This window comes from Vulpes vulpes, chromosome 8, assembly GCF_048418805.1.
Source record: "Vulpes vulpes isolate BD-2025 chromosome 8, VulVul3, whole genome shotgun sequence".
NCBI lineage: Eukaryota > Metazoa > Chordata > Mammalia > Carnivora > Canidae > Vulpes > Vulpes vulpes.
In genome coordinates this window covers 107,047,940-107,120,028 of record NC_132787.1, presented here as the reverse complement: position 1 = coordinate 107,120,028, position 72,089 = coordinate 107,047,940, and the positions used below count along the sequence as shown (strand labels likewise).

The 72,089-nt window shown below is 43.5% G+C and overlaps 1 long non-coding RNA gene across 1 annotated transcript; it reads left to right on the top strand.

Moving 5' to 3' along the window:
* The first annotated feature begins 19,924 nt into the window (after nt 1-19,924).
* Nucleotides 19,925-58,860, top strand: LOC140599851 (uncharacterized). The gene is made up of 3 exons (XR_012002832.1): nt 19,925-20,054; nt 48,450-48,552; nt 58,613-58,860. It is a non-coding gene; the product is annotated as an uncharacterized lncRNA (long non-coding RNA).
* The last annotated feature ends 13,229 nt before the right edge of the window (nt 58,861-72,089 follow it).

The window sequence follows — 72,089 nt, the reverse complement described above, 5'->3', positions numbered from 1 at the left end:
CTGTTGGGGCATGGAGCAATGCTCCACGGGAGGCCAGGCACAGAGGTACCTTGAAAAACATGTGAGGAGTCACAGACAGAACACTTCTGTCCCCTGTTGCAATCTCCCGAGCCAGGAGCGGGGCTCAGGGTACTGCTTTTCTGGGATCTCAGGCAGGAAGTGCTTGCTTTCATCCCTGTGGACCACACATGTACTTGACTCTCAATGGTCCACAAACAGAAATCAGGGCTTTGGAAATACTTCCTGTGCATAAGTACTAGTCACACAGCCACACTGTGACACTGGCCTTGACATGGGGCCTTGTGGCCATGACATACAGCAAGGAGGCAAATGTCCCGGCCATCCCCTTACACAATGGGGCTTCTTGGAGGAGTGTCCCCCATGCTCCTCTGTGTCTGCACGCACACTTCTTCCTGCCCCAGACAAAGGTAGACTCGACTCCCACGTCTCAGTTGATGCTCGGCACAGTTCATTTGCCAAAGGCTCACTGTAAAATTTATATTTTTGACATTCGTACCTTGATAATGTTACTGTTATTTCAAAAATTTTTAAATTTCTAGATGTCACTGAGATAGAACAGCTGTTTTTTTTTCTTTCTCTCTCCCCAGTCACCTTTCAAAACCTAGATGACCTTAGACCCATACACTTAAATGATGTTTATATATGAGCTTTCTTGAATAAGGTTGACTTTTTGGGAGAACCTGCTTTTAATTGCACTGATGCATGTGATCCAGAGGTATGCTTCACTTTATCTGCAGAAAGTGATCCACTCGGATCGAAAGTACAGGTCGCCTGCCAGAAATGTTATGCTTTGCGGGGAGTTGGGTGTATGTTGGATTAAGGGGTTGTCAATTGTACTTTTGTGATGTTTTGAGGGGCCAAAATTAGGAGAAGGTACTTCATTCAAGTCATTCCAGGGTAGAACTAATAGCTACTACCTATTCCAAATCTTTCTGGATGCATACTTCGCATGAGTTATCTCCTGGGACATGCTCTACTTTGATCCCAAGCTATGATCACAGTCATCATACCCTTGCACAGACAAGAAAATGGAGTTTTGTAGAAGCTCCAGCACCCTCCCAGGGTCCCCTGAGCTGGGATGGTGTGACCAACCTTGGACATGCTATCATCACTGGTTCCTGAGACACACTTGGGCAACTTTGAGATGAAATGTTTCTAAATTCCCCTATGGTCAGAACTACCCCATGGAATTCAGTATGCCAACTTGAAATTGTGTGTTTTTTTTTTTTTAATTACAGACTTTAAAAAGATTAAGCTACTGTTGAATGAAAACAAGATATTTCTGATAGACTATGGTAGACTATATTCATCTTTCCTTATACTGGTGTCTGATGCCCTTTCTCTGAATGGTAGTCATAATGTGAGAAGAGGAAGTGCTAGTGTATAGACACCAGGAAAAGTTCCCCTTGTTGGGGAGCTAAGACGTGAAGGTCAAGGTCAGAAGACTTATTTTCCATGTCCTTGTATCTTTGGAATTTTTACAGAAAAAGTGGGGTGCACCTGCATTTTCCTCCTATATCAAAGGCAACTGGGAGTCCCATACCCTCTCTTTAGCCCTCCATGAAGAAGCACGACATTCTTTCATCTTACTGGTTCCTGTGGTTCATTCAGAGCCTGCAGGGTGGCAATCACGGAGAGGGTTCTTCCCTGCATAATTAGAGACTGCTTGTTTCAGGGTAGGACTGGGTGCACTAGAACTTAGACCAGATTGTGCTTTACATAATCACCCAGCTAGTTTGCCGAGGTAAGTTTTGCAGTGGGTTTCCTTAAAAAAAAAAAAAAAGAGGGCGGCCCTATAAAGCATCCCTGATGTGGTCTAATAAAACAGCACAGTTTTTGAATTTCACAGTGGGACATGAATATCATGCAATATTTGCAATTCTTAGCTCTTAAACCCCCTCAGCACCTAAAATCATTACTACAATGGTCTGTGGGATACTTTATAGGCTTCAAATGTTGCCTGTCCCCCCCCTTGATGCATTTCCTCAGAAACATCCCCTCCAGGTGTTCCCATTTTCTTCTTGGCTCTCCTTAGGAAGGCTAAGCATGGCAGAGACCAGAAGGCTTGGGGTTGGGTGTGGGATCTCCTTAAGAGGGTGGCTTGTGGTTTCTCTCTGGATTTCAGATTTTCTCCTCTGCAGTGTGAGGGACTTGGACAAGGTGTCCTCTGAAACACCCCCTCGAACTCTGGCTTGCAGGGTTGACCTCTATGTTCTAGTTCAGAGGGGATGTGTGGGGCCGGTCCCCCACTGTGCTTTCTCTCAGCTCAAGGGAAGTTTTACACGTGCCTCCCGGCCTCAAGTTTGGCATTTAGGATAAACTCAAATGCGTATGTGAATCCGTGATTAGTAAGGCATCTCATTATTGTTGTTGTTATTGATTTTTTAAGTGTGTTCATTACTCAGCTTCTAAATCCATTACAAAGAACAAATACATATTTAAATATTTATTATTATCCGAGATTGTGGTCATACACTTCCTTAAGCTCCCACTTCCATCTGCTGCATGATTGACTGAACAGATGGGTGTTGCACCCAGTTCTAAAAGCCAGACTACAAAGGCTCTGCGTTTTATACTAAAAGAAAGTATGTAGTGAAAGCAGAGGAAGCCCACAGTTCTACCATTTCTTGTCTTAGGTCTTTCCTTTTTATTTGAACAGGAATTCTCTATACAGCTTATATATGACTATAGCATATTGAAGAAGCAGGGTGACTATTAAATTATCTAGGTCTTTTCCTGGGTTTCTTTGCTCCCTTTGGCAACAGTGTTCACCCAGTCTTCCCAGCTAAAAATCGTGCTGCGATTAAACTCCTATACCTCTTGTTATTTACCTGGGTCCCTTAGTTATCACATCCTAAGCACTTTTACAACTTCAGTATAGCTTGAATCTATTGCCCTCTCACCAACCTCACTGTTTTTTGTCATAGAGTCCAGGGCTTCAGCTCTTCAGTCTATTTTCCATATCTCTAGGCTTCTGTAAAACAAATGGAGGTACACAGGAATGTTCTAGGAGCAAAGACGGAGAAAGTGGAAATACATGGACAAAGCATAGTCTTGGGGTGCAGGCTGGGTACATGGGTAGGTGCAAAGTGTGGCCAACTTCTCATACCCTGCGAGGTGATGGGATCTATAAGCAATGGGCTAATGGAGGCCATTGGAAGCTTACGGGGATGACAGGAATCCCATGATTGCTTCTCAGCTGGAGAAAGATATTTCTGTTGAAGATGCAGACAAAGGACTGGAGGGCATAAATTAACTACCACCTGGGGCCAGGGGAGCCTTCCTCAGAGGCTGAACCATGTGAGTGCTGACCGCATACAGAGAGAAGGGGGGACGTGGAGGAGAGGGTCATCCTTATCATAGAATCACCAGGAAGGAGTTATCAGGGTGGAATGAAAGCAAGAGAGCAGAGTCAGGCTGATGTCCAGGTTTCTCATATAGATGATGGGGTCCATACTGGGGCCTGAACAGAGCCACGGAAGACACGGGTGCAGGAAGAGGAGAGGGAAAACAGAAAGAGGATGATCAATCACTTAAGACTGTTGGGATTACCCATGGGATTATCTGAACAGTGGTGTTTAGTAAACAATAGGAAGCAATAGATAATTAATAAAATGTCATTAAAGTAGTGGTCTTATCTGGGGTGCCTGGGTGGCTCAGTTGGTTGAGTCTGACTCTTGATTTTGGCTCAGCTCATGATCTTGGGGTGATGAAATTTAGCCCCATGTCAGGCTCTGCTCAGCAGGGAATCTGCTTGGGATCCTCTCTCTCTCCTTCTCCCTCTGCCCCTCTCCTCACTTGTATCTTTTCTCTAAAATAATATAAACAAAATCTTCTTTAACATGTGGTGGTCTTATCTATTCAAGTTAAAAATATGCATAGCCATTACCCAGAAAATCTACCTCTAGATGTCCAACCCTTGAGAACTCCCATGTGTGCAGAAGAAATGTAAGATGTTTTACTGAGGCATTTTTATAGCATAGAAAATTGGAAATAGCCTCACTGTTTGTGAATCAAGGAACAATAAAATAGAATGTCATCCATTAATATGACAAAGTGTTATATTACAATGAAAAGGAATGTAGTGATTTGCTGATAAATGTTTTATAATCAGATCCCTGATTTCAGGGGTGCAAATATTCCCATCCTGACCAGTGTCAACCTACCAAGGTGACACCACTACATATGGAGCTAGGAGAAGGTGCTGGGGCCAGCCAGGGCAAGCCAGCTCCAGCAGACCACCAGGAACAGAATATGTCCTCCCACGTCAACATTAATAATCCTCAAAGTATCAATGGGAAGTGAATAATGCAGGTTATAGTATGATATTAGGATAGGTTGACATTTCAGTTCATAAAAAGAGGAGAAGTCAAAATTATGTGTTTTCAAATGACATTGCAATAGAAGTATTCCTAATTAAAATGAAACCAGACAATAAGCAAAACATCCCTGGAAAGAGAAAACTAGATTTCAATATGAATTTCTTCTGAGGTGAGGTTGGGAGGGAGAAGTAAAGAGTAGAAGTAGAATTGGGAAGTGTATTGTGTGAGATGGAAAGCTTCATCTGGAATATTATAATATTTTTGAGAAGATAAACTGATGAATTATATTATAAGTCATTTTTAAAGCAAAACAAGTACATACTTAACACCAGACCAAAAATATAGGGGGTATTTATTGCTTTGGCTTTCCGACTTCTGAGGAGCAGGGCACCTTTCTGACCTCCAGGACTGGAAAGCAGTGATGAGTGGATGGGGTCGTGGATGAAGGCTCAAGATTAAATGCTGGGACCCATTTTCAGTTGCTCACATTTAATCCTTTCAGTACTGAAATGCTGTCATCTAAACTTCAAGTTCTGGCTATACAGTGTACTCCAATGTTTTGGGGCTTTTTTTTTGTCTGCTGTCCAGGCCACAGAGTCTCTTATTTGCCAAAGAGAAATAAAATGAGGGACAGGTGCTTTCAAAATTGAAATGTCCTTTCAATGCAGTGGAATTATGCCTGAATGATTATGCCCCTCCTCCAATTCACATTTTGGAACCCTACCCTGGAGTGTGGTGGCATTTGGAGGTGGGGCTTTCAGGAGGTAATGAAGGTTGATGATATCATGAAGGTGGAGACCCCATGATGGGATTCTTACATGAAAAGACTGGAGAGTTTTCTTGCTCTCCCTCTTTCTCTCCTCCATGTGAAGACACAGCAAGAAGGTGGCCAACTGCAAGATGGAGAAGGACTCTTGCCAGAAACTAACCCTGCCAACACCTTGATTTTGGATGTCCAGCCTCTAGAACTGTGAGAAATAAATGTCTCTTGTTTAAGCCTTCCAATCTAGGGCATTTTGTTATAGCATCCTGAGCTGACGAAAACAAATGGCAAACATTAAAGAAAGAGGATCGAGAAATGTCAAAACCAGCCTCTGAAGACCTGAACACAGGTGCCATCTAATTTAAGACCTTGGAGATATCTTCACAAAGGCCAGCCACCTGGAGCAAGAAATGCTATATTTTATTTTATTCCAGGGGGTACAATGGATTGTCTCTGAGATATCAATGAAAGTAATTCAGTTCCTCTTGTCTCACAAAGGGAAGAAAGAAAGAGATTATAAAGAAATAATATTGACATCTAGGATGTTGGATCACACCAGTTAGAGAAAGTTACTCTGAAGGTAGCCAGATCTGAATATTTCCTTAGAAGACAGCTGGGCTCTAGCCTTGGTGGGGAGTATGAGGCATCAAAACGGGAGAGTGAATTACTTAGGTAACGCAGCTGTGTGGTGGCAGGAATGGGGCTAGACTTCCTATTACCAAGGCCAATCATGCTAGAAGGGCTGGAAAGAAGGAGATTGGACCTAAAGAGGGGAAATGCTTAAGGAGACATTCCAAAGTAGATCCTCATCACCTATATACTTTAGCTGGAAGGTATTTATTGTCAACTGCCCGTGCCCCTGTTACTCAGCTATCCTTTACACTTCTTCCTTTTCTGCTGCACAATCACCAAAGCAGTAGGTGATCCTTGTCTTGCAATACTGCATCTGTCTCCATATTGCCTTCAACAGCTTGCTCCAAAGTAGGAATTCCGGATCTCTCAGTTCTCAGGTAGTCATACATCACAGCTGGGGAAAATCAATGCTGATGGACTCCCCACCCGTTCGTGTCCTGCGATAGACAGATGGAGGCCTGGCACCTGAGTTGTGCTGACCATGATGCATGAGCCAAACAAAGGAAGGGGCTCCAAACATTAGGACAGAGCTAAGGGCAACATCCTTTTCACAGACAAGCCAAATAATTGTTTTGACTCATTATTATTCCTTAGTATTACAGCATTCTATGGAATCAATAGTTACTTGGCACCTATTAAATAATAAATAAGACACGGTCTCTACTACTGAGGAGAGATCTATGCAATCGTTATCAGTAATCTTGTAGCAAGAATGGAATAAAGGCTATGCCAGAGGTATCATAAATGGACTTTAGAATTAAATCATTGTAACTGGGGGGTTGGAAAGAAGCTGCTATTGGGCAAACTCAACAAGATATGTAGGATTTCATCAGCTGGAATGGAGGGGAAAAGCATCCCAGGGATTTAGATGTTGGCCACATGGCTTGGAGATGAAGCATTCTTCTTGAACTTAAACCTGTACACGGAAATGACACTAAGAAAAACATCACTCAATCCTGTCAATTCAGTGGAGGGACAAAAAAACAACCCAGTTGAACCAATAGTTTGGCAAGAGGAAGAGAAAATAACCAGCTGACTCACCAAATTGTGTTCTCTTTTTCAAGTTATTGCATTGATATTATGCACATTCAGGTGTAATTTATCCCAAAGGAGCTATTGTTTTGAGGAGCAGGAGATTTTCCTTTGCAGAAATAGTACAAATAGGTTTCTGTTTGTTTGTGTGGGCAGCGTGGGATATTATAAAGAAGCAATATGATGTAGAGAAATTGCCATTCAGAGATGTGATATGGCTCGTTTTTAACTGTTTTCAGCAAGGTGGATGGAAAAGTGTTGGATTGTCTTTGCTAGCAGGGCGCAAATCGGAGGGTCAGTTATACCACTGTGTACCTGAACAGATGCTGAAAGCACCACATCGTTCAGAGCTCTTAATCTTTTCCAACTGAGCAAAATGTTCAGCATGAACTTTTAAATATAGTGACACCTCATGTGTCCAATCTGCTGAAATTTGCGGCAGGAAACCAGTAATGGGGAAAGCTGTGAAGGTTTGCAGTGATTAAATGCTGCCAAGAGTCCGCATTTTCTTCGGAAACGTAAAGATTGTTGACTTGGCAATTGACGATCAGATAGGATGGGGTACTTTTTGTAATACATAATTATATCTGCATTATTTGATGGAGAAATCAAAGTTAGGGCTTGGACCTATGATGTTTCCAGTGTCAAACCGGAATAAAATACTTTTTTTTTTTCAAACTACTGATTCAAGTCAATATAGTTATAAACATTACCTCACAATATATGCCCTATTTTAGAATTCTTGATGAACGGTATGATAAAGTCCAATATAATTTGCTTACGTGATGGATAAGGACTTTCCATTTCTACCATGCCCATGACTGTTAAGAACCCTAACATGTGAGGCACCCGGGTAGTTCAGTCAGTTAACCATCTACTTTTGGCTTAGGTCATGATCTCAGGGTCCTGGGGTCGAGCCCCATGTTGGGTCCCCTGTTCAGTGAGCAGCCTGCTTCTCTCTCTTCCTCTGCCCCTCCCTCTGCTCATGCTTTCTTTCTCTCTCTCAAATAAATACTTTTTTTTTTAAAGAACCCTAACATACATTATTCCTCTCTCTCTCTCTCTCTCTCTCTCTCTCTCTTTCTCTCTGTCTTTCTGTCTGTCTCTCTATCTCTCACTGTGATATTTTCCTTGCTCTGGATGGGTATCGAAGTAAATGAGTGATCATAGTGTTTGCTCACTGGTAATATTTCTAGAAGGGAAAGCTAGTTCCTGCAACCAACATTTATTAAGCCTCTATTCTGAGAACGTGGATGCAGAAAAGAGTAAAGCCCCTTCCTTCATTACTGGCACAGGGTGGAGGAGAAAGAGACATGGTCCGACCTGGTAAAGGAAGTTGGTAGGTAAAGTCATCGAGTTATATATAGAACCCTGAGGACATGCAGCAGGGGTGATGAGGTTTGGGGTGGAGGGGAGTCAGAAAAGGATTTGTAAGACTGATGTCCCTGCTGAGCACCGGGCTCCTGGTTCTAAACTGTTGGATCCCGAGGGCCTGGAAAGTTTTAAATTAATAAAAAGTTGTTAAATGAATACATACATGAAACTGTGACCATACTGCCCTGTGGCGATGTGGAAATAATGAGTAGGAGTGCATCTTTAGCCACAGACTGGCATCTCCATCTACCCTCCCTGACTTTCATCCTCAACGTGATGTGGTCCTCGCCTCTCTTGCCTCCACCTTGCATGTTCATTTTTCCATTGTGCTTCGGCAGATTCACCAAGCTCCATGTCACTTGTTCCTGGCTTGGCCCAGCCTTCACCCCAACCACACCTGTGGGTCATCCCCACTGACCTACCTCTTGGGAGGTCACGGAAAAAGGTGATATGATCCAGCCACAGTCAGCAGTGTCGTTTTATTTATTAGTAGTTTAGTCCATTTATCATGGATTGTTTCAAGTTTTTCACAATGCTTTTGATCCCCCTTGTACGTCTGAAAGATAGGCCTAAATGCACCTGTTATTTCCATTTTTAAGCTCAAAGCCCAAGTCGTTAAAGCAAGAAGAACCACAACAAAGGCCAGGGGAATAGCAACAAATACAATGTGGTTTTTCTAATTCCTAGTCCAGAGTTCGCTTTTTCTTCTTTCTTTCTTTCTTCTTTCTTTCTTTCTTTCTTTCTTTCTTTCTTTCTTTCTTTCTTTCTTCTTTCTTTCTTTCTTTCTTTCTTTCTTTCTTTCTTTCTTTCTTTCTTTCTTCCTTCCTTCCTTTCTTTCTTCTTTCTTTCTCTCTCTAAATTCATTTTTTTTGTATCAGGAGTTTATTCACCAGAGCAAAGCCAGGAAAAGGACCTGGTGTGTTGCAGCGGGAAGCCACCCGAAATCCGACTGAATACCACCCATTTTCCCAAAGAAGATCCAATCTCCAACCTGTACCCTTGGACATGTGATGAGATTAAGGTTTGATTTCAGAGAACCAAATAAAGAGAGGCAGAGGGTGATTCTGACATTTTCGAATATGTGCTGGAAGGCTTTGACATCTGTGACCTCAATAATTGGAAGGTTTCGCCATGCTGTGAGGGGGGTGGGGGGCCAGCAGGCAGCCCCTGTCAGATACCATGTCAGATTGATAAATGCGTTATTTGGTGCTCTGTCAAAATGCTCATGCTAGCTGGGCGTGATCTCTCGCGCATGGAACCCGGGCTGCGCCATCTGCTCGCTCTGGAAGTGCAATCGCAGCCCGCACCCCGCGCCCCAGCCGGGCCTGCGACTTGCCCCAGTGCAGGGAGGACTCGAGCGCCTGGAGACACGCCAGGCTCCCATCTCCTGAGCACCGGCCTCGGCCTCGTGGGGACTTGGGAGAGTTGCTCTCAGGCGGCGTGGCCCGGGCTCTGATAAATCACCGTCGGCGTCCCTGCCACACTCAGGGACTGCTCAAGCCGTGGCTGAGCGCTAATGTTTTTATAATGTGCCGTCTTGGCGACAGATTGCAATGGGAAAGCAGGCTGTTCGATGCCCTTTGTTTCTCTTCAAACAAGGTTCTTTCAGAAATCATCACTGTCATCAAAGCAGGGTGGCGTCTGTGCAGCGGAGCCAACTGTGACCCGGGCCGCGCGGCGCTCCATCCCTTTGGATGGCTTTGCTGGCTGTTAGCTGCGGGGGTCCCGGCCAGTGGCAGGACAAGGGTGGGACCCGGTGCCTGGTTAATGCTCAGGCTCTGCGAGGACTCTGTCTTTGTGTCTAAGAGGCAGTAGGGCATCTTGGGGACACTGGGCTGGGACCCTTGACTGGGATTCCTTGAGCAATGTGGTGGCACCAGGGCTGAGGGCCCCAGAGCCCCCGGCCTGCTCCCTGCCATTTACTCCCCTGGCTCTGGGACTGTCACCAAAGCTCTGGGCCTTGATTAGTCCTTCCATGAAAAGGGTATATATATATATATATATATTGATTTGTGTCATAATGAACACATTATGATTTTTTTGATTTGTGTAATAAGGAGCATAGTATGATTTTGCCCTTCCTGCCACTTGGCTCCTTACTTGATAATGCTGCTTTTCTTAAGTTCAGGTGCCTTAAAGGCAGAGGGATTCTAGTAGAATAGCCATTGCAAGCCAGATTTGGAGGATAAAGCATCCCGCTATGTCACACAGATGTGTCACACAGATGTATCACCGTGTATGGATGATGCAGTGACCTTTTTTTTTCTGACCTTCCAATCTGAACTTAGACAATTATTTTTATTACTATTACTATTATTATTATTATTATTATTATTATTATTAGGACAACAGAATATGATGATACCTGTGGGGACAATTGCATGGCTGGAATGATCAAGGACCTGAAAGTCTCTTCTCAGGGGCCATCTGTCCACCTTCTGGGCTGATGCAGGTGTCCTGGTTTTAGTATTCTTGGCTGACGGGCATCTGGACTTAACACTTCCAATGCCAGGCAACTTACTATCTTGTCACGTAGCTGAAAGTGTCTGTGAAAGACTCGGAACACTTTGAAGGCTTATTGCAGGTGTGGGCGCCCGTCTTCTGTGAGGGTCCAGAGAGTGACATGTTGGGCTTCATGGGCCATCTGGTTTCCGTCACAACCGCTCAGTTCCACGGGGGTGGCTTGATAGCCGCCACAGACAATCCATAAGCCAATGGGCATCGCGGCATTCCAATAAAACTCCGTTTGCCAAGTTGGATGGCAGGCTGGATTTGGCCCCCTGACCACCGTAGCTGACCTCCAGCTAAAACTGTGTCAAATATATTAGGCAGGTGCAGTTGCAGTTTCTATTTGTCCCACCTGCAGCCTTGAGTATCTGAGAAGCAGAAGCAATCGTTGTTTCCTCCAGCTCCTTGGCGCTTTTGCTTTTCCCCTCAAATTGAAGGGGCACATCTTTCAAATCCAAGATACGCTGTGTGCACATGTTTTTCAGGTGATTTGTTTTTTAAACCAAGAGTTATTCATATGGTTCATTTTATTTTATTTTAAAGATTTTATTTATGAGAGAGAGAGAGAGAAAACGAATGAACGGCGGGGAGAGGCAGACTCTGATGAGCAGGGAGCCCGACGTGGGGCTCAGTCCCAGGACCCCGAGGTCATGACCTGAGCCAAACGCAGACACGTAACTGGCTGAGCCACCCAGGCGCCCCTATTGTGGTTCATTTTAAACACCAAACAGACATTAATTCAAAATATTGTAAAAGACAAGCTGCCCATGGCTTGGGGATGAGAAGTACTGTGTTCTTGCAGTAGAGAGAGAGGAGCATATGGAGTGGGATATAACTTTTTTTGTCTTTTCCAGACTAAGGAATGGTATTTATGTTTGTTTTAATGGCATCTGAAGAGATTTTGTGAAACCCAATTAAGGTGAGTGTCCCTCAGAGCCTTTCCTTCTGAGTGAAATGCTCTCGACCACTGTCTGCTGCAGGCTGAGCGGATACCAGACGGGATCTCTGACTACGTGGTCTCTCCTGTAAGGGGACAGCGGTGGCCAGGCTGAGCTCGGGGCACATGGGCCCAGGGCCAGGTGGGTCTGATTTTGATCCTGGGTCTGCACACAGCACTTCTTTCCCCTCTTGCAATCCCCCTGCATGTTCAGCAGCTCCTCGGGGAGAGGGGATTGATGCCACAAAGGGGAAAGGAAGGTACCTTCCTGCAATCATCAACCAGGCTGGTCCACAGCCGGCTGGCTTCTGTGACTGGGCCTCTCTTATGCTTCGCAGGCTCCTGCGGCCAGGCCATGGGCCGGGGATCTGCCAGCTGCAGCGTCCTCAGCTCCCCCTTGCCTCTGCCGTCCTGTACCCAAGAGTCTGTTTTTGCCAGGGCACCACTCTAAGCGATACCCCGTGCTCCATTTGGGCCACTGTCCACTTGGGTGGGGGGACTGCTGCCACCTTATTAGGATGGGTGCTCTCTGCAGAAGCGGCCTCCTGAAGGGTGCTCCCTTTCCAGTGGTCGCCCCTTCAATGGGGCCCAGGGAATAATGGTCTGGCCTGCTTTTGCTGCACACAACACACGCTCTCTCTCCTCACGGTGCACACGATTTGGGGCTGAGCCTGGTCTGTGGGTCTTTGTTCGGGAGAGAGTCTTTCTCTGCAGTAGTCCCAGCCCTCTTTGCAACTTTTATGTTCAGACTCTTCCCTCCTCTCCACTATTCAGAGCACCCAGTGGCTGTCTGACCCCACTCACACAATCTGTCCCTCCCAGGGGGGTTGTCGTCACGACATACCCCGCGACGGAAGCATACCGACACAAACAGAAGTGGGCCAGGGGTGGCGGCCACCTCCCAGGCCCCGCCAGAGAGAAGCAGACCTGCAAGCGCCCTGAGCATGATTCCAGCATGTAGTAAAGAAGTTTCTAGAAACAGTCACCAACAGGCTTGCGTCTAGCCAAGGACATCTCAGAGGCTGGAATTCCTCCCGTGTGCTCCCTGGCCTGTCTTGTTGTCTGTCTTATGTCCCTGCTAGCAGTCTTTGGAAACAGGAAACTGAAAGGATGTGAGTGTGTGTCAGGGAAGTCACAAGGGACACGCTTTACTATGTTGGCCTCGCTGTCGCTTATGTGGAGCCGGGGAAGGAAGTGCCCGTCCTCCCGGGTAGGCCGGTGCGGCTTGCACACCACCTGCCACAGGAAATGCACACGTCAGCCCTAAGGCTGTTGGTAGGTGATGTCAGAGCGTGACGTTGACGGGGGCTCTGGAACACTCTGGGCCATGCAAGGAGGTGGCTTCGGTGGCAGCAGGGCCCCACTCTGCCAGTCCCTCGGGTGGCATGCCCTGGCCTCAGGAGCTTGGGCGAGCCGACGACCTTGACCCTCAGTTTCCTTGCCAGCACCATACAAATGCTACTTCTATAAATACTATTTTCTCTAACTACCTCCCAGCACCACTTTTAGGATTAACTACAAAAGCACTTCATAATCTGTAAAGTGCTTTCCGAGTGCAAGGCTGTCTTATAACTGGTGACAGAGGGGTGGGTCTCAGGGCTATAGGCATTTCTCACAGATCATGCAGACACAGAACAGGATAGTGATGAAAAAGCATATGTTCTGTTCCCGAGAAGCCCAAGGTCTCGCATCAGCACGGGGTCCCGGACCGAATGCATGAATGGCCAACCTCAGTCGCTGCAATAAGTTCTGGAACCGCTTCTGCCTGAATTACACCATGGGAGGAAAGAAAGGCAAAAAGAGCACTGGGGACAGGAACTGGGTTTTGAAGTCAGACGTGTTTAAGTTCAAAAGCAGGATTTTCCATGTAGAAGCCAAGTGGCTTTGGAAATCCAACCCACCCCTGGGAACCCCAGTTTGCCCAAAGGTAAGAGAAGAGTAGCAATTCAAATATCAGTCCGGCAGCACTCTCGTTATGCAGAAGACGACAGCTCGAGAGCCCAAGAACTTCCTAGAACACAAGGGGCATGATCACTCCCCTCCACCATGCGGCAGGGGCGGGTAAGAATAAAAACCCCACACGGAGGTTGGGTACATCCAAGCTGTGCTTTGAAATAAGCGTATAAGTTCTCCAAGTGCAAGAGTGAGGGTGAGCCCTTCTCGGTAGAACATCAGGCTGCATGGCAGGAGTAGGACCCCTGGGGAGTGGTGCGTGGGGAAGGGGGAGGCATAGAGGACTCCCTGAGGCCAGTCATGGGTCCTTCATCCCTTTGACTTGACTCTCCTGGCATTTTTGCCGAAAGAGATCTGACCGTTTGGGATGTTTTAATAACAGTTTTATAGTAAGTGTGTATTTAGCTCCTCTTTTCCTTTCTCTGAGATTCCTACCCAGAGGGATTTTTTTCAAGGGGACAGAAAATGACCAGTGTTTATTTTCTGACTTTGACAGGTCCTTGTATTTCCAGAGGAAATGTGGTTTGTGTGAGAAATAGCAACTGAAGATGATCCAGTCCTGGTCTGCGAAGAGGAGTTCAGCCCAGGTGCAGTGCTTGAGTGTGAGGGGTTTGAAGAGGGAGAAAGAGTAGTGGTGTGTGAGCACAAGTGCACATGTGTATGCTCTGTGAGTGCTGGTGAGAATGTACACATGTGGGATGTGTATGCGAGTGTGTGTGCATGTGTGTGTGCATGCATGTGTGCATGTAGCATGTGCTATGAGCATGAGTATGTGCATGCATGTGCTGTGTGCATGGATGTGTGTGCTGTGTGCATGTTTGCATGTGTTTAGGTGCATGCATGTGTGTGTGCTTATGCGCATGTGCGTGGCTATGTGCTCTCTGTGTATACAAGCATGTGCATGTGAGTGCCTGTGCATATATATGTGTGCTATGGATATGTATGCTGTGTGTGTGTGCATGCATGTGCACCCGTCTGCATGTGTATGTGTGCTACGGGTGTGTATGCTGTGTGTATGTGCATGCATATGTGCCTGTGCGTGTGTATGGTGCTACAGGTGTGCATGCTGTGTGGTGTGCATGCATGTGTACTCGTGTGCATGTGTATGTGTGCTATGCGTGTGTATGCTGTGTGTGTGCATGCATGTGCACTCATGTGCATGTCTTTGTGTGCTACAGGTGTGTATGGTGTGTGTGTGTGCATGCATATGTGCCTGTGTGTGTGTATGGTGCTATAGGTGTGTATGCTGTGTGTGTGCATGCATGTGCGCTCGTGTGCATGTGTATGGTGCTATAGGTGTGTATGCTGTGTGTGTATGCATATGTGCCTATGGGTGTGTGTGTGTGCTACAGGTGTGTATGCTGCATGTGTGTGCATGCACGTGTGCCCGTGTGCATGTGCGCTGTGGGCATGTGTGAGTGTTGAAGGCAGGAGGATCCCCAGGCAGTGAGGCAGGCCCCAGCCCCTGGAGTCTGGTGGCCGAGGCTCCCAGCACAGAGGCCACGAGGGAGCAGCTGTCGGCACCACTCCCTGGGTGTGTGTGTTGCACGGCCGTGCACAGAGCTGGCGCAGCCGCCAGCCTGCAGGGGATCTTGGCTGGTCTCCTCTGCTCGAGGCTCGCACGGGCGCTCCTGCTGTCCTTGGGGGCCAGATCCCATTCGCTCCGATGAACTCTCCAAGCCAGTGCTGGAAAAATGCCGCCATCCGTGTTTGGACTGGGGTTAGACACACGTGCACTCCTCTCCTCCCATCAAGCCAGGGGGAAGCAGTGTCGAGAGGGCAGCACGGGAGGTGCAGGTGTGCTCTTGGGGAGGTGCCAGGCCTGATGGGCACCAGAGGCTTCGCATGAACATTTGTTAGGCTGGAGAAAGTTCCTCACAGAAGCAGCCAAACGGAGACTTGAATGTTTGTCATTTCATAATAAAATCCAAAGAGATGAGTAGAAACCACCAAGTTTTCGTCTTCACCTGGGAAGAAGTTAATATTATTTAGGTGAAATGTGAGATAGCCTCCATTGGGCTCTTTTGTCAGAGGTCAGTGACACGGTGGGCCAGTACGTACTCCCAGGAGATTTACTCTGGGAATAGAGTCACGTTGACCTGATTCGATGGCTGTTTGTTGACCGAGAAATATACTATTGTGCGGTGTAGACAACAGCCAGGGAAGCAATGGGGACCCAGTGAGAAGGGATGTTGGGCACACGTGTGCCGAGCACCTTCCCTGTGCCAGCGCCGACCTGCGTCCCGACTCCGCGTCGGTGCTGACCAGGCCCAACCCTGCAGAGTAGGCATTACTTCCATATGACAGATGAGGAAACAAAGGCGCAGAGAGGTGAGGGAATTTGCCTGAGGTCACAACTGGTGGAAGACTCAGCGTTGGAACGGACGTCTAGCTAGTGCCAAGTCTTATACTTTCCCCAGTGCATGACGCCATCTCACCGAAAAATAGTCTTTAGGGAGGCATGTGGGTGCAATTACCAGTGTTTCTGCCACACTCTCCCATGAATGCCTCCGTCCTTTGGGAAAATGGAAGAGCAAGATCTCACTCATTCTTTGCAATGATGCACTCCCTACTGGTAGCTGAAGATTTTCCTTTATAAAATCCAATCATCAAAAAAGAAGATGACCCTAATATCACTGTTTTGCGAGTAGTTTCCATCCATCCATCCACTCATTCATTCATTCATTCATTCATTCTGTATTCCTTTACAGACATGCGACTTACGTACAGGGAATGCAAACAATGAAGGAAGAAATGAGGAAGCAAAACCATAAAGCAGAGGGATTAGTGCTATGGTGCTAAAATGTAATATAGAGTTTTCTTGATAAAAAATATATATATATATATATTTTGTTGGACTCCGATGTCTACCAGCACATAATTGTGCTTGCTTTCTTCTTGGGTTTTAGATAATTGGTGGTCAAGCCTCTTATTTTCTTTCTTTTTTTTAAAGATTTTATTTATTTATTCATGAGAGACACACAGAAAGAGGGAGGGACACAGGAAGAGGGAGAAGCAGACCGCTTGTGGAGAACCTGATGTGGGACTCGATCCCAGGACCCCAGGATCACGACCTGGACTGAAGGCGGAGCTAAACCACTGAGCCACCCAGGCTGCCCATGTTATTTTCATAACACCCCTACTTTTTCTTTCCCAGTTCATTTCTTTCCCTTCTTTAGGTCTTCACTTTGCCCATCTATAAAATGGGGTGGTGGTTGAATTGACCCTGACCTGAGCAGCAAACTCTCAAGACTTTTCAGTTTTACCACTCTTCAGCAGTGCCCTACATTAGGATGATGCTGAGGGCAGACAACGAGTATTAAAACACACACACACACACACACACACACACACGTACTAGGAATTACACAAATATTTCTTTTTTTTTCACAAATATTTCTTATACAGATTGATAAACTGCTCCAAGCTGACCCATACCAAAGTCAAACTGCAGATACTCAGCTACCATCTTTCTTCTCGATACCATATAGTTTGGCCTAGAATCATTTCAAACCAGAAAGTGAGCCATACAGGGGACCAGTTTTCCCTGTACTTTCATAGACACATTCTATGGTAGAGTTCTGCTCTAGCAATCAAGTAAAATGGCATGAGTACGCTATTTTTAGCTGGCATGGATTGTGAGAAGATCATCCCCAAAGGAGCACAAAGTCCTTAAACTTTCAGGATACAATCATTCACTTCCTAGAAGTTTTGGGTCAAATGTAAGTTGGGCCAGAATCCATTTTATTTCTTCTGTATTTTCCTGTCCGTCACACAAGTTTAAATCATAGAAGCCACATAAAGATAAGATTTTTTAACATTCTGGCAAGGAGAATTGCTATTCTAGATGGAGTTGTGGAGAGGCTGCATTTTCTTCTAATATAGAATATTTATAATTTAATTTGAATTATAGAGTGAGAAAAGCCAGAATCGCACAATAGAAGGGAATCCTTATTAAACAGAAAACCTCACTTCAAGCCAAAGTACTATATTCTTAAAAGAGAAGAAACACCTAATAACCTATATCATCAGCCAATGCCATGAGCTGCCTTTTTTTTTCAACAAAGAGAAAAAAACTAACAAACCCTGGTTTCCAAGAAAAGTAACACCCATAAAACAAAGCATTCATAACTTATGAAATCAGATCTAAAGTCCCCACTTTACTAATTACCTAAAGTCAGAGATTCCAGATGAATTTATTAAAGCTTTTACATTTTAATTGTGCATAAAGATTAAGAGAAAAACACACATTATAAAGGAAGTTACTGGAGCATCTTTGCTTAACTTGGAAAGGCAATAGGCCGACAATGCTTCTGTGACTCTCAGCCCCTCACCCAACTTCCAGCCCACTTTTAAAAGGAGATAAAAAAAAAATAGTAGCAGTGAGAATTTCTAAAGAGAAAAGACAAGAGGGGATCCATATGTCTCTTGGTGTTTGGGAGGACAGAGACTAGCGTGTCAGAAGCAGGCATCAGTTTCTAGACTAGAAACGTCTACAAGAATAAAGCTAGCTGGATCTGCCCCAAAGTCAGGGCAGTTAGGAGGCTTACGTGACAGCCCACTGATCTTTCAGTATTTGGTGGACAAATTCATGAAGTATTTCCCTTGGACCAGAACAATCCCCGCAGAAATTTGCTGGACTTGGGACATTCTGAACATTCTCCACTCCAAAGAGCTCTCTCCACCAGGCCAAAGTGACTCTAGAATAAATGGTTTAACCTGGATAGGCCCTAAGGAAGAGTTGGAGGGTGTCAGGGGAAGAACGCATCACCTGCATTAGGGGAAGTTTATGTGGAAGATCACTGCACATCCCAAGAACCCACAGCCGTGCCCCTTGGGAGGATTGAGCATGGGGGGATCTGGCAAACAGAAGGGACCCGTGATGGAGGAGTCAAGGCTGCTCTGTGTATATATGTGTGTATATATATATATATATATATATATATATATATGCACACACTTCCCCCATAATTCTGTATTATATATAGTGGCATTCTCTCTCTCCTTGTGCTCCTTTTGCTAACTTTACATTTGTTGAAAAACTAGAATATCTTACCTCTGAAATGTTGATGCTTACATCTTTTATGATAAAAATAGTAAATATGTTTCTTCGTTGGTTAATCTGACCCGAATCTATGAATTATAACGGTGAAAAAGCCCCAAAACTTTCCTTATCCAGAGCCTACGGTGTGCCCAGCACACATAGTATTTTCCCCTTTCCCTCATGTCAATACTGCAAGTAGGAGCATCATCCCTACTTCACCTATGATAAAGCTGGGGTAACCAGACAGGTGGAGGAATGTTCCTAAGATGACGAAGGGAAAGAGCAGAGCTGCCATTTCCGTATTTCTTACTTGAAAACTCCGTGCTCTACACCACATGCTGCAAATTATAAAGGCAAAATGGACCCCCAGCCAGAGTCCGGCAGAGGGTAGGCACTTACAATATATTTAATCGAATGAATGAATAAATACATGAATGAATGCACTTTGGTCGGGTGAGCCATGCTCTCCAATTGCTTATTGGAGTAAGTGACGTTACTGTTAGGGTGGATGATCCGAAGACATGGAACATGACCTCGCATCCGTGAGTTGCATCTGCGAAGATCTGAGACCCAAAGGAGAAAGGAAGCAAGAACATCCCACTGAAGTTGAAATGACGTTCATAACTTCTTTTCCGATCTGTGCCCAGGTGTCAGGTAATTAATGGTGTCTCCCAGCAGCCATCCAGGCGCCCCCAGAGGCATGCAGGTCCCCCCAGGGGAACTCACATCAAATTCTTTTGTGGAGGGGAGAAAGAAATCTCCCTCCTTGGTTTTTGTTTTGTTTGTTTTTTTGCTTTGTTTTTTTTTCCCCCTCACTCTTTTCTTTCTTGAGTCAACCTACTTTGTGTACCCACAGACCATGTGCTGGGCCCAGGCTGCTGAGATGGAAAAGTCAAGGGGTCCACCCCCAGGAGCTCACGCAGACAGAGCAAAGCAATCCTAAGGGCACGTTCCAGGCTTCTGCATATTGGCACTTCTCGAGGCAGAGCCCATGGGGACGCGCTGCCTTTGCCTTTGTGCGAGCGACACTCCCTCCCTGGCGCGCTCTTTCTTCGTTTTTTGGCTCCAAGTAGATGCACGTCTGTGTGTGTGTTTTAAAGTGCAGTGAACTGCACAGTGAAGTTCTTTTTCTCTGCAGATTTTGTAGGTGTAACATCTCAGCCCACACAGCCCACCTGCTCCAATCTCTGTTTCATCTTTAACAACTGGTGTTTTTAACAGTGGTGCTGACTCTGGATTAGCTACGGAAGCATGAAGCGACCAGAGAGATGTGAGTCACCGGGCCCGTTGAGAGGAGCCTGGAGCTGTCCAGCGGATGGCTCCAGGCCCCCTGCCCCGTCAGAAGGGAGAAGGCCGTGGACCCAAGTGTGGCCGCTGGTGGGAGACGAGTAAACAGAGGACGATGGTGGGGCCGTGGGGGTGCAGGAGGAAGAAGTATAATGAGGTGAAAACCTTCTCCACATGCAGGTGTGTGGTTAACATTTTGGTTTCACTTTGTGCATGTTTTCGCAGGAAATTTCACAGGAAATTTCACATTTTTTTTTCCTCCCAAGAGAAGTGACCTGATGGGACAATGACAAATTCCTTGGCTTCTGCGTGACCCCCCAAGGACACTGTGCGTAGTTCTGAGGCTTGATGAGGGCTCTCGTGAGCTTGACAGATGGGAACTGTTTGATAACTTATAACCTTTTATGAGAATCCCAATCCTGGAGCCATGCCCTAGACTTCAGAAGCCTGTGTTGTGGCCCCCACCCTTCCCCCTGGGAGTGAGGAGCCTGTCCCAGTCAGCTGCCATCCGTCCAGCACGTCACAGAGCCCTCATCTCTTCTCTGGATTCACATCGCAGACTAGTAGGACAGCTGACCACACTGTGGTAGCATTAGGGTTGTTTAGAAAGACTTTGCATCCACCTCTCTGTGGACTTAACGATGTATTTGTGTTAACTGTGCCATTAAAACTTAGCATTATGTGACTTGCTGTGCCATGTTAGCCCGCAATATTCTGGAGAGTCACCCTTTGTTACTCAGGGTCCTAGAGTGAAGCCAGTGATGATGGTGAGCAAGTCTCCACAGAGGCAGGACGGTCCATCAGTGTGAAGGACACAGGCTTGTCGGTTATGTGAGCCCTTCGTGACTACTGTGATTAGCTCAGCAGCCGGAGCCCACCCCCTGCAACAAGAGCTTCAGAACACAGTTGCTTGTGTTCTCGCTCCTCTTGCAACCACGCATGGGCATGCCATCCCATGCCAACCCCAGTGATGGTTCCTACCATGATCTTCCTGCAACATTCATTAGCGTGGTCCAGTAGTGCTGCCTCCAACCCACGGTTAAATAATTCTCCAAAGCTCGATCATGTAGTCTACAATCAAAGTTCCCTGTTCTACAGGTTGGTTCAAGAATACATGTTAGAGTATTTTAGATATTTAGACTATTTACTATTTTTTATATTCCCCAAATGAATGAGACCATATAATGTGGGAAGGAGAGAAAATGAGTGAGAAATATCAGTGAGGGGGACGGAACATGAGAGACCCCTTACTCTGGGAAACAAAAAGGGGTGTTGGAAAGGGAGGTGGGTGGGGGAGTTGGGGTGACTGGGTGACGGGCACTGAGGGGGGCACTTGATGGGATGAGCACTGGGTGTTATGCTATATGTTGGTAAATCGAACTCCAATAAAAAACATACAAAAAATATATATTTAGACTATTTAGAGCAACTGTTGACAAACTATGGTCACAGCAACTTATTTTCGTAAATAGGGTTTTATGAGTCTTTGACACGCCCATCCATTCGCTTAGGGACTATGGCAGATTTCATACTACAAAGGCAGAGTTCTGTGGTCATGACAGAAACCTATGGCCCATAAAGCTGAAAATATTCACTACCTCCCCCTTCACAGAAAAATATTTGCTAGAAGAATAGTTAAAATCTTCCAAATATGTTGACGTTCTTGGTCAGAATTTCAGGAAGCATTTAACCCAGAGGATCCAAGGTTAGGTATCCAGTAGTGGTTAAAATGGGGCTACTTTAATTGCAAAAAAAAAAAAAAAAAAAAAAAAAAGCCATCTACAGGCTCTAGTAGCAGTTAGATTACTTTGAATCTGAAAGATCAGTAACTGCATCCTTCATCTAGAGGCTTGAGTCTCGGGGAGCCTGTAACCCCTTTCTAGCTACGACCAGGATCACACTGGCCTCTTGTATGAGATGCAGGACTTGAAAGCTCTGGGCAATTCCTCCTTTTTATCTGACTCCACCAGGTCTGAGCTTAGGTGTCACACTCCAAGGAGGATCCCCTGAGTCCCAGATAAAGCGAGGTCTCCTGGTTTACTCCTCATTCACATGCTTCATACCCCTGTGGGTCACCTTGTGTCACTAGTTACTTCTTCCTTCCTGACTTAGCTTCTGGCTCCGCAAAGCCAGAACCTGTCTGCTGCCTGACAACGTGCATCCTGGCACAGGGCCTAATGCAGAGAAGGTGCCAATGAATACTTTGGCACTGGTGAACACCAGCTAGAGTCCTAAAGGCTGGGGCTACAAAATGCAACTCATTATGTAGTCTCAGGAATGCTAGTCCACAAAACTCAGGGCCATGAGCATGTAACTTACTTAACTTCCCTGTAACTAGACTCAAGCTTATGAGCAACAGCACATAGGAACTCCATTGCTGCTTGCAAGGGGTCACTTAACTCATAAACCCAGAACCCCAGACTTTAGGGCAGAACCCAATTCCTTCCTCTTTGGAAACTATTCAAATCTTAAATTCTTGCTTTCTCCTTTTTTTCTTTTCCTTTTCTTTTTCTTTTTTTCCTTTAAGGGAATCAGATTCTGGATGAGGGCTGTAGACCTTAGCTCATGGGTGGCCTGGCTCCGCTTACATAATCTTACACGTTACCTTTTACCTTCTGTTTCACTGTAGTCTTGGCTGGCTTCTCATTACACTGTCCGCACCTCCATCCTTGAATATGCCATGATCCCTAGGTTGTACAGCTTTCTTTCAGGAACCATTACTTCCTTGAGACTAGAGGCCAGCTCTCAGACATTACTGGGTAGAAGGTGGGTGTGGGTGGAATCCCCAAGTGGTATTGGTTTCTGTGGATTCTGAAAGTCTGCTGTCAATCACATTGCCTGAATCTGTTGTTTATGTGTCATAATGGGTTAAGATGGGACTTTCAATTAAATGAAAGTTTTGTAGGGAACACCTTAGAAAGCTCTCCAGTGCCCTTCTGCTATGGGATCTCCAAGTTATCTAGAAATTCCATTTGTCCTGCTTTTTTTTTTTTTTTTTTAATTTTTATTTATTTATGATAGTCACAGAGAGAGAGAGAGACGCAGAGACACAGGCAGAGGGAGAAGCAGGCTCCATGCACCGGGAGCCTGATGTGGGATTCGATCCCGGGTCTCCAGGATCGCGCCCTGGGCCAAAGGCAGGCGCCAAACCGCTGCGCCACCCAGGGATCCCCATTTGTCCTGCTCTTATGCCCTCTTTAGGCCTTGGACAGAGGGGTGGGTTAGGGACATGAGCGCTGTCAGAGACTCATGGCCTTTTAGCTGTGTATTTAGCTCTTCCTTCCTCTCAGCTGGATGCCAACTGTTGAGTAGCCTCTCCAGAGGTGGGAAAGCTTCCCATCATACCAGCCTGTGCTCTTATAAAGAATGGTATAGTGTGGACATAAGCACATGTCCCCAGGTTCTGATTATGCTCTAGAAGAAGAGTTTTCTCTTTCAGGAGCCTGGCTCCTAGTATAACAGGGCTAGACTCTCACAGTTATGGTCAATACAGTGAGAGCCAAGAACCCATTCTGGAATATTGATATGCAACATCATTCCTGTCGCAATAATCCCAGCTATCACTGAGGCATAGTAAGGATTTAATTTAAAAAGAAGAGGGCCCAGACCCTGTCCTCTAAAAGGCTACAGACTAGCGGAGTAAGAGATCCATTAACAGATGCCTCCGACGTTGGGAGGAACATATAACAAAGAGACGAGCACATTGCATCCTGCAATTAAGGCAGAGATGCCTCTACACTTGCCCTGCCTCAAAGTCATTTATGATTCTCTTCTACTCTATTTGAACACCCATATTTCCTTAGTGTCCCCCAGTTGCAATGATTTCTCCCCAAATTATTACTACTTTGGAAGACAGATACTTGTGAAGTGCTGGCTGCCAAAGATTGGTGCTAAGTGAAATGAAAGGTGAATCTGACCTCAAAAAGGGGCCACAAAAAAAAACAAGGGTGAAGACATAGCATGAAGAAAAGGTTTCAACAGCTGGGAGGGGGGTTCATTTCCAAGTGAACGGAACAGATAATCACCCATGGAACTCTCAGGGACCGAGTAGCCAACTGAGAGAGGGAGTTTTCTGGACATCCCTGTGGGGGGAAACCTGTTGTTTGCAAACGCCCACCTTATTCTGCCAAAAAGGCACCAACCCACCCTCCACTAGGACCTGGGATCCTCAAGATGCATCCCTAGATCAAGCCAATAGCTCGCTTCTGGCTTCTCAGTTAATGTTCACCGAGCTAGATCCTTTCTCCCACAGCATCTGCTTCTTGCTGACTCGTGTCCATCCTGTCGTCAGCTTTGTGGCTTTAATGAGTCAGGTTTTATTTTCCTGTTTCTCTTCCTAGGCCATGTAAGTCCTCCTTCCAGACTTTGATACTGCTTGGACTGCCTTCCAGTGCTTGGCTCTTCCGGGTTCAGCTTTTAGAGCCACAACCATGAATTTGTCTCTAAACAGAACCAGTAGCTAAAACTCAGCCTCCCAGATCTGTCTCTGTTTGAAGCCCAGGAAGGAATGTTCTGAAGCTAGGATGGTGTTGACCAGTGGGGTTTGTCCTGGAAGAAAGAATACTGCCCCTCAGATCAGCAAATTATTGGCACTTCCTCTACTCTTCAGTCGTTTTCAGAATGGAAGTCTCAGCATGAGTCCACACTGTCTACTTTTATTGGGGTGCCCAAGGCTGAGACACATATCTGCGGCAGTGTCCCTCAGGAGCCCTGACATTTGCAGAGGTCCATTCTGTGGGTGGAAAAGCATAGGTGAAAGGGGATGAGGGGATCCCTGGGTGGCTCAGTGGTTTAGCGCCTGGTTTCAGCCCGGGGCGTGATCCTGGAGTTCTAGGATGGAGTCCCGCGTCAGGCTCCCTGCATGGAGCCTGCCTCTCCCTCTGCCTGTGTCTCTGCCTCTCTCTCGCTCTGCATCTCATGAATACATAAATAAAATCTTTTTTAAAATACCTCTAAAAAAGGGGGGGGGGTGATGGGATGACTTACCCGGAACAAAAAGTCACGCTGATTTCAAACTGGGCCTCATGTTATCAGTTGAGAAACATTAAAAATGCTGCCTCTAGGGTCCCTACCCCCTAGACCCTGATCTACTTGGTCTGGGGGTGCTACTGGGGTGCTGAGCATTTTAAAAGCTTCCAGGTGATTCTCATGGGCAGTCAATGCCTAGAACCCCTGAGCCAGTTAGTGGCCAACTAAGAAATTAATCACAGGTGTCCCACCCAACATCCAGCATGATCCCTTCTTTATTAAGAGGAGGGACCTAGATTTTTTGCGTTTCACAGTGTCAGGGAACACTGGGGCGGGGTGGAGGGGGTTATCATAAGGGCTGTCCCCACCCTTTGGTGACTCTCAATATTTTGTCTATGGTTTGTACCATGATTTTTTTTTTAGCTCTTTCCACTGCTCAACCATAATTCTTTAACTGTCAGTTCTGGGGAGTAACAAGCCGGTTTCAATAGACTGGAGAAATCGCAGCGCTTTTTCCCACAGGGCAGAAAACTTAAGGGGTTGTCAACAAAAGAAGAATAAAAAGCAAGCTTTCTGCTACCAAATGGAAAACTTTCAACAGACTCCTAAGGTCCTTCTGGCAGAACTTTTATGTCAACACCCAACCAACACCCCAAGCTCTACGGTTAATGTGAGAGAAGAGTCCCTAAGAAACGCGTGCTAGCCAGGCTCGTCAGGAGTCACTCACAGGCACACAGCTCTCCTTGCTTCAACCCCACAGGCTGGCAGACTTTAATAGGACACGGAAACAAGTCCTTGAGAACACTGTAGCGCTTTATTTTGGAGGTGTTGCTAACCCTCCCCCATCAGAACCTCAATATGCTAGACAACAAAGCAGAGGTGAGGTAAAACAAAATGTTCAAAACCCCCCCAAAATAGTAATTGGTGAAGATCAAAGTGTAGCTCATAAAGTCTGATAGAAAGTTTTTCTAGAAGGATTTAATTCTCTCAAAGGAATGATACTGGGTGAGAGCTACAGGCTTCCTTTGCAATCAGATCTGTCTGTGATTCGTCAACTCTCATGGCAACTTGGCAACTTTTTAAGAATTTTTTGCAGTTTTTTTCACCTTCTCTGTTGGTTAGAAATACAAGTCTGTCTCCTGGGTGACATTAAGGTGTTTCTAAAACATCACAAGCAGCAATGACTTCATTTTATCACATCTTTTTTTTTTTTTTCCTTTTGAAAGGCGCATGGATACAGCAGATTCCATCCGTATGAAATTTGCGTTAACATACCCGTCTTTAATTGTGCCACATGGCTACCACGTTCTTACACCCGAGTAGTTTAATTGTGACAATAATATTCTGAATAGCAGACTCTTTCCTCACCCAGATTTTACTATGTCTTCCTTTATAATATGTTCCCCAACCTCCCCACACACATCAAGGTGAATTTCTTCCTTTTCTCTAATCTGCTAGCTGTGGGTTCTCTTCCCAAGGACAGTATTTACTATCTTGCATTCTTATGGTCTACATTTTACATTTTTGTTGTTCTGCTAGTGTGTGTGAGTTCCTTGAAGGCACATGTCATGGTTTTTGAAACACTTGGCCCAGATTATTCCACTAATCAGGGAAGGCTTGTTGTGCTGAACTGGGTGGCGCAGTCTACCACCCTTTCTACTGCACAGCTGAGGCTGGACACACTTTTCTGGAGGCCCTCTGAAGATGCTGGTTCTCTACAAGGTGAAGGTCATGCTCTGTGACAGGGGACCCCATGCTGTCAGGCACCCGGGGGGTTAGTTTCTGAGTCTGCAGGACAAAGCACCCCAGAACCTCACTGTTCTGAGGCCAGAAGTCTGACTGAGGCTTAGGCAGTGCTCATTCCTTAGGGCTGGTGCAGGAGCCTCCCTTCAGCCTCACATCCTACCTCTCAGTAACTATTGTCATATTCACATGGCCTTCTCCCTGGGTCCTATCTGTCTCCAAATTTCCCCTTTAAAAGGACGCCAGTTGTACTGATTTAGAGCCCACCCTAATGACCTTGGTTCACGTGATTATGTCTTTAAAGATCCTATCCCCAAATAAGGTCACATTCTGAGGCTTAGGAGTTAGAATTTCAACACTAATCGGGGAGGACAGAATTCAAGCTGTAATACCTGTCTTCTGACCCCTTTTGGCAACCACTCCCTGCTCGTCCTACCAGCTGGGCAGAGTCAGAGTTTCTGGGCCTTCTTGCTTTCTTACTGTTGTTTATATTGCCTGGGATGTTCAGCTTCTTTTAAGGTGAGATCAAGACTCCATTCCTGGTTTCCTGCACCATAGGCCTCTCCCTCCAAGCCCTCCATACCCATGTAGGCAGTGCAAATCACTCTTGCCTGTATGGGCCACTGTCCCTTGTACTGTTGGCCACCAGACTGTGGACAGTATTGACATCTCCTTAGTCCATTACCTGTGAACCCCACCAGGGTGGGAATGGGTATTTTTCTGCTAACTCTAGCACAAAGCACAGTTCTTAGCTAATGTTTGTTAGATGAATAAATGACACAGGGATTGCAAATAGGTTTCTCCTTCCTTGTTAATTCCATCAGGGTGATGACAGAAGAGATGTGTTGAGAACAACTGAGGGTATCTGGGCCCATCTGGAAACCGTGCCATGTGCAATTAGCAAGGTCTCCTGTGGATACAGCTGGGGTATCCAGGGCCTTCCTTCATATATTTGCCAATCCATTCTTAAGGGTTGCAAGGAGTATAATTTTAACTTGAAATATTAGAGAGAAGAAAATAAATTCCTGGGTTTTCAACCAGAAAGTAAAGGATTCCTGAAAAAGCTACCATGGCTTTTTGAAGAAATGGCTTCAAAGAAATAAGAGGAAGGCTTACAAAGCTCCCCAGTGATGAGGATCCAGAACAAGGACCTGGCAGTCATTGCATGGGATGGAAGTGGATGAATGGATGAAGCCAGCATTTTGGAAAATAAGTGCAGAAAGAATTCCTTGAGGATGCAAAGAATTCCATAATATAGAAGCCAACTCCAAATTATAGTCGGTAGATTATCAAGCAGTATACATGTCTACTGACCAGGGAAAAGAATACATATTACCATCCTCAAATCCTTCAGTCATTTGTCATAGCCTTACAGTGTATAGTTTCCATATGATAGGAAAGAAAATAACACCCAAAAGAGGAAAATACAGTTAAATAAAATATAGCTGACAACTCAGTTTCTGTATGCAAATACACATGAACAGTGTATTCATCTCTATGTAATGAGTTTAAGTTTTTGAAAAATGAAGAACTAAATTAAGGTATGTAATGTCTGCCTCAGAATGGAGATATATGAGTTTTAGATGTGGTTCTGAGAACAAGATAAAGTTATGTTAGTCTGTATGTTAATTAGTTGCCATGCAAACACTTTTGCACACAAAATTATCCAGTATTTGTTTTATACCTGAAAAAATAGCTAGGCCAATCTAATAGCAAATCTAGCTATATAAGAACAAGAGCAAATTAAAGAAAAAGCCAGCGCTTCATATACACATAAAATTTCTGGTTTAGAAATGACTCTCCACACAGTTTTTTAAACATTTGATGAAAAACAACTTAGAACATTTCAATTAGGTAACAGAACGTAACTTTCAAGTACCTGCAGTGTTTAATAGGGTTCCCCCAGTTGTCATTGGGGGGGATATGAAGAATTTTGTGCTGAAATTTAACAATGGAGTTATCTTGACTGGTAGCTCTTCAGAGGGAAACTTCTAGCATGCAAGGGCATGTCATGGTGGTGGAGCGGCCATGTGTGGGCTGCAACCCCTAGTGGACATGGTCATACGTGTCCCCATGTGGACCAGGTGATCCCACCATTTTGGCAGTGGCAATCAGTCAGAATCAATCAAGGCAGATACCCAACACAGATTTCTTTCTTCTCTGACAAGCTGAGTGACAAAATGATCACATCATATGCTGCCGAATGCTGAAGCAGAGTCAGTGCCATGGCAACTCAAAGACACACATGTGCAATTACTCTGGAAAATGAGAACAGAGAGCCCCAAGGGGAGACTGAAACCCAGAAAGGAAACAATGGTGACACAGGACATCCATGAAAAGATCCTGTGATGGTTTTGTCCTAGAGAAAGACAGCTCACAGAGACTAGTGTTCCATGGGATTCTTCTGATGTTGCATGGCGATTCTCTTTACTGTACTTTTACTTTTTTTAAATTTTTATTTATTTATGATAGTCACACAGAGAGAGAGAGAGAGGCAGAGACACAGGCAGAGGGAGAAGCAGGCTCCATGCACCGGGAGCCTGATGTGGGATTCGATCCCGGGTCTCCAGGATCGCGCCCTGGGCCAAAGGCAGGCGCTAAACCGCTGTGCCACCCAGGGATCCCTCTTTACTGTACTTTTAATTTGAATTAGTTTGGGTTTGTATTTGTTTCTTTTGGATCTCATCAAAAAAAAAAAGAAAAAAAAATTCTACAAAACTAAATAATGAATATCAATTTTGGGATGCTAGAAGAACAGACTGTCCTATAAAAGAATAATTCTGTAGGGGAAGGTATTAGGTGGCCAATTGGCATCACAACCAGATCAGAGAATTAGAGGAACTCAGACCTGGGTTTCGCTTCCATTTCTCCCAACTATTGTTCACTTGTTATAAACTTGACCTTCCCTAATTTAAACATGACTTCACTTTTATCCGCTTGTACACTGACGTGCAAGACCCCAACGAAGCTGCTGATACTAATAGGTCGTATTTCACACCACATCCTATCACTCAGCATTTGAAATCGTTCCAGGGATAGCAGTTGTTGCTTTACCTAATAGCTATGATAGTTATTCACACTTTTTAGTCATTCATTAAAAAAATCGTATCAACCATCTACTATGTGCTAAATAATTGGCTGGTACTATAAACACTAGGAAACAGGACCACGCCCTTGGCCTAGAGAAGCTGATGGTGGGATGTGGAATACAAATGAGAATCCATGATTGGGTGGTGCTCAGTTGGTCAGCCCGACACACTACAAGGACACCAGTGAGAGGAATCTAACCAACCCAGTGTCAGGAGTCTAAAAGGACTTCAGGGAAGAAGCTTCTTGTAAGCAGAATCCTAAAAGAAACTAGAATCTCCATGGATGAACATGGGGTAGAAGGAAAGTAAAATTAATTAGTGATGTTTTTTTATTGATGATTTATTATGTCCTAGAGACTCTGCAAAGCACTTTCCAAGCATTATCTTCCTTAAACCTGGTTGCAGTTCTGGGACGTGTGTGGTGCACAGTGGATAGGGAAGGAAAGGAGGGTGTTGGAAGACATTCCTAATTAGAATGACTCAAAAACACAAACAGCTTTTTAAAAATAGCTTGAAGTACTCAAGCAGTGGCTAAGTGAACTCAGAGCCAAGCGGATGACTGAGGCACGGAGTCTGGGATCATACTTGATCAGATGTTTTAAGGGCCCATCCAACCCTGGAATGTTCTGACACTAAACAAGCATGCTAGAAGATTTATATTGTCGGATATTTGTTATGAGAATGTACTTGGATAATGACTAATATTGTTACAATGTATTAAGATCTGATTAATCTGAATAATAATAACATAGTTTGGCAACAAAATTATAATGCAGAATTTCTAACCATTTGTTATGTTATATCACCAAGAAATTTCAATCTCCTGAGGACAGAGGGTTGTAATGATTTTGACCCGTGGAGCCCATATGGTTATAATGAGTTCGTATTCATTATGTATATTCACGAAAATATGTTTATTGATTGATAGCACATTCATTTGGATTTTAATAGTAGCTATAATAACAGCAATGTTGTCTTTCATTGTAGTCTCTCAAACCTGTCACAACAGAAAGATTTTCATGTCTCTCTTCCCCTTATCACACACTCAACTAAAAATCAAACTGAATTCAAGTCAAATTTCTCATATTTAAAAGCCAAGAAATTGACACTTGTATTAAATGATTAAGGAATTTACATTTATTTATTATGGAATATGCAAATACAGGATATTTAGTTGCAGGTTGTATTTAAAGGCAAGGGCCTCCATTTGTTCCATAAAGCTGTCATATTCTTTGCTTTAACCTGAAATAATATGCCTCAATGATTTAACATCCTTGCCTCTGGGAGTTGGAGGAGGCTCCAACAGGAGCCTATGGGAGTTGAAGTGTTTGGGCACAAATAGGAAAATTGACTATGCAATTATAGATCAAACCCAACAAACAGACCAAGTAAAAACAAAAATGAAAGTAAACCCCTTGCAAGGAGGTCATAGTCAGGGCCCCAAGAACACTAAGTTGAGTATCTCTCTTGGACCTCATCATGCCAACGACGGAACTCCATTCTTGACTCTAATTTACTAAAGGCCTCAGCTGACTAAGATGCATATTTTGGGAGAAGGAGGGCAAAACTTCTCAAGATCTCATCTACCATACTTCATACAACCACATGACTAGTTTTCTCACATTTTAATAACTCTAAAATTGACAGGCTTATTACAATTCATATTAATAGAAAGCATTGTATCCTTACATAATAAAGGTAGCACTTTTCCATCTTATTGGCACACAAAATGTGCACATTTCATATATGGCAGCAAAGATTTGCTAAAAATACTTATTGTGTTTTGCAATCCCTACTTCTAGTCTACCCATTTGATTTCTCCTTTGTTCCAAGAAAGCAAATTCTCATGTCTGCTGCCTTCCCTCTGACAAGTGCCTGTGTTCTTTCCGGGTGTCACCTCGAGGGCTTTCCCTTTCCCTCCCCGTCTGCTGTGGCAATGATGGTCCATGGACACTATAGATTCTCAGAATGCCTTCCAGAGTTTGGAGATGTTCTGAGAAGTGGCTTCCCAGCCATGGACCACTCTTCCCAACCTTCTTTGCATTTCAGCGGGACCATATGAAGGTGGGGCCAATGGAAGGTCAGAGGAAGTAAAGCGGACTATGTCCAGCCTGAGGAATTACACACTGCTGTGACCCAACCCTTTCCTTGCCTGACCTGAGGAACCTGGGTTAGGAGAACCACAAAGCAAAAGGAGTTCCTGTTTAAAATGATTTCGACATCAAGATGTGATGGATTTGTACCCTAATATGCTGAAGTAAGTTTTGTTAGTTATTCCAGTCACTATCCAGGGTGATTCAATGACTTCTGCAGGGCTGGAGGGCAGTGCAGCACTGTCTCTGAGAACAGCTTTCACATGCATATTCACCACATGTAGGAAAATGCAAGGACTGCATTCTGGATGAGATGGGATTGCTTGCATAGATCAGCATGTCTGCTGAAACAGTAAGAAATGCCAAGTCAAATACAAATAGATTATGCGTGAGGTCGTTAGTGAGCTAATGATGCAGTGGGGCCCAGAGAGGCCAGGATTTCAGACGCGAGAGAACCTCAGAAGGCTAAGCTGGATCTCTGGAGCTGTTTTCCCTGGGGGCATTGGCCAAATCTGTTCACAGAGCGAGAGGCTGAGAATCTGGGGTTTGCCCAGTCAGAGGACTGGCACTTAGTAGGGCAAGAAACATCATTATAGAGATGCTGCACAGGGTAAGAGGCTAAAGTCACCCAAATTACCCTGAAAGTGGACTGGAATCCAAAGACGAAGCAGACGAGGTAAAGGGAACCACAGATCATTCTCATGAGAAATAATAGAAAATAAGTTTCATGTAACTATGATTAATACACATAAGGAAATGGAAAAAAAGAGAGAAAAACCAGAGAATTTCAACAGAGAACCAAAATCTCTAATTAGGAAACAAATGAAGCAGAAGTAAAATATACATTATCTGAAATTAGAAGCTCAATAGTGAGTTTAACTGCAGGATTAGTCTTTTGATATGAAAATGGTATACACAAAAAATTTAACACAGACTAGATCTAAAAGTTGAAGCTGTAATACTGCTGGAGAAAAGTTAAAAGACGAAACTTTGTGACTTCGGGATTGGCAAAGATAAGACAAAACAAGCAGTGCCTATTAAGAAAAACTGGTGACATGCCCCTCATTGAAATTTAAAATTTCTGCTTTTTAAAAGACATCAAATGAAAACAAAAAGATAAGCTATATATTGGCGGAAAATATTATATATATATATATATATATATATATATATATATATATATATGTCAAAGGACTTGTATAGAATATGTAGGGAGAAAAATCCCTTACAATTCAATGAGACAAATATCCAATTAAAAAATGTGAGCAGACTCTAATGTAAAAACAGATATGTGAGCAGTCAATAAACACATGAAAAGCTATTAAACAACATTAGTCATCAGGGAAGACCAAATCAGAATTACAATGAGATACAACTAACACACCTGCTTGGATGGTTAAGCTATAAAGAAGACTGGCAGCCTCAAGTGTCATCACAATGTAGACCAATGGAACTCTCACACATCGCTGATGAGAATATACAATGATTACAATTGCTTTGGAACATGCTTCAGCAGTTTCTTTATGAAGTCAATCAGAAACTTACTGCATGACCTGACAAGTGGACTCCCAGGTATTTACACAGGGGAAATGAAAATTCATAGGATGCTTATATCCACAAAACACATCCATTCATATTCATGCAAATGTTCACAACAGCATTATTCATTGTAGCCTACCACTGGACACAACCCCACCAGCCATCAACATGTGAGGGGATAAACAATATGCAATATATGCAGACAATGAGATGATATTCACAATAACAAGAAATCAAGTGCTGTTACGTGAACATGAATGAATCTCAGAAGTATCATGATGAACAGAAGGCAGACAAAAGGATACATATTATGTGATTCCCTTTGTACCCAATGTAAGAAGGAGGAGTCTAATCTATATTGCTAGAACGCAGATCTTGGGGGCACCGGCAAGAGTTGAATAGAAAAAGCTCAGAGGGAACTTCTGGGGTGATGGAGGCATTGTGTATCTTGATTGTGATTGTTGTTCCAAGGAGGCACACAAATTTATCAAAACTTACTGAACTGTATACTTAAAATGTTTTATTACTTACAAATTCTACCTCAGTAGAGCTGACCTAAAACAGATGAAACCCCATTAAACCATTCTTCACATCTTTGCTGATCAGAATTATATATATATTTCTTTCTCATTGCTGGCTTAGCACGGTGTGTGTGGTCTAGCAGTTATGTTGTTCTATGTTTTCATAATTAATTGGTTTTCTTTACATGCTCTCGTTTGGATGAAACACTTCTGGATTGTTTGAACCTTTTTATTAATTATTGTATCTCCATTGCCTATTATAGCAGCAGGCACGTGGTAAGTTCTCCATAAATGCTTGTTGAGTTGAACTGAGGTAAACCAGTTGTTTGTTGAGATATGCAATGTGGCAAGTCTGATCTCTGGCAGGCTGGCTGTGAGAGAGGTGAGTAGCCACATGGTCTAGGGTCAGGTCCACCAGCTCCTTTCGTGTGGCTGTAGAATTTCCCTGGCTAGCAGCTGGAGATTTGGAGGGAGAGCTCCATGGGCAGCCAGAGAGAAAAGTTCAGTGGAATCTATAATGCGTCTGGATGGGAGCAGGGTGACGCTGTGGCCTGAAGATTTAGGGCAGAAAGGACCAGAGCTGACAAAGCAGAGGTTAGGACAGGGGATGAAAAGACCAACCAGGCATAATTGCAGAGCTTTGCAGCCATGATCACATGCTCTGTCAGTAGTGTGCACAAGCAGGAGCTCTTACAAGCCCCATGAAGAGGGATATAGGTCGAGGAGCGGTGGAGAATCCTCCTGAAGCAGGCAAGCAGATTGTCTGTGGCCCAAGCTGATTCCAACTGAGCAAAAATGTCAAAGGCAGGGCTGCTTGGCTGTCTAGGAGAAGCACAAAGGATCGCACTCAGGGGCCTCGTTGTACTACTTACGTTTGTTGGGCCAACCCATGGGTCCTTACCAGAGGTAATGAGCAAGAAGAAAGCTAGGCATCAGTGATTGTCAGGATCGCTGTAAATTTGTTCCACCTTCTTAACCTCTGTGGCACAGAGAGCTGTGTTTATGACATTGATCCTGCATTTTGTTCCCTCTCAGGAGAGCCATGATAAGATAATGATACACATGTCAGCTGGCATGTGTGAAACTGGCAATCAGAGGATTAAACTTGGGAGTGTCTTTGGGAAATTCTCAAAATACTACCATGGGTTGTCTGAAGTCTGCCAAGCCTACCTCCTAAAGGCATTATCTTCCATCTGTCCCTTCTCTCCCAACCCCAAGCCAGTGCCTCAGTGCAAGCCTTCAGCCTGGCGCTAGCTGCTGCAGAAGCCTCACCACTGACCTTCTCACTCTGAGTCGTTGCTCTCTCGTCCACATTCACCTCATTCAGAGTGATGGATTCAAAACAAAAATGATTGAGGGACTCATCCCAGGTGGCCCTCTGGTGTCCGTGGGAAAAAGGTTGAACCTCTTAGGTTATGGGAACATTCTCAACATGGCGCCATTGACCCCAAGAGCCTCACAGTCTTACCTATGGTGTCCTCTCTCTCTCTCTCCCTCTCTCTCTCTCTCCCTCTCACTCCTCTCCCTCTCTCTCTCTTTCTCTCTCAGTACAGCTTGCAGTTCATTCTCTGGGTACACTCAGTTCCCAAGTGCTGAGAGAGGAAGTGGGGATCATTACATCTTTTATCATAACCCATTGGTTTTTGGAAGCCTGTGGGTGGCTTCCTTTGCATTAGTTTTGCATCCATGAACTATTTAACCTGATGGTGGACATGAAAATGTTGGCAAAGGAAGAGCCAAGTAGAAATTCTAGCTGTTGACAAGGAAGGTCCTGGAGCAGACCTTCGAGAGGGCAGGCGTATGCCAGGTGCTTCTCTGTTCTAATAGCACCCTGTGCTCCCCTCTATCAAGGCATTTGTGAGCCATATTTTTGGTTTTTGCACGGTGGCAGGTACCTAGGCGACAATAAATATTTATCAATGTGTAATTCACAGACTCTCTACTGTGTGTCAGACCTTATATACTGATACCTCTGAGTCCAGTAACTTATCTGTTTTTACATTTTGAACACTCATCATGATGCCTGGCCTATAAGAAATGGTGGTCATTCATGCATTTAATAAATATGGATTAAATATACACAATACTACAAATTTCATATGAGGATGTGATTGGGTGGAGATTGACAGATTGGGTGGAGATATTTACTCCCTGGAGTCTCCCAAAGTATGAGGGGAGCTCTGCCTGCATTAGAATCACCTGAGCCCTTCGACACAGGCAGATTCCCAATCAAAACATGCATCTGACAAAGGGTAGTGGAAGGGGAGGTGAGCGGGGAGATGGGGTGACTGAGTGATGGGCACTGAGGGGGCATTTGATGGGATGAGCACTGGGGGTTATACTATATGTTGGCAAATTGAACTCCAATAAATATATAAATATAAATATAAATATAAATATAAATATAAATATAAATATATACATATATATATAAACATGCATATGAGGCTGCAGGGCATGCATTTTTAACAAAGATCTCAAGTGATACTTAACCATAGTAAGTTCAAGAAATTCTGATTGAATAGTGATAAAATCATATGGTATTAAGTAAGCATTTGATAATTAATTGAAATAAAAATGTGAATTATATTTTGATATATTTCTGACTCTTAAACATATCTAAAAAGCGTCAGTGATCAGAGAGCCTGTATTTCAGATCATTCATTTGATATCCCCTGGGTCATGGTGCTTTTATATGTCTTGTGTCTCTTCGGTGCACTTTGAGGGCAGAGAATGTATTTTCTGTCTAACCATTTCTCTGTCTTACACTGGGAAGCACAGAATTAGGGACAGAATGAGCATTCAAGTAACCCTGAATGAGTACACGATCTAAAATGAAGCACTGAATTACACACACGGGGAGCACAAAGAGGGCCCATTTAGCCTTCCCCCTGCTACAACTTGGATAGATATCTTGGTTGTTGGCCATTTGTAGGAATACAGAAGTACCACTCTTGTAGCTTTCTGATCTTATGCCATCTTGATTAATGTAGCTTATTCAACTTGACTCCTAACTAGTCAGATCTTTGGAGCTTCATGAGATTTTGCTTTTCTTATCAAAATATTCTTCCCAGGCTCCCAAGTCCACTGCTGCTCCGAGCCTGGTGTGGAGGCATTGAGCATAGCATTAGGGACCAGGCCCTGCAACACATGGTTTCTCCACACAATGAACTTTTTGGATTTTTCCAAAGTCAAGAATCATCATGACTGTAAGGTGAACAACCACAGCTGGGCTGATGCCTCTGCTTTGGTGGAGGTCTTTCTCTGATGCCATTTTGCAAATTCATTCCAGAAAATTTGGATGCCTCAGACTGAGGACATGCCCTCTTCACTCAGTGAAAACTGCCTCTCTGTGGGAGGACACTTCAACTGTTATGTGCAAATACTGGTCCTGTGATCATGCCCCCAAACATATCCCTTGCTCTTATGTAAAATGTTTCACTCCCTCCTTCTCTATCGAGAACAATGAAAAATTAGCTACTTGGTGGAGAACTGTGTTAAGTGGATATTTCTAGTTTTATGTATTTTTTAAATAAAAAAAAAGATGTAGTAAAGAATGTTTTTCACTTCTTAAAGACTATTCAGTCTCTCGATATGCATGGTCTAAGAGATGCGGCTGACTTCCTAAGCAAACTTCTTCTTAGAAAGCTGGTCAAGCTGCTTAATATGACAGGGTGCATAGTTCTAAAGACTAATGTTTGTATTTTGACTCATTTCTTTTTCTAGAAACAGCATGTTACTGCTTTTCTTCTTCCCTCCTTCTCTCCTTTTCCTTCTTCTTCTTTCACCTTAAAGCAATTTCCCTATTCAGTAATATCATCCTGGCTTTAGTTAGTTCGCTACCAACATCTTTGAACAGAAATATGAAAGCATTTTGTGTCAAAAGTATTTTTATAAGGTCCGAAGATACATCAACAAAATATGTGCACAACGAAATGTCACTGTGTTTATTTGGCTGCACACGTGACCTTTTACTGAGGCCTTTCTGAGCTAAGGTAATTAATGACTGTTTATAACAAATTCAACCCCATGGGAAATGGAAATCAAGAAATTAAAGAAATCAGGAAACAGTCCCTCATTGTAGAGGAGTTACCCTGAAGTTGGGTTAAGGAGTCCACAGGAAGTCAGCAGAACTAGTTACAGCGATTCTGCAATGGGGCAAGCACGTCACGTCCTTTCTGCTGCTCTGTGCCTTTGCTAATGCTATTTATTCCTTCAGCTTGGGACTCTTGCCCCTTATTCCCTTACCCTGAGGTTCAGATCCTTTCAGACTCGACCCTCCTTCAGGGAACTTCCAGCACTTTGCACCACCTGTCCAGACAGCAGTGGTAGTTCTTTCTCTGGATTCACTCCCTGGTGTTCTGCTTTCTAATTCTCCGTGCCACTCAGAGGTCTTGGTGCAAAGAGGGGACACCTGAGTAGGTCTCTGAAGCAGAGCTGGATCTTTGACACAGAAAAGAAATTTATTGGGAGGATTCGGTGCTACTTGAAGAATCAACAGGGTATCTAGACAGAGGAGCAGTCTGCGAAAATGGGCGGCCAACAGTTGAGTCCTGGCCTCCAAGAACACAACTTGTTCTTATGTGTGTAGCCAAGCTCCCAGCATCCCACCACTTTCTATAGGGCGGAGACTCCACTGCTTTGGGACAGATTAAATCTGAGACCCACCGTTTACTGACCCAGTGTGCACACACAAGGGTCATTCACAGGGTCCCTCTACAGGGTCATTCACAGAACGGACTAATGCCCCACCTTACAGAGTTTTTGTAAGAATAAATACTATGGAACAATATGGCCACTGTGGAAAGGCCTTGCTCGGGGTCTGGCATGTTCCAGGCGATCAATAAGTGCTTGTGTCTTCCCTCCAAAGCTCCTCAGTGCAAGAATGGCTCTGACACTGTGTAAGGGATGCTGGTCATAATGGGATTGCTCAGGATACGGAAAGCAGTGCAGATACCATTTTTTGTGCCCTGCTCTGTATACTGCACCAGCAGTGATCCTGCCTTCATGGGCCCCACTGAAGATACACTTGGGGAGAAAAGAAGAAAGCACACGGCGAGCAGCTGGCCATTCCTGGCAGTGCCCTGGCTGCTGGGACTAACAGGTGCAATGCAGCCACAGAGCAACAGTAATGAAAGTAGAGGGTCATTTCTTCAGGTGAGGGAGGCCTCCCTCGTTTGCCTGCCCCATCTCCAAGACGCAAATGATCCCTTCTTTAGAGGCCTTAGGCTGAGGCCTTCCTGCTTGGAAACCTGGAGACGTCGCAGGGAATCAGTCATGCATCTATGGATGAGGACTCTGTAAGACCTCAGTACCATCTGCCTGACTCATTTCCTGACTAGAAGGGAGTCACTTTCAAACTAGTGGTGTTACTGTGCTTTGGATAAGCATTTCCTTTTCCCTTTCCCTTTCCCTTTCCCTTTCCCTTTCCCTTCCTTCCTTTTTTCCTTCTCTCCTTGAGTTCTTCTTTCCTCCCTCCCCCTCCCTCTCTTCCTTCCTTCCTTCCTTCCTTCCTTCCTTCCTTCCTTCCTTCCTTCCTTCTTCCATCCTTCCCTCCCTCCTTTCCTCCCTCCCTCCCTCTCTTCCTTCCTTTTTCCTTCCTTCCTTCCTTCCTTCCTTCCTTCCTTCCTTCCTTCCTCCCTTCCTGCCTACTTGCCTGCCTGTCTGTCTTCTTTCCTTCCTCCTTTCCTGCCTTCCTTCCTTCCTTCCTTCCTTCCTTCCTTCCTTCCTTCCTCCTTTCCTTCCTTCCTCCTCTTGTCCTCCCTCCCTTCCTCTTACTCTCCCTCCTTCCTTTGTCCCTCTCTTCCTTACTTACTGATACTTTCTCCATTCTGAAGTGTATCTCTTATTCAGTGTTGTTGTTGATTTACAGTCACTAAACACACCATTGTTCATGACTGAGCCTGGTCTATTACTATAAAAATTTTCAAAAATAAATTCCCCCATATTTATCAGTGATGAGGAAACAAGCCTCAGCTTCTAAGAGGGGTGCTCACCAATTTTGTTTCCATTTGCTCCTCCTTGTTTTCATTCCGAGGCCACAGCAATTTTCATCTCCTCCTGAGCACTCCCTATTGAAAAGCTAAGTGTTTCAAACAGAATGGGCAAGATTCAGTGCATTGCTCCACATCACAGCAAGTTAAGGACATACCATCTGACCATTAGCACCCCACTGGGCCTCAGAAGGACCGTTTTGCCTCGGCTGAATGTCATTTCAGCCAGTAACAATTATTTACTTCTGGAAAAAATTTGCTAAGGGACATGGAGCCAACTGGTGCTTCTGATTTCAAGGCCTGCTTGGTAATTCCTAAATTTCAGCTTGGGAAGGAAATTTGCAATTACCTCTCGAGAACATGCCATTTCACAGGAACAGTAATGGTGCTTCACTGCGAGAAGAGAGTGTGTTTTATTGTAAGATGCGCCACCAGGTTCCTCATCAAGGAAATGGCTTTTCTCAGACTCAATTTACCTTGGATCGAGCAAAACGCCCAATTTTTTTTTTAAATCTCAGCCTTTTTATCATGTAAAATTTATGCTAAATTTATAATTCTCTGATAGGCATGTAAGAAACTTAAACAAAGAACACAAATTTCCAGCCCTCCATAACGTCAACAATTCTTCCTGGCACAACAGAAATTCTTTTTCCCCTGTAGCCTCACACCACTCTATCCCTCTGTTATGGTGATTATCCCAACTTCACTGTATTGTATGAATTTGCAAGTGTGTGTGAGCTTTCCCACTGTCTGAAGGGTCTTTAGGGGACTGAGAGTGTGGGCTTCTACATTTGTTTTTTGTACACTGCCTTACTTCTAAGAGATAAAACTATACGTTATTGTAATTATATATTAATTTTATATGGTTAATAGTATTGAATGAATTAATACAATTTTATTCTTAAATTATGAATTATATATGTATGTATGCTGTGTATGTATATGCTCTGTTTACTCCTAATAGTACTTTTCAATTCAGTCTATTAGCTCCAAACGGAAATGGAGGCAATAGGCATATTAAGAATCACTAGAATGGATTCAGTCTTCCCTTTCCTTAATCTCATGTTTTACTTAGATTCCTGTCATTTGGCACCTATGATCGATTTTAAACAGAACCCGTAGATCAAGTTATTTTGTTGTTGTTGTTGTTTTTAAAGATTTTATTTATTTATTCATGAGAGACACAGAGAGAGGCAGAGACACAAGCAGAGGGAGAAGCAGGCTCCATGCAGGGAGCCTGATGTGGGACTCGATCCTGGGTCTTTGGGATCTCGCCATGGGCTGAAGACAGATGCTCAACCCCTGAGCCACCCATGTGTCCTTTATTTATTTATTTATTTATTTATTTATTTACTTACTTACTTTCTTATTTATTTAGATCAAGTTATTTTGTTTGGTTGGTTGGTTGATTTGATTCTGGTAGGGGAAATTGGCATTCTTGTAAGTCTCAGAGAAGGAATAAAAAATAATTTAATGCATTTGATATGCTCACTTTATGCTCCTTCCTTCCTTCCTTCCTGCCTTCCTTCCTTCCCTCCTTCTCTTTCCTTCCCTCCCTCCTTCATTCCCTCCTTCCTTCTTTCTTCCTCTTTTTTTCCCTCCCTTCCTCTTACTCACCCTCCTTCCTTTGTCCCTCTCTTCCTTCGTTACTGATACTTTCTCCATTCTGAAATATATCCCTTACTCAGTGTTGTTGATTTGCATTCACTAAACATGCCATTTGAAATGTAGCCCAAATGTAGAAATGTAGCTCAAATTATTCTTTATAGGACAGAGATTCATCCTCACCTTTCTATAAGTTCTGTTTGATGATCCCTTGAAGCAATTACACTGTGTTCAGAGTGCTCTCGAGGTCAGCTCTGTTCACTCTTCCACGGTTTCTATGACGCTGTCTGGAAAACTACAGTAGGTTTCCCTTATCTCTGGTTTGGCTGTCCACAGTTTCGGCTATCCACAGTCAAAGGCCATCCAGAAGCATCGCCATGTCAACGGTAGCCTCAGGCTATGTCACAATGCCTAAGTCACTCACCTTACTTCATCTCATCACATAGGCATTTTATCATCTCACTTCATCACAAGAAGCGTGAGTCCAGGGGCGCCTGAGTGGTTCTCATAACTGAGTCAGTTATGCATCTGCCTTCAGCTCAGGTCATGATCCCAGGGCCCTAGGATCGAGCCGGGCGTCTGGCTCCCTACTCAGCAGAGAGCCTACTTCGCCCTTTCCCTCTGCTGCTCCTCGGCCTGTGCTCTCCATCAAATAAATAAATACAATTATTTAAAAAGAAAAAAGAAGGGTGTGTGGTACAAGAATGTATTTTGAGACAAAAGAGGAAGATCATAGTCACATAGCTTTTATTACAGCATATTGCTATAACTGTTCTGGCTTATTTTTAGCTATTGTTGTTAATCTCTTATTGTGCCTAATTTATAAATTAAACTGTATCATAGGGGGATTTTTGGGTGGCTCGGCGGTTTAGCGCCACCTTCAGTCCAGGGCATGATTCTGGAGACCCGGAATCGAGTCCTGCATCCGGCTTCCTGCATGGAGCCTGTTTCTCCCTCTGCCTGTGTCTCTGACTCTCTCTCTCTGTGTCTCTCATGAATAAATACATAAAATCGGGATCCCTGGGTGGCTCAGCGGTTTGGCGCCTGCCTTTGGCCCAGGGCGCGATCCTGGAGTCCCGGGATCGAGTCCCACATCGGGCTCCCGGCATGGAGCCTGCTTCTCCCTCCTCCTGTGTCTCTGCCTCTCTCTCTCTATCTCTATCATAAATAAATAATAAATCTTTAAAAAAAAATAAATACATAAAATCTTTTTAAAAAATAAATAAACTGTATCATAATTCCGTGTGCATAGGAAAACACATAGTATACATAGGATGTGGCCCTCTCCGCAATTTCAGATGTCCACTGGGGGTCTTGGATCCTATCACCCATGGATGGACCCTCCACCCAGGGAGGACAAGTGTTCAGTGGTATAAAAAGCCAAGCCTGTGTGTCTAGCTCTGTTGCAGGGTTAGCTCTTTTCCTGCCAACTCCTTCCTCCCCCAGAAAAGAATGGCATTTCCAAGTAATACAAGAATCAATTCTTGCTTTGGATTGGCCCTAATAAAAATGTGTATAAATATGTTTGTGTGTGTGTGTGTATTTTCTATTTTTCTGTGCAATAAAGTATTATTTACATACCATGAGGTAGTGCTTAATGTTGGAATATTTTATGTAAATTAAGTCTATTTATTTAATGTGAAGAGCTCAAACGCTAACAAAACTCAGCAGATTTCAAAAATTTGGCACAGTTCTTCGCTGATGCTGGTGTTAGATTAAGTTTCATTCGCATCACTATTAATTATGTGCCTGTGAGCGCATCAGTTCAGATCTTTGGATCTCACGGTCTTTACCTGTAAAGTGAGGGAAACATCCACCTCTCTGGCATGGTGTGACAAGGAATATGAAATCGATAGGAAGTGCTTTGAAAACTCACAAGACGCCCATGACTGTAAGGTCTATGATTCTACTATCGTTCTGGCTGGAGGTACCCAGTTTGCCTGTGGTGTGGCTTGGTTGCCTCAGAATAGGGTTATCATGACGAAGAAAAGAGAATGAAACCAACGTATGTGTGAGATTAGCAGAAAAAGCAAGAGGAGCTGAAAAGCTTGTGGCCAAACAGGCTACAACCCAACAACAGTGTAGGGATGGCTGCAGAGTAGGCGTGGGTGTGCAAGAAAAGGTCACCCAGAGGGTTCAGAGGCTACTTATAAACATTAGTATTTGGTCACTCAGAGTCCTGGTGGCTTTCTGGGTGTGAATTCAGGAGGATTTTGTGTTTGTGTGTTTAATTTTTATTTTTTTAAACATAGATGTTATTTTTCTAGATCTTCTCTGTCCAAGCTGGCTTACTGGCTAGTATCATGATGAAAGATCAACACCTGAATAAATATGAAACTTAATGGCAAAAATCTTAATTGCCAGAGAAATATAAGGGATTTTAATAGTTTGACTATTGCTGCATGAAAAAAATGGTCTGTTTTTACTCCCATGGAGGTGTGTGATAATAGGGACGGACTCACATTTCCCAGAAGCAGACCTACTGTTTTTTCTGAGTCCCATGTTTCCTACCCACAGATCTCTGGGAATCAGACAGGTTTTGAGATTCATGGTGAATCAGGAACAATGTAAATTTCCAAGGTGCAGCATGTGTGGGTAGACCACCCACAACATCTGTGTTTAGGAATGGGATCAGTAGCAGCTACTTTGTTAGACTGGGGTCTTCCTTCTCAAGAAACGTCCAATCCAAGTATCTGCCTCTGTGCTCTTATGGGGCCACAGACTCATTCATTCTTTCATTTTTCTCTGACTTCTCTGGATTTATACATGAGCATGTGATCTCATTGTAATGCCCCCTTTGTTCCCACATCCATCTTAGATCAGCAGCAAACTTGCTGACCTAAACCAAACTCTTTCTCTATGTCTACTCGCCTTTGTGGATCCCATTTTAAAAATTTTTCACCATGGTTGACAGATCTGCTGTAGCAATCAGATGTGTCAGTGTCTCGTTGGTCTTTCTTAGCTGAACATCTTTTCGTGGAATTTATTTGACTGGACAGAAAAGCGTATTTTTAAATATCCCTGTGTGAATGGCCAAGCCCTGGTGCATAGCCCACAGTGAGATCTTTGCAGTTCTTGTAATTGGCAAAAATAAAGTAAATTCTTAATAACTGACATGGATTGAAATTGTTCTTGATAGCTGTATCTCCACTATCTTAAATTTTTATTGTAGCCCCAGAACATACATTGTGTATATCAATATATTTTCTCTGTGCTGCTCATTCTGCATCTCACTTTCCCAAACAGACTCATCTGTCAATAGATGACAGCACACTGGAATACACCGTATGCAGCCGCATTTGCCAGATTCATAGCCGACACACTGCTCCATTCGAGAACTGGAGAAGTTAAGATTTACCCATGTCACCATCAATATGTGAAGGCCTCTACTTGGGAAGATGGAGCTCAACACAGTCAGACTGTTTCTTTCCAAGGCAGAGGAAAGGGCCAATCACAAACCATCTCAGGTTTTGGCTCAGTTTAAATGCAGGCTATGACTAAGATGAATGAGCTCCACCTTCCCAAATCTCCTCAAAGTATGGTGGTACTTGGTTTTTCTCACAGGGCTGATTCCTAAACTTTGAACTAGAAGCACATAGAAACGATAATGATGAAATGAAATGAAGAGAATCAGGGGAAATAAAACACAGTTTTGTGACATTAAGGGAGGTTGTGAGATTGTTAAAGAAGATAGTGAGTTGGAAAGTCTGAGAAATCAGTGGTTTCAAATGGGCACGACTCATTAAAATTGGCTCTTTTTTCTTTTTGAAGAAAAAAAGGTGAAAAGGAATTTAAAGTAGGAGTGCTAGAATGAAAAAAATGTTTTCCTAAAATTGTTATGTCAAGATGCAAGTAGAAGAACGTGTAAATACCTTGCTTAGGAACCAATCAGGGGGCCCGGAGGATATTAATTGCAGGATACTGGGTTTCCCTCTCACACATGTCCTGTCTTGGGCTTCTGGGCTACTCTGGCTACCTGATATTTGCTGGCAAGGAGACTCCCCAGGAGTGGCCTGGCATTCTCTCGCCATTCACACGGGGGTCACAGGTTCCTTTTTGTTTAGAAAAGAAAACCCTTGTCCTGTTTAGAGTACAATATGCAGTATTTTACTTTTTTGAGAGAAGATATCTGTGACTCTGTGATAATTTTTTAAGGAAGAAAGTCAAATATAGGTAAAATAGACCAAAAAAAATTGTGAAATAAAGTGGATTTGACGATCAATCGCCAAAGTCAACATGACACCCAAAGTAGACAATTGTTCACTCTTTTTTTTTTTATTAGTTCACGATGCAATATTTGAACTAATTTATCTTCATCTGACAGCACAGACGCTTTCTCACTGCCTATTTTTCGTGGAAACTAATGGTGGTTAAGCTGCCTCCCGGACACCAAGCAGCACAGGCCAAAGATACTGTTGGTACTTCTGCTCCTGCCATTGTCATTATTACTATTCTGGCAAGTTCTCACATAATGCTTTGTCAGGTTCTTCTAATTAACTTCCTTCCACTCCAATTTCTCATTACTGAAATGGGGATATTTCCAACTATGTGGCCTTGCTGTAGAAATTCAACAAGATGATCCAAACAAAAGCATGGATCACACTGCTTGGAAATATGAGCTGCATTTTCTAATGTGCCAAAACAAAGGACAATGTTAATACCATTGCCATCGAGGATTACTCTCATAAAATAAGACGTATATAACACCTACTATTTTTTGAACCATCAAATGACTAGAAATCCAGAAGAAGCCATTTTGTCTCTGCAGTGAAGCATAACTCTGCATGATTTTAGTTTTCTGTGTTTAGACAGAGGTGTTGCTTGGGGTGTGTTTTCCTCTAAATGTATAATTGTTTAGTTGCGGTCTCTTTTGCTACTGCCACATCTGGTTGAAACCAATGTTGGATTTCACGTATGCAGCCGTTAGAAAAAGAAATATAACTATACGTGAGGGTGATTTGGGCTGCAGGTATGGATGAGATGAAATGGACATTTATTATCTCACATTTTGAGGAGTCCCGAGGTAGGACAGGCACACAGCTTTAGGGGCTTAGTTCAACTGCCTCAAAACTGCCATCAGGGTCCCAGCACTTTCCAAATATCTTATATTCTTTTCTTGGTACTATAACTCTTCATTGTAAATGTGTCTAGTCTTAGATCCAAAAAACTTCCAAATTTATCCAACCATGTCATAAAGTGGGATATGGGGTAATGTCCCCTCAAATACTTCTTTACATCAGTGAGGAAGAGGTAGGGATGTCCTTCAGGTACCCGGGTGGTACCTGGTTACTGCAAAGATGTTGGGGAATAGGACCAACGGGCACTGCTCATCCCTGATGGTGCATGGGAGGCAGTTCCATCAGCAAGTTAAAAGGGAGTGGAAAGGGCTGTTGAACAGGTAAGCCATTTGGATGAAAACATTATCCATCTACCTATCGACCCATGGGTAGAAAGAGACCATAAATCTGACCCTGCTATCCACTGAAGAGGCTTTTTCTCTTACTCAAGCATGTTCAAAATTGGAGCGGGAGAGGGAACTTATCCTTAAATTATTTATGCTTATAATTTATCATTCTTTACTAGACTCTTGAGTTGTTCAATTAACTCACTCATTGTCATCGTTCCCTTATTTTAATAATATCTATTCAAGCCTATTCATTTACATTAAATTCTACTTTTCTTATATTTCATGAGTTTGACTAATAATATATCATACGTCTTTCAGTTCTAAGTATTTATTTCTGTTTCTTAACACTGGAACTATTCAGGATCATGTTTTAATTTTTAAATGTATAAATTTATTATGATGTTTTTGCTTCTTTTTTTTAAAAGATTTCATGTATTTATTTGAGAGAGAGAGAGAGAGAGAGGGAACACAAACAGGGGGAAAGGCAGAGGGAGCGGGACAAGTAGACTTCTTGCTCAGCAAGGAGCCTGATGCAGGGCTCCATCCCAGGACCCTGAGATCATGACCTGAGCTGAAGTTAACTAACTGAGCTACTCAGGTGCCCCTTGCTTATTTCTAATTTAAAAATCTTATAATCAGAGGGTTTTTGCTACATATATTTTTAAAACTTTGTTGAGACTTTCTATGTTATGTGTAAATGATAAAATATTTTATCATGACTTAAGTAGAACATGTATCATATAGTTTGAAGGCATGCATATATATCTATATGCACTTATTGGATTATATTTACAAATATGCTGTTGAAACATTTTCATCCTTGATATTTATTTTCCCAGATTGAGCTATCCTTGAGATAAAGGATATTGAGAAAAGATTATTAAAATATCCTTCTATGTTGATTTTTTCTCATTTATCCTTGAAATTTGTTTACAGAATTTTTCCTAGGATATCTCTAGATGAACAATTATATATGATTTACAAATATATATTTATAGGTGCATTTTTTTCCTGACACTAGCAATAGTTTGTTATTATTAAAAGTATCCTAATGGTAAATACACAAGCCAAGGTGGTTTAGTTCATATTTGAATGAATAAAGAAGATGTGGTATATATATATATATATATATATATATATATATACACAATGGAATATTACTCAGCCATCAAAAAACCCTGAAATCTTGCCACTTGCAATGACATGGATGGAACTAGTAGGTATTGTGCTAAGTGAAGTGAGTCAATCAGAGAAAGACAATTATATGATTTCACTCAAATGTAGAATTTAAGAAACAAAGCAGAGGAGCCTAGAGGAAGAGAGGGGAAAATAAAACAAGATGAAATCAGAGAAAGAGACAAACCACAAGAGACTCTTAACCATAAGAAACAAACTGAGGGTCGCTGGAGGGAAGGTGGGTGGGGGATGAGGTCACTGGGTGATGGACATGAAGGAGGGCATGTGAAGTCATGAGCACTGGGCATTATATAACATGATGAGTCACTAATCTCTACCTCTGAAACCAATAGTGTTAATTAATTGAATTTAAATAAAATAAAATAAACCAATAATCTTACCTTGTGATCAGCAATCGTTTTCTTTTGTATTTATCCGAAGGAGTTGAAGACTTGGGTCCACATGGAAATCTGCACACAGATGTTTATAGCAGCTTTATTTCTCATTGCCCAAACTTGGAAGTAACCCAGACATCCTTCAGTAGGTGAGTAGATAAATCTTGAGTCTTTAGTGGCATTTCTCTTCCTGCTCACCAGTGCCCCTCCCCCAACACTCCCCCCCCTCCCCATTGGGTAGTTCTGAGTTTGAATCCATGCAATCACAGCTCCTTGGCCTAGAACCACACCATATAATAATCCCTCCACTCTTTGCCCCACTTAATGTAAAAAACAACATGCTTTTTAGAAGAAGCAGACTATAAATATTTAAAATTTGTTTTTAAAATACCTGTCCCATATTCCTTTTCTGCTCTGTTTCAAAATGGATGTGACTCATCTCACCAAGAACCCAGTCAGTATAACAAGATAAACTGAATAAAAATGAGTAAGCGTGTGAATTGTGTTTAACAAAAGGAAAGTGAGTGAGGGGAAATAGGATGGATCCAGAAGTGTTTGCACACAGACTCAGATTTAAGCTTTGTAGCATCTAATGCCAAAATGTGGGCAGGATCTGTGATAAGCTATAGAGAACATAAGGTAAAAAAAAATGAGTTATTTGCCTCTTAAAAGCACAGTTATTTCTGATAATAAAATGTAAGCAGATCTGCCTCGGTTTTTCCTGTAGAGCACACTGTACTATGCAATCAGCAACGTCTGTGACCACGTTTGTTCTTACAATAAAGCCTGTGATGAGTTTCACATGGCTACTTTATTTATTTTTTATTTTTAAATATTTTAATTACTTCATAGAGAGAAAAAGAGAAAGAGAGAGAGAGAGAGCATGAGCAAAGGGAGGGGTGGAGGGAGAAGCAGACTCTCTATTCAGCAGGGAGCCTTATGTGGGGCTCCATCCTGGGACCCTGAGATCACAACCTGGGAGCCAAACCCACTGAACCACCCACATGCCCCTTCACAGGGCTGCTTTACATAATACCCTTCAATTGTCCTCACTGCATGGAAAATAAAACAAACAAACCTAAGAATCATAAAAAGCAATCTGTGAGGCATTGGGAAAGATGAAGGTATCATGATACCAGGCAAGTGGCTCTATGTGCCTGGTTCTACACCTCAGTAGATTTCAGGGTACCTGAAGTACAGGTAAGAACCCTCACTGACAGGTCTCCTCAAGAGGAAGAACGGGACTGCTTGTTTTTCAAGCAACCCCACTAATACTGCTTCTCTCTGCCCAGCTTTATGAGGGTTTTGAATGGCACCGAGGTTAAGGTCAATCTATGGCAGGTCTCATGCATATTAGCAGCCAAATACCAAACTCTATTCTTTGATTCAGCTGACCTGATGGTAAAATCTACTCCTTGACAAGGATTGCATTGAACAGAGTGTTGAACCCCTGGGTTTACTCCTGCTCCATGGTCCTAACATATTTGGGAGAAATGATCCTTTTTCATCAATAAGAATGACTCAACAAAGCCCTGATTTCTAATGAGGATGTGATACGGAATGGTGGGGTTTGGGGCAGGTATTGCCACTTCAGAGATAACTACTAGAATTTTCTTCCAGTGGTAGGTGTACTGGATGGTGGGTTGTGCTATGTTTTCAGGAGTCCCCTAATTATACTATATTTCCATTCCCCCATGCAAGAAATGATGCTGCCCTTAGAGAAACACTGCTTTAGTGCTTAATGAATTTTTTATATAAAAATATTCATTCAAAAAGTTTCCACAACAAAATCAATCTTCTGTTCATTAAGACCATGGCAAAATGTTCCTTTGGAAAATATTTTCAGGTATGTATTTATTTGAGTTACCTTAATTTTTCTTTACTAATTGGAATCTTCTTAGAATATTCTTACAAAAATGGCTACTTTATGTACATAAAATTTCCTGGGTACTAGAGAATCAGATTGAAATAATAAAGACACAAAGTCCAAGAATTTTCACCACTGATTCAATCCAGTTAATTCTATGCACAATTTAAGTTTCACATCTTCAGAAATATTGCCTATTTTTCTCTAATTAGTAAATTATCATATGTAAATATTCTATACATCCTTTAGAACAGATTTTTGTCAAATTATGGATCAGTTTAAAATAATCTACTTCAAATCATTCAAGAATTGTGAATATTTATTGAGTATATTGGATCTGATCTTGGTTTTTTTTTTTTTTTTTTTGATCTTGGTTTTATTCAAAAGATACTTTTTTTTTAAAAGCCCTGCCTGACACTCTCTAATTTAGCCCAGACCTAGTTGAAACCTTTTAAAACCAAACCATTAAGCCCTCAGACTCTATCACCTATCTCTCTCCATTATAGCACACCGAATGGAATGAAACATTTTAGAATTATTATAATTCAACGCTTTCAGATAATATATTTTGCCACAAATTTTTTTCAAATTTTTTTTTGTTCTTAAAATTCATTCATTGTATTTTGTCACCCTCACTAGCTCCTGAGGGCCATTATCTCTCCATTTGTGAACTCTCATGGACCTCTTCCTTTAGTCCTTGTTGGGTCACCAACCTTTGTACATTCCCAGACAATTGAAGGGTCTCAGTGGTGCTTTGGGCCCAACAGAACTCCCTTCGCCATCTTCCCACACTCTCCAGATTTGTAGGGATGTGCTTTTGAAGGTCTGTTGCATGTACCCGCATCCCTCTGTTGATGGAAGATGGAAGCCATCCTGCTGCTCTTTGCTACCTTGAGAACTCTCAATTTTATTCTGTGGGTTTTTTTGGGGGGGTGTTTTTTTGTTTTGTTTTTGTAAATTGGGTCACAGATGTTTTATTGCTGCAAAACGCTTTGAAACTTTTTCATATGTTCAGTGGGAAAAGATGCCTCTCAAAATTCATGCTGAAATAATTAAGCTTTCTAATTTCACTGTCAATTTATCAGAACAAGTGATAAATCTCTCTTCATACTGCCTGCTTCTACACACATGCCTTTTCAGTCCATTTACTTTCTCAGATTGTCTGTGAGTGCCTTTCTAATGTTGCTCAGCATGGGGCAGGAAATGCTGACACTGGACCAGAACCTGAGACAGCCCAGGTCACCCCAGGAAATGTCAGTTCACGCTCCCTGGAAGCCGTCGGAGCAGGGCCATGGCTACTCTACAGAAGCATTGCACTGTGGCCACGGACTAGACTCCGTGATCCTGACTCTTTCTGACTTGCTTCCCTCTGCTCAGAATTTCTAGAAGTGTTGGCTCGTTCCAGAGAATTTGCTATCCTGTGGTTGTGGCTGATTCAAAGATGTTTTATCATACATGTGGCAAAACAGTGACAGACATAAAGGCTTTGGCAGGATCCAGGACCCTATCAGGATCCTATCTCTGCCTCTGACTATAAGATCTTGGACAAGCCCCTTAATATTTATGGCCTTCAGCTCCCTCACTTACAAATGGGGAAATTATGACCCAGAATGCTCTTAAGAGGCTCACATAGGCACAGATTCTTTCTGAGTGCCTGACACATGGTGAATGTTCAATAAATACCAGCTCCTTTCTCTTCCAGGGATGTCACACAATGGTGTCCAGTCTGTTGCCTTGCAATTTGTTGAGCCATTACATGGTGCTAATATATTCCAATAGCTGTGGAGTTGCCTCTAAGGGTCAGGACTTAGGAGTGTTTCTCCCCATTGGCTTTTTTCCATTGACTTGGCATTTCTACAATAGATGGTACTTTCTGAAGTTTAAGTAGAAGAGGCCCATCTTAGGACCTCAGATGGTGCTGCTTTAGAAATAAATGCATACTCGTGGTGTTCTTAGGAAAAGGCTGGCCCATAACCTGACATTTGTGCATCGATTCGTCTTTGTTTAAACAAACGAACAAACTCATTTTCCCCAAAAGTGTTTTGTCTGACCAATCTATTCCTTCACTCTCTTCCTTTCTTCTTCAAACACTGGTTCCTTCTATGTGTCAGGCCAGCAGCTGGAGGACTTTTTCTGTGACAGGCCAGGAGTGATATTTCAGCTTTTTTGGGCAGACGGCCCTTGTTACAACTAGTCAACCCTGCTGTTGTCCCACAAAGGCAGACAGATGGCAGCGAGATGAAAGATCATGGCTAGGGTCCAGTGAGGAGGCCCCCTCTCTCCAGGGGTGATTTTGCCTTCCAAGGGGCCACTGGGCAATATCTGGACACATTTTTGATTGTCTCATGGAGAAGGGTGCTGCTGGCATCTAGTGGATCCAGGCCAGAGGTCCCACTCAACACTCTTCAGTGCACAGAACCTCCCACCCCTCCTCACCTCCAACAGAGTCATCTTACCCAAAGTATCAATAGCATGGAAGGTGAAATATAAAATTTTACTTATAAACACTAACATTTGAATTTCATATAATTTCTTATACAAAAAAAATCAATCTTCTGATTTTTTTCAACTACTTAAAAATGTATAATCCACTCTTAGCTTGCAAGCCATACAAATACTAACAGCAAGCCATAGTGCAAGAAGGTGGGGAAGCAATGGTAAGTTGTGAAAAGTAAGACTCCTATTCTCAGAGCTTACAAAAGTGGGCAGACCAGTTTCATTTCATGGACTTTCCTGCTGAACACTGCACTTCAATTAAATTCCCCAGAAGAATGACACAGTATTTCCTTGGGAAAAACTATTATTGGGTTAAATCTTCCTTCCCGAATGTTTCCTACTCTTTATATAGACCTGGTGTTTTCTGTTCTCTGTCCTTTAACGGTCGTTCCCTTGGTTCCCTTGTGTGAGCTTTCATCAAGCTATTGTCTGGTTGGGATGACAGCTGACACAAACCAAACACCTCTGATGTCTGTCTGTAGCCCATGGAAAATCACTCCACATAGCAGGTGGATAGTAGCTGCCTTGAGACCATGGCAATATCTGTCAAGGTCCCCTGCAGGGTGGTGCTGGGGGCTGCCCAGACATCTCTGAGGCACTACACATGGTAGACTCTACTCTACTTAGTGTAAAATCAGGGAATCTGAGGCTCCAAATGCACTTCCTAGTCCTTGAGGCCATAAGGTCTCCAGCTCCCCCTGAGATACCCTAAAATTTCCAAAAAGCACTTCATTTTTACTGGGACAAGTGGCACAGCTGTGTTTTTGAAAGGTTCGTGGGTGGTCAAATACACAGTTCCGATCTCTAGAGTGCTCAGAGGTCTTGCAGTCCTCCCTTGTGGCTCTCACGCAGCTCTCCTAGCCCAGAGGACCCCGAGGACTGAGGGACTGTCCTCTCTCTTCCTCTGCCTTCGGGAAACATAGCTCAGAACTGAATGGAGGCCTCCCTGATGACCCTCGCCTGCCTACAATGACCTTAGGGCTCCAACTGAATGAGTTTGCTGGGCTTTGTATATAAATCCTTAATGAAAGGAACTCATGTAGTTACACAAACATGCACATGAAGGCAGACACACTTTTCAAACAATATATGTTCAAAAAATAATCTGTAAGTCAGCTGTTTGGATGCGGAAACTGTTTCTCCGCAGAATGATTTTATACATGGTCAGTAGACTCTTGGGTTATCTCTTGGAAGCCCAACTAGCCCAGGGTGTGCCTCCTGTCTCCTCCATAGGGAAACTACCACGCATGGCAATGCTGTCATAAAGGCACACGATGCTCAGACGCAAGAACTAATTTACGTTTGTGTTGCTGTGAGGAGCCTTCCTCATACAGGTGTACCTCACTTTCTGAAGGTTCACATTACACCACTTTGCTTTTCAAAGTGGGCGTATTGCAAACTTTGGGGGATACTCTTAGATTTAAGCCACTTGGGCCTACCAAAGTTTTTGCAGGAATGGTTTACTTCTGGAGAGTGGGGGACACCTGCCTACTGCTTCCAGGGTGGAGGAAGCCTAAGTATCTCGGAGGGGCCTGCACTGCTTGCTGGGGCCTCAGATCCTTGTTCCAACTGGTCACAGCTGGATGTGACCCCTCTGCCACATCCAAGCTGAATCACAGTGGAGGTAGCCTAAGTTCGAATCCTAGCTGAGTGATTTGGGTATAGTCTTTGGTTTCTCGGTGATGGTATCCACTTCTTAGGGTTACTGTAAAGATCAACTCTGTAAGTAGCTCACTGGTCCATAGTAACTACTCAGCTATTGTCATTTTAAAATAAATGATTACTTCAATCTAGCGAGGAGCACCACTAGATTTCCTGCCCAGGCTTTATATTCTTTCATAGCAACTCAAGAGCCCATTAAAAGAAATCTTTTCTACTTTTCTGGAGAAGAGTGTGAGGTACAGAGAGGCTGAGTGACTTGTGTATGATCACACAGCCAGCAAGGGATGATGCTTCCATTTCAATCCACATCTGTCTTTCCTCAAGAGTAAAATACTCTTTGTTCTGTATTTCACCACACTCCCCATTCCTACTTCCTTTTAGTGGGAATCTGAGATATAGATCATGAGAAAATTTTGCTCTAGAATTCTGCGAGAATGCCAGTACTAGCTATGTCACTGCATTGGTTTCTGTTGCTCTAGAACAAGCTGCCACATACTTAGTGGTTTCAGGCTGCGTCCTTGGGGTCTCCCAAGGCTGTGATCAATGAGAGGGCCAAGGCTGGGCTCTCCAGAGGAGAACCTCACTGGGAAGGGTCCTCTTGCTCACATGGTTGTTGACAGTGCTTTATTCCTCACAGTTATAGGGCTAAGAGCTTCAGTGTTTTTTTTTTTTTTTTTCTGTCTGTTGTTGGTTAGAGGCTACTCTCAGCATCTAGAAGATGCCTGAGGGTCCTAGAGACCCCTCACAGCTCCTTTCCATGTGGGTTTGCAGAACATCCTTCTTGCATCATTAAGACTGCCAAGAATGGGGATCCCTGGGTGGCGCAGTGGTTTGGCGCTTGCCTTTGGCCCAGGGCGCGATCCTGGAGACCCCGGATCGAATCCCACGTCAGGCTCCCGGTGCATGGAGCCTGCTTCTCCCTCTGCCTGTGTCTCTGCCTCTCTCTCTCTCTCTCTGTGTGACTATCATAAATAAATAAATATTAAAAAAAATAAAATCTACAAAATATTAAAAAAAAAAAGACTGCCAAGAAGCTTTAGAGAGAGTCTACTAGGGAGACAGTAGTGTCAGGCCACCACATTTCCATTGTATTCTTGCCATTTTAAGCATATTTTCTTGGGGGAGTAGTGGAGGTAAGATCAGACACTGATGCTCAGCTGATGACACCTATAGTTTTATCCCCACGGGTGTGTTGTAGAAGCAAAACCATAGTCTATATGCCTTATTACCATATTCTAACCTATGCAGCCCTTCCTCGTCTCCCATGTGGACTCTGAGTCAGCTGCCCTGGAAAAGAAGTTCTCTCTCCATGGATCCAGCTTGGACTCTGGGAAGTGCTCATTCCTGAATTAATTTCTAGGACATAGAATTCTGGGAACCATTTTAGGAAAGCCAGGAAAACCTATCTTGTCTCTTCTGGGGGAAAATCTCAGTCTTCTTTTCTCAAGCATCTGTGATTGTGCCTTTCTGTGCACAACACACCTTCGTGCCTGCACCTGCCCTCTGGCACCTCGGCTGCTGTTCTCCTTCTCCTGCCCCTGCTCCCCACCATTGTTCTTAGTCCTATGAGAACATGCCCCAGTCCCATTACCCTTGTGATGGGCTTCATGCATAGGGCAGCAGACGTCTCTCTCTCCTGCAGCTCTTCAGATTCTACTTGACTCCCCAAGTTGCCATAGCCATCACGGGTTATCTTATCAGGGAAGATATTTTAATGTTAACGTGGCCTCCAGGAGATGCTATGCCCCATCTGAGACTTGGCCCCACCTAGCTGGGCTCCTCAGTAATCTAGCAGGAGAAAAAATTCTGGGTGGAGGTAGGCCTTGCAGCATCTTCGGTCATAGGTCATAGGACAAGATTGAGAGGAGCCCTCCCACAGGCTTCATATTTCTTTCTCTAAAACATTTGAACAGAAAAGTTGCTGACAAAGCCTCCAACTCCCATAGGCATGACAATATTAGCTTTCCCAGCAAGGGATGTTGTAGCAGAATTCTTGGATCTTGACGAGAGGTTGCTACTAGATTGTGAATGAAGTTATGCCTAATTCTGCTTTTCTCTAACGCTTCAGAAACCCCCCTTGAGATTTCTGACAGCTATTTCTACTACATTCCCTTGTTCATTTGCTTATCCACTCAACGAAAAAAATTGAGTACCAATGACAAAGTATTGTGATCTAAAGGTAGTAAGAAGAAATTATTCTTCTTGCAATGGAGAATTTTATTTTATTTGTAATTTTATTTTGGTGAATCATATAGAAAATTTTGCAGCTCCTTAATAAAATGTGTATGGTTTTCCTAACAGAAATATATGAGAATTGTTATGGGATGAGAGGAAAGGGAGCAATCAGTTCTGGTTTCTTGATGGCAGAAGGCTTCAGAGAGGAGATGGTTCTCCACTGGGCCTTCTCAGATGGAGAGGGCCTCCTGGTTATGCTCAGAACTTTTATTTAATTTCCCAGAAGACAAGGGAGATTACCAGAGTACTCCTCAGATGGAAAAATGTCGGGCAGCCTGGGTGGCTCAGTGGTTTAGTGCCTGCCTTCGGCCCAGGATCAAGTCCCACATTGGGCTCCCTGTGTGAAGCCTGCTCCTCTTCTGCCTGTGTCTCTGCCTCTCTCTCTCTGTCTCTCGAGAATAAATAAATAAAATCTTTAAAAAAAAAAAAAGGAAAAATGTCACTGGATGTGGAATGGAAAGGCCTAGGGTCATGTTGGGTTCTGCTGCTTTTTAGCTAAAACTGTGAGCTGGACCTTCGAGTCTCTGTCCTCACCTAGAGTGAGTGGGGAATGACACAATTAGCCCATTTCCATTCAACAACACTGATCCTTATCAGTTCAATCAAAACAGGAATTGATTATAAAGTTATTTGAATGGAGGCTCGTAGAACCTGAGAGTGGCCTGAGGCTCAGCCTTGGAAGTACGATAAGATCCAGAGGAGTTTTCAAGAACCAGGAAAGGAAATTGGCTGTGATACCCAGGCCTCCACACTGCTGTTGTGTCAGGCCTGATTCCAATGTTCCTTCCAGTTTTGTGTCACTTTCTCAATATCAGAATTCCTAGAGGCTGGTAACTGGATGTGCTGTGGATTTCTGAACTTCCACTGTAGGAGAAAGGTGCTGGAGTCACTCTCCTGCCAGAGTGATCAGGATGCTAAGGGAGCAGGGGATCCCAGAGGCCCCAAATGACAGATATAGAGCCCACAGAGTATAGTGCTGGCCAATGGGACAGTGAAATTGAGATTATTTCACTAAATCAGTAATTTTATACAGTGTAGGAGTCCTTATATGTCCCATGTGTCTTTGTTTTGAATGTTATCACCTGGCAATAGATTTAACTAATCCAATTTGATAGATGAAGGCCGAAGAAGATCTCTGTTGCTATCAGCTCCATTCAGTATTTGTATAAACTCTACTTTCTAGGTGCATGCTGACATGCTGACATGCTGACATGCTGACATGCTGGGTTTGAGGCCACACACTCTTCTTAGCTTCACACTATGAAGTCAAACTTACTTATTCATTTTCTACCAGGAATTTTGAATGCCAAGCAGCTGTTGAAAAACAACATTATGATGAGAGGTATAAATGATGCAGAAGCATATGGATAAATTTTTCTTTAAAATAAACACAGACATTAAATCAAAGGGGAAATTTGATCGACAGAGCTTATTCTGTTGGAAAAGACTGAAGTTCTCTTGCACTAAAGTTGAGCCAGATTCACCTCTGTTGTGCTAGGTATGGCAGCCTGCTGGCCATTGGGCAAGGCCCATTGCCCTGTCCTCCATAATGTGGAATCGTAGCCTGTGTGGGACTGGCAGCTCTACCAAATTGTCCAACATCTCTTGGGGCTGACATCATGGTGACAAGTACTCCCCAATGTGTGAACGGAAGTGCAGTGCACCATTTCTACGTCTGGCCTTCATGGAGTGACTTTCCCATGCTTTCTTCCTCTTCCTGCAAACTGAATCTGTCTATATGGTGGTGACGTAGGTTCAGCCATTACAACACCCCAGAGAAGGGGTCAGGACACTTTTCTGGCAAGGGACCAGAGAGTAAATATTTAAGATCTTGGAGATGGTACAATCACTAAGGCCACTATTCGGTTCTGTCGCTGCCACAACAAAGCAGTCATAGACGATGCCTATCAAATGACTGTGTTCTAATAAAACTTTATTTTTAAAAATAGATGGTGGACCTGGAATGCTGACTCTCGTACTAGGGAATAAGGAGCCAGAGGATGGAGAAGAAAAGCTTTGGAAAGAATCTGATTCTATAAAGGACCCCGAGGGACAGGTCTGCCCTAACACCTTGTTTTGCTAACATCAGAAGAGCTACATATGACAGAAGAAACTTCCCTACTGTGTAACCTGTATGTTTACAAGAATCTTCATTACAGAAGCCTATCTTTCTTTACTCTACTACATTGAATAAATAGAAAACCAAAAAGTAAAATAAAAATAAAGTGAAATATCCTCTCAGGAGAGCTTCATGTGCGCAATAGAATCTCTAGGACCGAACCATATATACACCTGTTAGTACCCTCCATAACATCTAGAGTGAGCTGTGAGCATAGTGTTTAAATTATGTTTCATGTCTAGTTTGTTATTTGTATTATCTTCAAAACTATTGTTAGAATAGCTGATGTTCCAAGCTGCATTCATCAAAACATGCTTGGAGAAAAATATCTTGGGCCATGTGTGAATAGTAGAGATCAATAATTCTGTTTCTCTTGCTGTGGAAAATACGTACAAATTATAGAGTACCTAGAAGGGTAGATTACAACCATGCCAAATGATATATGGTGGAATTTAGAATGTTTAGTCTGGAAAAAATATATACCAGCTCCATCTGACATTAGCTAAAAGGAAGCAAGGAAGAAAAATTTACTTTGAGTAGCTCTAACAGATAGCACAAAGTAGAAATTCCTACAAAGAAATAGATTTTGCTCCCTGAAACAATGGTGGAGGGAAAAGGTAGTCCACATTCTCAGATTTGTAAGAATGCTATCTTCCTTTTCTTACATAACAAAATTCAGGTTTTATTTTAGCCCCTCCCCCCACTCCAGTGAGTGGTGGAAACTTGTTCTCAATTAACTCTTTGTCACCCCTTCCACAAGGTGTATCTAAGATTAGTGCAGGCTTTACCTGTTTCCAAGGCACTGGGCATGTGAGGATGGGGTTCTCTGGCCCGTGTGTCATTGCATCTCCACTGACCTGTTTTCATGGCCCCATCCCCTTATGCTATGTGGTCACTAGTCCAACGGGGGAACTGCTCTGTGTCCTCTTTCCTTTCAATGGCCAGTTGTCCCAGGGCTTCCAACTCACTGCATCTGCTTAGACTACTCTCCAGCAAGGGAAAATATTATAGTTCATTAGATACAAGGGCCTTATTTAATAATTCAAAATATCCTATCATACTATTGTGTGCTGGAGCTTCAGAGTTGGGTGGATTGCCTTGCAAGGTAGTGAGTCACTCATCATTGGAAGTGGTCCAAGTTTGTCAACCATTTGTCTGGTAGGTTGTCAAGAATTTCAAGCACTATATCAGAGGCTACTTCAGTGGGAGGTTATATCTGATCAATGGTTTTCCAACCAGGCCACATGTGATAATAACCTCTGGTGTCTGTTAAAACAGTCACTGATTTTCTTACTCTATTTGGAGATACACTGAATTTAAATTTCAGGGGGTGAGAAGGATGGTTGGTATTTTCAATAAACTCGACAAGTGATTTCTATCCACCCATCTTATTTTAAACACACCCACATTCCCACTTGATCCTGAGATACTCAGAAAAAGACTGGTGCTCTAGCTGGTATCAACAAAGGGTTACCAAATCAGACACATTACACTCTTCCTGAAAGCACTGCAACATACAACCAGGAAAGACTCTTTTTGTTTATGTTGTTAATAGCAGATGCTGCAAAGCGACATCACACATGCCTGCTTAATATTATCAAAACAATTATTCATGTATTCATCTCAGCTCAGTGTACCGGTTGCAAGCTGGCATCACAGATCCTGCAGACGTGGCCTTCACGAGTGCATAAACAGAAACCTGTGTCACGTGCAATAAATCATCCCCAAGCCTGCGTCATCATGCCTTCTGACAGTGCATGTTGACCGAAACATAAGGGGAGCCTAACTTTTGAAGCACTCTGGGCAGAAGCGGGGTTCTCATCATCTGGGAGCCAGTGATGTTGAAGTCTGATCCCATTACTTCCATTTCCCAGGATGTGCGGAGTGGAGGCAGTCTTGCCTTCTGCGGGGTGGCAATGGCGCACAATTGCAGGAATGGCAAAGACCCCAGTGAGATGCTTCCCTTGGAGTTGTTTTCACTCCATCAAGTGGTGAAGCCAGACACACAGAAGTGTGTGATAATGTTCAAGTCTAATGATATTATTATTTGTTTTCTAATGTTCAACAACAACAAAAAAAGAAAATGTCATCAGAAATGGCCTTTGTTCGGTACTTGATTTTTTTTTTTTTTAAAGCTTTGTTAAAGAGCAAATAATTTAGGGACGCCTGGGTGGCTCAGTGAGTTGAGTGTCCGACTTTCGATTTCAGAACAGGTCATGATCTCAGAGTCATGGGATCAAGTCCCATGTCAGATTCCATGCCCAGCATGGAGCCTGCTGGGGATTCTCTCTCTCCCTCTCCCTCTATTGCTCTCCAACTCACACGTGTGTGTTCATTCTCTCTCTCTAAAAAAAAAAAAAAAAAAGTAAATAATTTAATTAAGAGACTAATTGGGTTAAGAGCTTGAATCTGCTCTCCCTCAATGTCCACTTAGTTGAGGGGACATAGAGCTATTACTTACATTTTCTGTGTCTCAGTTTTGTCACCTGTAGGATGGGGATGGCAATAGTGATGGCCTCATAAGACTATGAAAGGACTAAATGAATTAAATTGTAATGCCTAAATTTAGGGTAGGTAGTAAATCCTATATTATTATTATTATTTTCAGCAAATATTTACTAAGCATTGTTGGGCAAGAGAAAGTTAACATTGAAGAAAGCACATCCCTGCCTTTCCTCTAAGAATGGAATTAGTCTACAAGGTAGACTCCAGTGTGTGCTCATGAAAGTTACAAAGATTCATGGCTGAGGAACAGCCACCCATGGACTCTGCCAGAGGTGATGAGAGGTGCACAAGAGGGAGGGAGGAAGGAGGGGAGGAAGGAAGGGAAGTACACTCAGCCCTAACCCTGCCCTCCAGGAAGGGAGGGAGGGAGGGAGGTGGGGAGGGAGGGAGGGAGGGAGGGAGGGAGGGAGGGAGGGGCAAGCTTATTATTAACCATACAGAACTAAAACAGAACAAACAGATGAAAACAACAAAGCTGAATAAGAAAAGAGCATCCAGGGATCCCTGGGTGGTGCAGCGGTTTAGCGCCTGCCTTTGGCCCAGGGCGTGATCCTGGAGACCCGGGATCGAGTCCCACGTCAGGCTCCCAGTGCATGGAGCCTGCTTCTCCCTCTGCCTGTGTCTCTGCCTCTCTCTCTCTCTCTATGTGTGTGACTATCATAAATAATAATAATAAAAAAATAAAAAAAAAAAAAGAAAAGTGCATCCACAGGTAAATATCAGTACTACTTTATCAAATCATCATTCTAGACATTTTATCTCCCTTTCTTCTCTGAATAATATATATAGCTCCTTCCGAACATACACACTGTAGTTAGCTGATATAGATCATGTATGTACATATATTCATCTCCATATATATCAGTACGTATATCCCTACCTCTTATCTCTGTCTACCTATATATCAAGAGACAAATCAGCCATAGGAATACTATACATGCTATCCATGGTATTTCTAATCAAACATATTCAATTGAATTTAACTTGAAATTAATGAAAGACAAAATAATTAGAGAAAAATGAAGAAATGTAAATATTTAAAATTAACATTTTTTACAAAAGATAATATTTCTAAAAGAACACTCCAATGTTAAGAGAAGTTTCTATGAAACATGAGGAAGATGAAGTCATGAATGATTATTTTTATTTCATGCTTCATTATTTTTCTTCTTCTATTGACTTCCTGCTATAAAAAGTTTGAAAACTTAACACATTTCTTCTTCTCACCTGCCCTCAGAAAGAGAGAGAGAGAGTTTGATATCATTTCTGGACAAATTCAATTTGTAGTGGCTGTGAAATTTTTCAAAGGAGGTGGAAAGCCAGACAGCTGGATAAGTCTGAAATTTGGGTTTTTGAGAAGCCAGCGAAGAGGCGATCACAGAAAGGAAGAGATGATCACAGAAAAAGAAGGAGGCCCCGAAGAGTTGGATTTTATAAAACTCAGTCATTTTTTATAAAGAACCAAATAATGTCAACGAGCCTGAGAAGAAAACAAATGGATGTGGCAACATGAAGCTGTGAAGCTGTGGCCCCTGCAGAGAGTGGTGTGGACCTGTGTTAATGGGTCAGGAAGCACTACAGTGAGTTGAGGAGCGAATAGAAGGGAAAGAGTATTGCCAGCCAGTGTAGATGAATTTCTCAAGCGGTGGTTACACGTGATGAAAAAAAATACAAATCCATTACAAATGGTGATCTAGAGGAATAATAGTTTGCTAAATTAGAGACACCATTTGGAAAATAAAATATAATCTCCACACTGATCTTGAACTACGAGACTTATGCTCTTCCACTGGTGTTTCACCATCTTTTTTTGAAAAACATTATCTCCTCTAAGTTGTGAAGAATTTAAAAATATGTCTGTAACAAGCAAGGCCTGTGTGGACCCTGGGTGCCCTTCAGTGCCTCTAAAGAGTAACCCCAGAGTAGGCTCGGCAAGTGGATCCTATATAGTCACTGTGAAAAACATGCATTTTTCTGTAACAAAGGACAAAATCCATACCACCCCACAGTGTTCCCAATGTTTGAAATCTCCACAGTGAACGACCTGGGTGCCCTTCAGTGCCTCTAAAGAGTAACCCCAGAGTAGGCTCAGCAAGTGGATCCTATATAGTCACTGTGAAAAACATGCATTTTTCTGTAACAAAGACTAGATCTACAACAAGGAAGAACAGGTGGCCACTCCGCGAGTGACACTGGATGGACAGCATCATGATTTTTATCCAAATAAGACCAGTTGGGACAATGAACAGAAGCCTGTCCTCACTGGGACTCTGAACAAAAACCGAGAGACTCTTAGGAGTCAGCCAGGATGGAAATCCTCATCCATACCACCCCACAGTGTTCCCAATGTTTGAAATCTCCACAGTGAACAACCCTTCATGATGAAGTTTAGATGGTTTATTTGAAAAGAAAGTACAAGAGAGGCCTCTCTGAAAAACATTAATTGCAGTTAAAAACAATCAGATCAGCCAAATTCTGTGGAGGTTTTTGAGGAACAGAATATTGCTTTAGGTATAGTCTATCCAAATGAATGAAACTAAATCAGTCATGGCTGAGTACTAAATAACTTTGTTTCTTACTCATTTTATTAGTTTCCTAGGGCTGCCCAAACAAAGTACCCAAAACTGGGCGGTTTAAGACAACAGCAATTTATTGTCTAACAATTATGAAGGCTGGAAATCCAAAGTTGAGGGGTCAACAGGTTTATGAGAGAATCTTTTTCATGCTTTTCTTTTAGCTTCCAGTGTTGCCAATAAACCTTGAGGTTTCATGACTTGCAGACATGTCATTCCATCTCTACCTTCGCCATCACATGGCTTTATTCTCTCTGTGTGTCTGCATCTCTCTTTTTTCTTTTTTTTAAATAAGGACACCAGCCATATTGGATTATAGCCCACCCATGTGACTTGATTCCAATGGCAAAGACCCTATTTCCAAATAAGGTCACATTCACAAGTATGGCAGTTTGGGGCTTCAACACATCATTTGAGGGGGTGAAATTTAACCCACAGTTAAATTGGTTCAGATCCAAAGTGTCAAGTGACCCTGAAAGGTCATGAAAGATGGCACTGGAAGCCCGGTGATGCAGATTCAGAAGTGAACGGGGAAATGAGCAGAAAGAAGGAGTGCAAACAATGTCTTGAGAAGCTTTAATCTGGAAGGAAGGCAGCTGAAAGGGGATGAGGGGTTTTCTTAAAGAAGAAGATTTAAATATGCATGAAAGCCAAGGGAAAGAATCCAGTTGAGAGGTAAGGTTTTATATAAGAGAAATGGAAAAATTATTTTTTTAAGATTTTTTTAATTTATGAGAGAGAGAGAGAGAGAGACAAAGACAGAACGAGCACAAGTAGGTGGAGAGTTAGAGGAAGAAGGAGAAGCAGACTCCCCACTGAGCTGGGGAGCCTGACATGGGGCTTGATCCCAGGACCTGGGGATCATGACCTGAGGCAAAGGCAGACACCCCAACCATCTGAGCTACTCAAGTGCCCCCCAAAAAGAAAAAAAATATAGTAGAAACATTAAACTGGGCCAACAGGCATAATATCTAAACCATTGGTATAGGGATCCATTTTGGCAGAAGGAGGGTCAACCTCTCTCACAAGAAGAATAGAATAGGGTTGGATACCATTATGCTTATATTACAGTTTATTAATATATATATGTCTCCATACATGTTGCTAGATGGATTTTTGACTCTATTTACATACGTGTAAATATGTATGTAGATTATAAAAATGTAAAATGTATTCTATATTAAATTGATCAAAATGTGTTTTTACTTAATTATTTTTGCATTGTACCAAAGTCACAGAAGTGGATTCCATTCTAGAGATATGGCATGCCCTCTGAGAATTTTGCCTTTGAGGTTTTTACTATACCGTATTTCTGACAGCTTGCAACCAATCAATCAATCAATCAAAATTAATTGGATAACTTTTTCTTATTAGTGCTAATACTCTAATCTTTTTGCCTGCTACCTTGGCAGTCATGTTCAATATTCATATGTCCAAATAGGCAAGAGTCTTCAATTTTGAATATATTAATGAAAATCCTTAATGTACAGACATTAAGAGTGACATAAAGCTGAAAAACATCTCTATGAAAAATAGAATAATCAACAGTGTTTTATTATTTGCCATAAACTTACAATGAGTGTTCTGGTTAAGTACACGCGCCCACAGACAAATCCCTTCATAGTATTAACAATAACCCTTTCGTTTGTACATTTCTTCTCATTTAGATTTCAACATGTAGAGTTAGTTTCTTTCCACAGTTACCCCTTAAAGGGTGAAGATGGAGCACTGGTCCCTGCGTCCCCATCACTGGGCCCGGCCCCCGAGGCCTGAGAGCCACTCTGATAGTTTAATTCTGATAAGGCTAAGTAAGCTAAGCTTACCTTCGAGTCAGAAGCAAAAAGCTAACTTGCTTGGAAAATTAATAAAGTCAGGCAAGGAAATGTTCTTTGTAGCATATGGAACAGACTGTTCTCAAACACTGGAGAGACCGCTACCAGGCCACCAGTACTGACGCACTAACTAACCATTCATTACCAGGAGGCCCAGAGGACTCTTCCCAGACACCGTTCTTCAGCGGCCACAAGGAGTGGACACAAAAGCGTGCATGGTCACCACACACAGAAACCCCAGGGCTCAGCAACCTTTCTTCATTCTCATTGCCTTCCCTTCCTATTCCCCTCCTTTCATGTTTTTTTCTGAGTTGGTGACATATTTCTGTATTTTTGCCATATCAAGAACCAAGCTGCCCTCCTCATGAGGAGGGTCCCTCTCTCCTGCTTTTTTGTTTCCCCAAAACTTTTGGAACAGGGCTAACAAATATTTTATCCCATTTATAATCTCTTTTAGCATTAAGATGTATTTTCATTCCTTAAAGCATGGTCTCTTCTTGGTCTCTAAGGATTCCTCTTGAGCCAAAATGCAGTTTTGGAGAGAATCAGTGCACAGGTTTGTATGCTGGGCCCCCCAAAAAACATCTTTCACAGGATCTGAGGTGGGAAGAACATTGAAAAAAAAAAATTGCTGGGATTTTAGTCACTCCATCTTCACAAGGCAACCTCTCCAAGACCTTTCTCCCCAGGAGCCCCACAAAAGGAGTCCAAAGACAGTTCAGACAGGAAGAGCAGTGCCAGCTGGAAAGACCATGAGTGTGGTCCGGGGCGGACCACCCGAGGAGGGTGGTGGTCGCGTCTGTCACTCACCTGATCCATCCCTGCCCACTCCCTCGTTCTGTTCTGCCTCCACTCATGCGCTGGACAAGCTGAGTGAGGGAATCAAGGATCCTGAGGACCGTGGTATTTGCCTTTCAGTTTGCAAAACTGTAAAATGGAAATAAAGTGTCTTCCTCCCAGGATTGTGACTGCTGAATGAGGCAACTTACAGGCAATGATGCAATAACTTTTAAGTCCTATGGAATTACATTTTAGTATTATTGTCGAATACAGAGCCTGAGGAGGGGATGGTGGTCTCCAGGTCTGCTCACTACATGGTGGCGGAGAGGGGCCTCTGTGTGAACTGCTGAAGCAGAGATCTGAGCAAAATCAGGATGAGGGGGTGGTGGAGTGGCGAGGATCGGTGCCAGGTGGAATGGGTCATAACAGGGAGATAAGCAGGTGACCAGGAAAGAACCCGGGAGACAAGGGGGCCTGAGCTCAGGACCTCAAGGTCTGAAACCAGATCTGAGACACCTGCCTGTGCTCCTGGAGGGATGTGGTTCTTGAGTGGCTTTCCAGAGGGGGGTTCCCAGACACCAAGCAAGGAGTTCTCTGGGAGGACATGATGGTGACCCGGCGCACATTCTTTGTCTCCTTGTGTGTTGATGGAACAGGTGGGCGGTAACAGGTTGTGGTCAGAATGTAAATCAGCTCAGTCCAATATCGAGAGCAAATGAGAGGACGGGAAGGACAGCTTGCTCCTCCTGTGTGTCCCCTCTGCTGTCCACACTTGGGTCCAACACTCCTTTCCTCTGCACCAGATGCGTGGTGTGGTATGCGTGGTGTGGTACCTCCAGAGTGTGCCCACGGTGAGCAACAGGAGTCTTCCATGGCTCTCATTTCAAGGTGCTGACACTGGGGCCCAGAATTTCGGGGACTCGTCCAACATCACCCATCAGAGGGCAGGTCCAGATGCTCGCCTGTTTTCCTGGCTCTTACTCCCACATTCCCTTGGATGCATTAGATTCTTTGCATACAACAGGTTGGAAAAAGCATGAGAAAGATTCTGAAGATTTTCCTAGATGACCTCGATCTGGCAATTGCATTTTCTCATCAATCATACTTAATGATCCAAAGGAAGGTCCAGTAACTAAGCATGTTTTGTTATTTTTGTTTGTTCGAAAACTTGTGCAATGGAATTTATGTTCCTACTTATTCAAGGAGAAGCATTCACCCTGACACCTGTTGGCTGGAAAGCATGTCAAAGACTCCAGCACTCAGTCCACCAAAGTGCAACCCTGAAGATGAGCCAGCTTCGTGATAGAGGTGCAGCCTTTGGGCCTGGGAGCGGCTTCCAGTCTCAGGGAGAGATGGATCTGACCAACCGGTGGCCCTGGCTTCAGTCCCCACCCCTTCTGTCACCCTTGAAGGTCACTTAGTCTCAGTGAGCTATGACTTCCTCATCTGTAAGAAGGGGAAGGGCTGCCTCAGGGGCTTGTCATGAAGCTCCGATGGAACGAGGACATGAATGCGCTCGGTAAATTGCGGAGCACACTTGAGACACAGGAATCTCAGGATTCTGGTAACGCAAGGAGGCTGACATCCTCCTGGTCATCAGCGTCCTTGGCACAGTGGCTTTGGTTTCCTGAACTTTGTGTAGCAGTGACTTTACACCTCATTTCACTCCATTCTCAGGGTGACCTTCCAGAAGACGGATTATCACTTCCCTTTTACAGATGTGGGGACTGATCCCAGAGAGGGTCCCTAAACATTGAAGGTTTCTAGTGCAGGTCCAACTCCAGCTACCCTCTCCCTCCATGCATTCATAGGGAATCTCTCTGGTTCCTCCTCCCGGATCACTCTCCCCAGAAACAAACAGAACCTACTGTGGCCCATCCCATTTGGCCTGCATTGGGCTGTGTGGGCTCAGATTTCAGCCAGTTCACAGGAACTGGGCCGGCCTGGCAGGGAAGAACATTTTGTTCTAGCTGACCCACTGTCCCCAGGGCCAGTATTCCCTGAACCAGTGCCCTCAGCAGAGCCTGTGGTAATTCTCACCCGCAGAGCCTGAAGTCAGGCTGAGGGGATAAAGTGCTCCAGGCCTGGCAACTCTCTCCTGTGTCCTGGGGAAAATGGGTCCCCATGAGCCGGAAGCCCAGCTGCCTGCAGCAGAAGACAGTGACTTCTCTGCAAGAGCAAAGGGAGAGTAGAGTCTATTCATCTGACTTGGTGAGGGGCCCTTCCTCTCTTGCTCCCTCCTCACCACATGCACCAGAAGGCCAGAACTCATAGACCATGAGCTCCAAATGCTTAGCCCAGGCCTGTCCCTGTTCTCTGGGACCTCCTCTTCAAGGACACGGAGAGGCACAGTACGTTGACAAAGCTCCACCATGTCCATTCATTTCTTTCTGGTCCACAAACATCTGTGGGGGAGGCAGGAGGGATAGTTACACCATTTCCCACATCGAAAGCAGGAAATTATTGTCTACTGAGCTGAGGCTCTGGGTAGGATTGGCCCGAGTGACACTCGGGAGTTTTGATTACCAGCTACTTGGTTGGATGAGGGCCACCAACTCCTTCTTCCCCGTAAAATGGAGACAGTAGCATCTACTCACAGGGCGTCCTGGGGCATGGTGACCAAATGTGGCAACTGTGCACTTGAACTATGTTCAGTTCCCTTCCCTCCACTCATCAGATGAAAACGAGGGTCCTAGACATGAGCGTCCCGAAGAAGTATGCCGTCCCGGAAGGTGGCAGAGCTGGGGCCACTCCAGTCCTTCAGATCAGGTCTAGGCCTCTTCCTGTGGGCCCTTGTTTCCATCATAGCATCTTCTAGAACTTCCAGAAATAGAGCTGGTGAAGAGAGTATGATGCCTACCTTGGATCCATCAACTTGCACAGTGACACAGGTCAGCTTCCTCCAGCGTAGGGTTAGGAAAACAACCCCTACCCCATAAAGTTTCCCTGTGTCCACTGGCTAACCTCAGGGTCACCGGAATGGGCCTCCCAATGTAGCTCTGGTTCTATCTGACTCTGCCCTTCCCAGCCAGGTGAGATACTCGACCCCCAGGCAGCTGAGGTGCTGGAGCCGGGAAGCTAACTGCCCGGGTCCTGGTCGGGGTCCCTGCTCTTGTGTGTGACTATGAGCTCCTGCACTGTATGAGAAAGATAGTCCACGACGACTGTACTAATTTTTTAAAGGAGAGCTTCTGCTTTCAAAAGGGTTATTTTCAAAAAAAAAACAGTACAGTGCTGTCGGATGAAAATGCACCAGCAGCCCTGTTCTCATTTCTGGAGGTTTCCTTTTAAATAAGGCCCCTGCCCCACTCCCAGGCCAGTGGAGGGGGCTGGCTTCTCCCTCCCCTGGTTTCCTTCCCACTGGAATCCACCTTTGCAGGTCAGATGAAGTCCCGCCCCTCTAAAATTCCTCTGTTTTGTTCTCTCTGCCTCTTCCCTCCACCTTCTAATTTCCCCTTCATTGAATTCCGAGAATACTTCCTATCTGTGCCTTTGTTGGCATTTAATAAATGTTATTTTGTATTTATTTTATCTTTTACTCCATGCTTGGCTTTCCTCTCAAAAGAAGCCAGATACTGAGACTTACTCATTTCTGGATGCTTCACAGAATCACCCCCTTCCCTGAGACTTTGCAAGAGCTCGGTAGAAAGCAATCCCGTCGCTCCCTCTCAGAGGCCACGCTTCCGGCTCTGCCTGCCACGTTTCCTGCTGACCTCGGGACCCCCTGCAAACACTCACCCGTGGCCACACATCCCCCAGAACCTTGTAGCTGCTCACCTCCTACCACCACCTTCCCTCTTGGGCCTCATCCGACAGCCCACCCTCAGGAAGAGACTTGACAGACCAGATTTCTCCACGTCCCCCATGGTCCAGGGGGGAAACTGCAGACTGGTTAGTGCTCCAAAAATCCAGGGCAAAACCCCTTTGAATCACTGGCCTTTATGTTGTACCCAGATACAATGTGGAGTCTGCTGCTTCCACTTCACGAATCCAGCCTTTTCATATTAATTACAGAGGGGTCATTTGTAGGTTAAATGAGAACATTTGGTTAATGCTATTTGGTTTCACCAAATGTGAATTGGCCCCTGAGCAGGGAATCTTCTGTTAGTGGGTACGCAACAGTCGGGGCCTCGAAGCCTCAGCCACCGTATCAGTGGCAGAGTAACGGGAGGCAGATGACATCTGGTTCTCCTCTCCAGGATGAACTGCCCAGTGGAGATGCTTCGATGGCTGTCAACAAGCTAGAAACCACTTTGTGCAGATTCCACCCAGGAAGAGACCTGTGCTGTCATCGAGAACCGCTTGAAATGGGTTCAGAACCGTGTAAGAATAAAGACGTTTTCTAAATAATTTTAATATTTATTTATTCATTAATTTATAATCCATACTGTTAGGTCTCTGAGACTCAGTATCCTCATCTTTGAAACGTGGGTACTAAATACTTAATTTCCAGTCATTGTAAAGAATCAGTTGGATCACAAATGTATATGACAAGGTCAAAAAGGGCCATGGCTTATGGTACATGCTCAATATGTGTATATATTGCATGGATAAATACATTACCAGTTTGTGGAAGTCTCCCCAAACCTCAAACTTCCCAGAGTCGCATTTTTTGAGATACAATCACCTCCCACAACGTCACTTTCATAAACTTGTAATTCAATGTGCTTTAGTACAGCCACAAAATTGTGCAACGATCACCACTATCTAATTCTGGCATGTTTTTATCACCCATGAAAGAAGCAGTTGCTGTCGGTTTTCCGCCACCACCACCCCTACCCCACCCCCGGCAACAACCAATTTACTTTGGTCACGATGGATTTTTCTGTTCCTTGTGTTTCTCATGTAAATGGACTCACACACCATGTGGCCTTTTGCATCTGGCTTGTTTCACTTAATATAATGTTTTTGAGGTTCATCCATGTTCTAGTGTGTTCAGTACTTCATTCCTTTTTAAGGCTGAGTGATACTCCATTGTATTGATGTAGCACATGTGTTTATCCATTTATCAGTTAATGGTCATTTGGGTTGTTTCTACCTTTTGGTTATTTTGAATAATGCTGTGTTTGTGTTACAATCTTTTTTGGTGTAGACATATGTTTTCATGTCTTTCAAAGATATTCAAAGATATGCTTAGCAATTGAATTACTGGGTCATCTGATAGCTCTGTGTTTAATAGTCAAACTAGTTTTACAAAGTGGTTGCACCATTTCACACTCTCAGGAGCAACATATAAGGGTTCCAATTTTGCAGTGTTCTCCCTAACACTTGCCATTGTTTGCTTTTCTGACTATAGCCATGCTAGTGGGTGGCAAATGGTATCTCACTATGGTTTGGGTTTGCATTTTCTTCATGACTAATGATGCTGAGTGTCTTTTTGTGTGTTTATCAGCTATTTGGATGTCATCTTTGGAGAAATGTCTATTCATATTCTTTGTTGCTTTCAAACTGGGTTGTTTTTTTTTTCTGTTTAGTTCTAAGTGTTCTTTATATATTCTAGACACAAATCTCTTATCAGATATATGACTTGCAAATGTTTTGTCCCTCTCTATGAGTTGTCTTTCCACTTTCTTGGTAGTGTCCCTTGAAGCCCAAAAGTTTATAATTTTTATGAAGT